At 45.1% G+C, this 72,089-nt stretch overlaps 1 protein-coding gene across 1 annotated transcript; it reads left to right on the top strand.

Moving 5' to 3' along the window:
* Positions 1 to 15,848: 15,848 nt before the first annotated feature.
* Positions 15,849 to 62,782, top strand: LOC141148434 (serine/threonine-protein kinase NLK2). Its single transcript, XM_073635935.1, has 11 exons — positions 15,849 to 16,131; positions 20,119 to 20,248; positions 24,877 to 24,932; positions 28,245 to 28,351; positions 29,664 to 29,749; positions 38,197 to 38,406; positions 42,915 to 43,016; positions 44,748 to 44,834; positions 54,211 to 54,409; positions 54,524 to 54,617; positions 55,446 to 62,782. The coding sequence occupies exons 1-11, from the start codon at positions 15,938 to 15,940 to the stop codon at positions 55,492 to 55,494; spliced, it is 1,314 nt and encodes a 437-aa protein (XP_073492036.1). The 5' UTR covers positions 15,849 to 15,937; the 3' UTR covers positions 55,495 to 62,782.
* The last annotated feature ends 9,307 nt before the right edge of the window (positions 62,783 to 72,089 follow it).

The raw sequence follows: 72,089 nt of genomic DNA, 5'->3' as shown, positions 1-72,089 counted from the left end.
GGCCGGGCCCGGAACTCCACTCCTCTACATGGAAAAAACACACAGCCGGGTGGAGTTCCGTTATTTGAATAAAGGCTGGACCTGGAACTCCTCTCATCTACATGGATCAGACACACAGCCGGGTGGAGTTCCGGTACTGGAATACAGGCCAGGCCTGGAACTCCTCTCATCTACATGGACAAGACACACAGTCAGGTGGAGTTCCGGTATTGGAATACAGGCCGGGCCTGGAACTCCTCTCATCTATATGCAAAGGAAACACGGCCGAGTGGGGTTTCAGTATTGGAATACAGGCTGGACCTGGAACTCCTCTCCTCTACATGGACAAGACACACAGTCAGGTGGAGTTCAAGGATTGGAATATAGGCCGGGCCTGGAACTCCTCTCCTCTACATGGACAAGACACACAGTCAGGTGGAGTTCCGGTATTGGAATACAGGCCAGGCCTGGAACTCCTCCCATCTACATGGAGAGGACACACAGCTGAGTAGAGTTCCGGTATTGGAATACAGGCCGGGCCTGGAACTCCTCTCCTCTACATTGATCAGACACACAGTCGGGTGGAGTTCCGGTATTGGAATACAGGCCGGACCCGGAACTCCTCTCCTCTACATGGAAAAGACACACAGTCAGGTGGAGTACTAGTATTGGAATACAGGCCGGGCCCAGAACTCCACTCTACATGGACAAGACACACAGCCGGGTGGAGTTCCGGTATTTGAATAAAGGCTGGGCCTGGAACTCCTCTCATCTACATGGATCAGACACACAGCCAGGTGGAGTTCCGGTATGGGAATACAGGCCAGGCCTGGAATTCCTCTCATCTACATGGAGAGGACACACAGCTTAGTGGAGTTACGGTACTGGAATACAGTTCAGGCCCGGAACTCCTCTCGTGTACATAAATAGGACACCTAGCCAGGGTGGAGTTCCGGTGTGAAATCCTCTTATCTACATGGATCAGACACACAGCTGGATGGAGTTCAGGTATTGGAATACAGGCTGGACCTGGAACTCCTCTCATCTACATTGATTAGATACACAACTGGGTGAAGTTCCGGTACTGGAATAGAGGCAGAGCGTGGAACTCCTCTCATGTACATGAATAGGACACATAGCTGAGGTGGAGTTCTGGTATTAGAATTCAGGCCGGGCCTGGAACTCCTCTCATATACATGAATAGGACACACAGCCGGGTGGGGTTCCAGTATTGGAATAAAGACTTGGCCTGGAACTCCTTTCATCTACATGGATAGGACACATAGCCGGCATGGAGTTCTAGTATTGTAATACAGGCCAAGCATGGAACTCCTCATGTACATGATTAGGATAGACAGCTGGGTGGAGTTCCAGTATTGGAATTCATGCCGGGCCTGGAACTCCTCTTCTCTACATGGAGAGGACACATAACCGGGGTGGAGTTCTGGTATTGGAATTCAGGCCTGGAACTCCTCTCATCTACATGGAGAGGATACATAGCTAGGGTGGAGTTCCGGTATAGGGCTACAGGCTGAGCCTGGAACTCCTCTCATCTACATGGAGAAGACACATACCCGGGGTGGAGTTCCGGTATTAGAATTCAGCCTGGGCCTGGAACTCCTCTCATCTACATGGAGAGGACACATAGCCGGGGTGGAGTTCCCGTATTGTACTACAGGCTGAGCCTGAAACTCCTCTCATCTACATGGAGAGGACACACAGCCGGGGTGGAGTTCCCGTATTGGAATTCAGCCTGGGCCTGGAACTCCTGTCAACTACATGGAGAGGACACATAGCCGGGGTGGAGTTCTGGTATTAGAATTCAGGCCGGGCCTGGAACTCCTCTCATCTACATGAATAGGACACACAGCCGGGTGGGGTTCCAGTATTGGAATAAAGACTTGGCCCAGAACTCCTTTCATCTACATGGATAGGACACATAGCCGGCATGGAGTTCTAGTATTGTAATACAGGCCAAGCATGGAACTCCTCATGTACATGATTAGGATAGACAGCTGGGTGGAGTTCCAGTATTGGAATTCATGCCAGGCCTGGAACTCCTCTCCTCTACATAGAGAGGACACATAATCGGGGTGGAGTTCTGGTATTGGAATTCAGGCTGGGTCTGGAACTCCTCTCATCTACATGGAGAGGACACATAGCCAGGTGGAGTTCTGGTATTGGAATTCAGGCCGGGCCTGGAACTCCTCTCATCTACATGGAGAGGACACATAGCCGGGGTGGAGTTCTGGTATTGGAATTCAGGCCGGGCCTGGAACTCCTCTCATCTACATGGAGAGGATACATAGCCGGGATGGAGTTCCGGTATTGGACTACAGGCTGGGCCTGGAACTCCTCTCATCTACATAGAGAGGACACTTAGTTGGGGTGGAGTTCCGGTATTGGAATTCAGCCTGGGCCTGGAACTCCTCTCATCTACATGGAGAGGACACATAGCCTGGGTAGAGTTACGGTATTGGAATTCAGCCTGGGCCTGGAACTCCTCTCATCTACATGGAGAGGACACATAGCCAGGTGGAGTTCTGGTATTGGAATTCAGCCTGGGCCTGGAACTCCTCTCATCTACACGGAGAGGACACATAGCCAGGTGGAGTTCTGGTATTGGAATTCAGGCCGGGCCTGGAACTCCTCTCATCTACATGGAGAGGATACATAGCCAGGGTGGAGTTCTGGTATAGGGCTACAGGCTGAGCCTGGAACTCCTCTCATCTACATGGAGAGGACACATACCCGGGGTGGAGTTCCGGTATTAGAATTCAGCCTGGGCCTGGAACTCCTCTCATCTACATGGAGAGGACACATAGCCTGGGTAGAGTTCCGGTATTGGAATTCAGCCTGGGCCTGGAACTCCTCTCATCTACATGGAGAGGACACATAGCCAGGTGGAGTTCTGGTATTGGAATTCAGGCCGGGCCTGGAACTCCTCTCATCTACATGGAGAGGATACATAGCCAGGGTGGAGTTCTGGTATAGGGCTACAGGCTGAGCCTGGAACTCCTCTCATCTACATGGAGAGGACACATAGCCGGGGTGGAGTTCTGGTATTGGAATTCAGACCGGGCCTGGAACTCCTCTCATCTACATGGAGAGGATACATAGCCGGGATGGAGTTCCGGTATTGGACTACAGGCTGGGCCTGGAACTCCTCTCATCTACATAGAGAGGACACTTAGTCGGGGTGGAGTTCCGGTATTGGAATTCAGCCTGGGCCTGGAACTCCTCTCATCTACATGGAGAGGACACATAGCCTGGGTAGAGTTCCGGTATTGGAATTCAGCCTGGGCCTGGAACTCCTCTCATCTACATGGAGAGGACACTCCGGGGAGGCTGGAAGGCCCCATTCACAGTGACAGCTCTTTACTGCGACATATTACTGCACTGCAGTGATATTCATTTGAATGGAACTCAACAGACTCACATTGTAGAGTTCCACAACGTACGGTAGCCATGTGCCATTTCAGGCATGTTAGGGTGCGTTGGCTGCCCATTGGTTTTGAATGATTTGTCTTAGACCAATGCGTGTTAAAGTGGTTGTTAAACGGGATACACATTTTACAATTTTCTGCCAATTTTTTTCCTTTAGATTTACCAAAACCATATAATATGAGGTCAAACCTAAACACTTTCAATTTGTTTGCAATCAGGCAGGCCCCTTGCACTACATGGTTTTGGTAAATCTAAACAAAAAAATCTAAAAAAAAATGTATAGTGTTTATGGCCCTTAAAAACCTCAGACATGAAATATGAACAAAGCATATCCCTCTATAGTGTGTACTTGTCTCAATCCAGAGCACTAAGTGTCATTTCTGTCTGCTGCTTCCTTCCTCTGCTATCAGCATGAGTCACTTCTGACAAGTTTTCCAGACATCAAGAGAAAAAAGGTGACAGGGGCAGGACCACCAGCACACAGCTTGTGATTGACAGTCGCAGCTCTGTTCCTGTATGCTGTGTAGAGAGGGGGTGTGTCTTCAGTTACCGCTGGACATGTGCAATTCATTTCGTTCCGAATTCGTTTTTCGACTAAATTTGACAAATTTGTTAACGAAAACCCGTTTGACAAATTTTTCCGAAATTCGAAAATACAAAAATTAGAAAATTGAAAATTAGAAAGTTCGAAGATTCAGAAATTAGAAAATTAGAAAATCCAAAAATCGATCATTTGGAAATTTGAAAGTCCGAAAACAAGAACGAAAATCCGAAAATTCAAAGGAGCGAAAATCCAAAAATAAGAACAAAATCCGAAAATTAGAAAACCCAAAAGTTTGAAAATTTGAAATAATCACTAAATAATAATAACTATTACTAACTATTAAATTTTAGGTATTGTAATTTCCTTTCATAGTTGGCTGATACGAAAGTAATGAATACAAATTTATCCGAAGTTACGAATTATCCGAAATGACGAATGCTACATCTAAACATATGGAACGTAACAAATTAATAATAATAACAATAATAATAAAAACTTTTTATTATTGTTATTATTTTGTTACGTTCCATTCGTTTAGATGCGGCATTCGTTATTTCGGATAATTTGCAACTTCGGATAAATTTGTATTCATTATGTTCACTAACAGCCAAATTTGAAAGGAAATGACAATACCTTTATTTACTTATAAAAATAGTTATTAGTAGATATTCTTAGTTAGTTATTATTTTGGATTTTCAAATTTTCGTTCTTATTTTCGGATTTTTGTTCTTTCGATTTTTCGGATTTCCAAATTTTCGAATTTTCAAATTTATTCGAAATAACGAATTTCGATCATAACGAATGACCCGAAAAATGCATGAAATGCATGAAAAAAATAAAACAGAATAAGACTGAAGCAAACTAATTTTTTGGCAGTGCACATGTCTGATTCTCGCCCCCTGATTTCTGAAATCTCAGACAAACGATATAAATTCTGGACTTTAAACGGATGTAGAGAAGAGAAGACTGCAGATGAGCAGGTACAATTTATGTAGGAGGATTTGTTTCATCTCTTTGTATCACCAGCATAGGTGTGCGCAGTCTATTGCATTAGGGTGTGCACCCTAAAGCTCAAATCTACATGTGTGCTTATGTGACTACATATATATGACCCAGGCACATTGATCTCCCAGCCGCCACAGTGAAAGAGAAGTGCGTAAACACTTCTCCTTATGGCAGAGCCAGTAAGAGGGAGATCTTTCCCATGATCTTCCTGCTGGCACACAGAGTGATAATGCTAATGTGCATGGGGTGATTAGGGTGTGCCCAGGCACATCCGGCACACCCTGTGAGCACGCTTATGATCACCAGTAACTTCTCTGGGTATATGGAAGGGTTTACAACCACTTTAACACACAACATAACGTACATTGATCCCCACAAAGGAGTAAATGGTTCCTTAGTGGAGATTTCCATCCACAACTGGAAGGATTTCTGATGGCGTTCTCCGATAACCCCGGACACATGACAACCGCATGGTTATCACTGCAACTGAGGCAGACATAGACTGTGAGTCTGTCAATGTAGATCTCCATGGAGAGTACATGAGAAGGACGGATCTCATCATCAATATTTCATGTTTCCGGCAGTTAAAGCTGATGTGGTGACCGGCCAGAAGAAGACACGGCTGGGGAGAGAACAGATGGACGGAAGATGGATCCTGGGTGTGTTTTCACCCCGAGCATCACTCCCCGACATCCTACAATTCAGTTCATAAGACAAATGGTAACTCACAGCGAGGTAACCCATAGCAACCAGCAAGGATGCCAGGGTAGAGCAAGGTAACCCATAGCAACCAGCAAGGATGACAAGGCAGAGTGAGATAACCCATAGCAACCAGCAAGGATGGCAAGACAGAATGTAACCCATAGCAACCAGCAAGGATGGAGAGACAGGGTGAGATAACTCATAGCAACCAGCATAGATGCCAAGACAGAAGGTAACCCATAGCAACTATCAAGGATGACAATGCACAGCGAGGTAACCTATAGCAACCAGCAAGGATGGCAAGACAGAATGTAACCCATAGAAACCAGCAAAGATGGCAAGACAGGGTGAGATAACCCATAGCAACCAGCATAGATGCCAAGACAGAAGATACCCCATAGCAACCAGTGAGGATGACAATGCACAGCGAGGTAACCCATAGCAATCAGCAAAGATACCAAGACACAAGGAGGTAACCTATGTCAACAAGCATATATAGTCAAGTGCAGGAAAAATGCAGCATTTTCTACTTTTTTTTTTTCTGGAACTGCAAGCACTGGTGTGAAGTATGCCATTGAAACCATATAACCTACTTTCAATGCGTTTTGGATGCAGATAAAAATGCACGGAATGCACTGGAATGCATCAAAACGCATCGGAGCCCAGTACAGTGAAAAAAAAAACAGGGAAAAGGCAGAAAAAAAAGCAGCTGGAATGTATCCGGAAACGCATCAAAAACACGTTAAAAAACCAGTGCGGTCAGTTCCAGGGCGTTCCAGTTGCAGATAAAAAAGTAGAACGTGCTGCATTTTTCCTGCACTAGACTGTACTGGAATGCAGTAAAATGCATTAGAAACGCATCATGCCGCAGTACAGGAGAAAAAAAAGCAGGAAAAGAAAAAAAAAACATTTGGAATGCATCCGGAAACGCATCAAAAGGGCACCGGAACCTGTCAAAAACGTGTTAAAATGCGGACACAGAAACACTTCCGGAACAGATCTGGAGTGCGTTTTTGTGGTGGAAACCAGACCTGAATGGGCCCTTAGTAGAGCCCTCCTCAGGGCCGGTTCACACCCTACAAACACAGTCCGGGTGTATTCTGGATGTGTGTTTTTGTTGTGTTTTTAGTGTGTTCTTGATGCTTTCCGGGGCAATTTTTCCCCTCTTTTTTTCTTTACTCCACCATCACAGGAATGAGCTGCTACTACATCCAGACATCCCAACCTGCAAAAACTCATTTCATCATTTCAGGGAGGTGACGCTTTGCGCCAGCGCCGACCCCCCCCCATGAAATGCAGCCTATCAGTGTCCATCAGTGCCACCTTATTAGTGCCTACCAGTGCAGCCTATCAGTGTCCATCAGTGTCACCTCATCAGTGCCCACCAGTGCAGCCCATCAGTGTCCATCAATGCCACCTCATCAGTGTCCATCAGTGTCACCTCATCAGTGCCCACCAGTGCAGCCTATCAATGTCCATCAGTGCCGACCAGTGTAGCCTATCAGTGTCCATCAGTGCCACCTTATTAGTGCCTACCAGTGCAGCCTATCAGTGCCCACCAGTGTAGCCTATCAGTGTCCATCAGTGTCACCTCATCAGCGCCCACCAGTGCAGCCTATCAGTGTCCATCAGTGCCGCCTCATCAGTGCCCACCAGTGCAGCCTATCAATGTCCATCAGTGCCGACCAGTGCAGCCTATGAGTGTCTATCAATGCCACCTTATTAGTGACCATCAGTGCCCACCAGTGCAGTCTATCAGTGTCCATCAGTGCCACCTCATCAGTGCCCATCATTGCAGCCTATCAGTGCCCACCAGTGTAGCCTATCAGTGTCCATCAGTGTCACCTCATCAGTGCCCACCAGTGCAGCCTATCAGTGTCCATCAGTGCCGCCTCATCAGTGCCCACCAGTGCAGCCTATCAATGTCCATCAGTGCCGACCAGTGCAGCCTATGAGTGTCTATCAATGCCACCTTATTAGTGACCATCAGTGCCCACCAGTGCAGTCTATCAGTGTCCATCAGTGCCACCTCATCAGTGCCCATCATTGCAGCCTATCAATGTCCATCAGTGCCGACCAGTGCAGCCTATCAGTGTCTATCAGTGCCACCTTATTAGTGACCATCAGTGCCACTTAATCAGTGCCCACCAGTGCAGCCTATCAGTGTCCATCAGTGTCACCCCATCAGTGCCCATCAGTGCAGCCTATCAATGTCCATCAGTGCTCACCAGTGCAGCCTATCAGTGTCCATCAGTGCCGCCTCATCAGTGTCCATCAGTGTCACCTCATCAGTGCCCACCAGTGCAGCCTATCAATGTCCATCAGTGCCGACCAGTGCAGCCTATCAGTGTCTATCAATGCCACCTTATTAGTGACCATCAGTGCCCACCAGTGCAGTCTATCAGTGTCCATCAGTGCCACCTCATCAGTGCCCATCAGTGCAGCCTATCAATGTCCATCAGTGCCGACCAGTGCAGCCTATCAGTGTCTATCAGTGCCATCTTATTAGTGACCATCAGTGCCACTTAATCAGTGCCCACCAGTGCAGCCTATCAGTGTCCATCAGTGTCACCTCATCAGTGCCCACCAGTGCAGCCTATCAGTGTCCATCAGTGTCACCTCATCAGTGCCCATCAGTGCAGCCTATCAATGTCCATCAGTGCCGACCAGTGCAGCCTATCAGTGTCTATGGGTGCCACCTCATCAGTGCAGCCCATCAGTGCCACCTCATCAGTGCCCACCAGTGCAGCCTGTCAGTGTCCATCAGTGCCACCTCATCAGTGCCCACCAGTGCAGTCTATAGTGTTCACTTATCAGTGCCCACCAGTGTAGCCTATCAGTGACCATCAGTGTCCATTCGTGCCACCTCATCAATGCCACCAGTGCAGCCTATCAGTGTCCATCAGTGTCACCTCGTCAGTGCCCACCAGTGCAGTCTATAGTGTCTATCAGTGCCACCTTATCAGTGCCCACCAGTGCAGCCTATCAGTGTCCATCGGTGCCGCCTCATCAGTGCCCACCAGTGCAGCCTATCAATGTCCATCAGTGCCGACCAGTGCAGCCTATGAGTGTCTATCAATGCCACCTTATTAGTGACCATCAGTGCCCACCAGTGCAGTCTATCAGTGTCCATCAGTGCCACCTCATCAGTGCCCATCATTGCAGCCTATCAATGTCCATCAGTGCCGACCAGTGCAGCCTATCAGTGTCTATCAGTGCCACCTTATTAGTGACCATCAGTGCCACTTAATCAGTGCCCACCAGTGCAGCCTATCAGTGTCCATCAGTGTCACCCCATCAGTGCCCATCAGTGCAGCCTATCAATGTCCATCAGTGCTCACCAGTGCAGCCTATCAGTGTCCATCAGTGCCGCCTCATCAGTGTCCATCAGTGTCACCTCATCAGTGCCCACCAGTGCAGCCTATCAATGTCCATCAGTGCCGACCAGTGCAGCCTATCAGTGTCTATCAATGCCACCTTATTAGTGACCATCAGTGCCCACCAGTGCAGTCTATCAGTGTCCATCAGTGCCACCTCATCAGTGCCCATCAGTGCAGCCTATCAATGTCCATCAGTGCCGACCAGTGCAGCCTATCAGTGTCTATCAGTGCCATCTTATTAGTGACCATCAGTGCCACTTAATCAGTGCCCACCAGTGCAGCCTATCAGTGTCCATCAGTGTCACCTCATCAGTGCCCACCAGTGCAGCCTATCAGTGTCCATCAGTGTCACCTCATCAGTGCCCATCAGTGCAGCCTATCAATGTCCATCAGTGCCGACCAGTGCAGCCTATCAGTGTCTATGGGTGCCACCTCATCAGTGCAGCCCATCAGTGCCACCTCATCAGTGCCCACCAGTGCAGCCTGTCAGTGTCCATCAGTGCCACCTCATCAGTGCCCACCAGTGCAGTCTATAGTGTTCACTTATCAGTGCCCACCAGTGTAGCCTATCAGTGACCATCAGTGTCCATTCGTGCCACCTCATCAATGCCACCAGTGCAGCCTATCAGTGTCCATCAGTGTCACCTCGTCAGTGCCCACCAGTGCAGTCTATAGTGTCTATCAGTGCCACCTTATCAGTGCCCACCCGTGCAGCCTATCAGTGTCAATCAGTGTCCTTCAGTGGCACCTCATCAGTGCCCATAAATGCAGCCTATCAGTGTCCATCAGTGCTACCTCATCAGTGCCGACCAGTGCAGCCTCAGTGTCCACCAGTGGAGCACTCCCGGCTCTTTCCCGCCCCCTCCCTTGGCCACAGACAGAAGACAGAGCAGCCCGATCATACGTTGCAGCCATACTCCATTCGGCCGCTCGGGCTGCTCTGTCTTCTGTCTGTGGCTGAGTGACAGGCCCAGCCTGGGAGATGGCCCGGCGCTCATGGGTGTCCGGGAGCCTGCAACCAAATGTGGGAGATTCCCGTGACTCGCAGGAGACTTGGAATGTCTATACATCAGGGGAGAGAAATGTATGTAATGGGTTTGAATCAGAGAAAGAGCTTACTCCTGTGATGGTGGAGGTGAGCGGTAATCACTAGGCCTCACTTAGCAATGTCCCGGGAGTATTCCAGTCAGGCTTCATGAGGTATGTAAATGGCCTACACCTATAGTAATAGAGACAGGAGGGGACTCCGGTTGTCAGACTCCATCTTTAAACTGAAATACTATGAGGGGAATTTAATAAAACTGGACCAGCTGTAGCAACCAATCAGATTCAGTCTTCAGCTTGTTCAGTTCAGCTTTGAAAATGAAAGACAGAAGCTGATTGGTTGCCGTGTACAGTAGCTCCAGTTGTGATCAATCCTCCCTGATGATTTGAGGGTGGAATCAGACTGGGTGGGTAAGTACAGAAATAGAAGTACAGACTCGCAGTTCTGTTGTGGATCCTGCGGTCATGGAGTCACCGTGCTGCTTGGAAACATTATTAGTGTCTGTTTTGTGAACATCCTTTGAGGTTTCCATGGCAACCAGAAATCCCGCCAGGCTTGGAGAGTCAGAGAGAGACCAAATGATAATAACAGAGGATAAAGGACGGAGCGACCAATCAGAGGACAGAGTTCTAAATGGCAAAATAATAGCTAGGCCTTGAATGGTTGCTAAGGGCAACACAGATACCTTCCATAGCAACACAATATACAAGTATATTAAACGAGGGGGAAGGGGATGTATATTATACAGGGGGGTGTATATTATACAGGGGGGTGTATATTTCACAGGGAGGGGGGTAGAGCTGCACAATTCTGGCTAAAATAAGAATCACGATTTTTTTTGCTTAGAAGATAGATCACGATTCTCGCAGCGTAACATCATCTTTCACATTAAAACAAAAAAAATTGGGCTAACTTTACTGTTTCGTTTTTTTTTGTTTTTTTTTATTCATTGAAGTGTATTTTTCCCAAAAAATTGCATTTGAAAGACCTCTGGGCAAATACAATGTGATATAAAATATTGCAGCAATTACCATTTTATTCCCTAGGGTCTCTGCTAAAATATATATATAACGTTTGGGGGTTCCAAGTAATTTTCTAGCAAAAAATATTGCTTTTAACTTAAGAAAGAAGTGTCAGAAAAAGATTTAGACTTTAAGTGGTTAAACTCCCTGCATTTACTAGTTGTTGAAAACTTGGCAGACTGCCTGGATTTTTTCTTTACACAGAAGTTCTATGCCTTTGATCTAAGAAGGAAGTTTACTTAAAATGTTTCAAGTTGAAGACTTGGCAGACTGCCCCAATGTTTTCTTTTGACAGCTGAGTGCAGGGCTGTGTTTTGGCCTAGGCCGACAAGGCCTAGGCCTAGGGCGGCACTTTGCGGGGGGCGGCAAAAAAAGCCGCCCCCCCCCCACATGAGAGAAAGTCCCCACACCCGATTCCTGGCTCCCGCGGCCGCCCCCCGCACACAGGCAGCCCACGGCGGCCGCCTTGCTGTAGCCGCGCTGTTGTGTATGGGCGTGCTTGGCAGAGGGTGGAGGGGCGTGTGTATGGGCGTGCTTAGCAGAGCTCACGCCCCTCCACCCTCTGACAAGCACGCCCATACACAGCAGCGCCGCCCGCTACAGCAAGGCTGCTGCCGTGGGCTGCATATGTGCGGGGGCGGGGGCGGGGGCGGGAGCCAGGAATCAGGAAGACGGGCGGGGGGACTTTCTTTCATGCGGGGGGCGGCGTGTGACTCACGCCCCATAAGCGGCCGATGATTGGCGGAGGTGGAGCCTTATGCTCCGCCTACCCTCCTCCACACTGCTTGACCCTTCTCCTCGGCACTGGGGCAGGGTCTGGCAGTGACGTCAGGAAAAGATAAACAGAGAGAGAGGCACAAGGGAACCCCGCAGAACAGCAGGTAAAGTTATTAAATAAATTATAAGATTTTTTTGGGAACAGTGTTGGCATTTGATGGCACAGTGGCTACAATTGATGGGGCACAGTGACAGCGTTTGATGGGGCACAATGGCTGCGTTTAAAGGCACAGTGACTGCAATTGATGGGCACAGTGACAGCATTTAAGGGCACAGTGGCTGCGTTTGGTGGCACAGTGGCTGCAATTGATGGGCACAGTGGCTGCGTTTGGTGGCACAGTGGCTGCGTTTGATGGGGCACAATGGCCGCATTTGATGGCACAGTGGCTGCAAATGATGGGCACAGTGGCTGCGTTTGGTGGGCACAGTGGCTGCGTTTGGTGGCACAGTGGCTGCAATTGATGGGCACAGTGGCTGCGTTTGATGGCACAGTGGCTGCGTTTGATGACACAGTGGGTGCAATTGATGGGCACAGTGGCTGCAATTGATGGGCACAGTGGCTGCGTTTGGCACAGTGGCTGCGTTTGATGGCACAGTGGCTGCAATTGATGGCACAGTGGCTGCGTTTGATGGGGCACAGTGTCTGCGTTTGGTGGGCCCCAGTGGCTGCAATTGATGGGCACAGTGGCTGCGTTTGATGGCACAGTGGCTGCAATTGATGGCACAGTGGCTGCAATTGATGGCACAGTGTCTGCGTTTGGTGGGCACAGTGGCCGCGTTTGATGGGGCACAATGGCCGCATTTGATGGCACAGTGGCTGCAAATGATGGGCACAGTGGCTGCGTTTGGTGGGCACAGTGGCTGCGTTTGATGGGGCACAGTGTCTGCGTTTGGTGGGCACAGTGGCTGCAGTTGATGGGCACAGTGGTTGCGTTTGGTGGGCACAGTGGTTGCGTTTGGTGGGAATAGTGGCTGCGTTTGATGGAACAGTGGCTGCATTTGATGGGGCACAGTGTCTGCGTTTGGTGGGCACAGTGGCTGCAGTTGATGGGCACAGTGGTTGTGTTTGGTGGGCACAGTGGTTGCGTTTGGTGGGCACAGTGGTTGCGTTTGGTGGGAATAGTGGCTGCATTTGATGGAACAGTGGCTGCATTTGATGGGGCACAGTGTCTGCGTTTGGTGGGGCACAGTGTCTGCATTTGGTGGGCACAGTGGCTGCGTTTGGTGGGAATAGTGGCTGCGTTTGATGGAACAGTGGCTGCATTTGATGGGGCACAGTGTCTGCGTTTGGTGGGCACAGTGGCTGCAGTTGGTGGGCACAGTGGTTGCGTTTGGTGGGCACAGTGGCTGCGTTTGGTGGGAATAGTGGCTGCGTTTGGTGGGAATAGTGGCTGCGTTTGGTGGGAATAGTGGCTGCGTTTGATGGAACAGTGGCTGCATTTGATGGGGCACAGTGAGGCTGCAATTGATGTCTTTTTTTCTGAATTTCTTAGTTTGTTTGCACCCCCCCAAAAATTTTGAGCACCAGCCGCCACTGGCATGTGCAAAGTGCTCCATGCATGCTAAAATCAATGCAAACCCTTTAAACAGTCCACATTTAGTTGCAGTCTCCAGGGAGTGGGGAAGGGTACCTGTCAAAAACAGGTACCTGTTCCCCCCTCCCCCCTGAAAGGTGCCAAATGAGCCTAAAGAGGAAGGGGTGTGGTTTACAGATGATAGGGTGGGTCTTAAACAGGAAGGTGTGTGGCCTCAGCAGCAAGGGGTGGGTCGAATTTAAATTAGGGGGTGCATGAGTTTAGTCAGGCCTAGGGCAGCACAAAACCTAAATACACCACTGGCTGAGTGAGCAGATAAAGTCTCTTCACTTGTTTATATGAAAGAATTGGCAAACTTTGCAGGAGAGATCGTCAGGGGGGGTGAATCGAGATCACGATTTTTTTTAAGATTAATTGTGCAGCTTTAGAGGGGGGTGTATATTATACAGGGAGGGGGGGTGTATATTATACAGGGAGGGGGGTGTATATTATATGAGGGGAGGGGTGTATATTATACAGGGAGGGGGATGTATATTATACAGGGAGGGGGATGTATAATATACTGGGAGGGGATGTATATTATACAGGGGGGGTGTATATTATACTGGGAGGGGATGTATATTATACAGAGGGGGTGTATATTATACAGGGAGGGGGATGTATATTATACAGGGGGGGTGTATATTATACTGGGAGGGGATGTATATTATACAGAGGGGGTGTATATTATACAGGGAGGGGGATGTATATTATACAGAGGGGGTGTATATTATACTGGGAGGGGATGTATAATAAACAGGGAGGGGGTTGTATATTATACAGGTAGGGGATGTATATTATACAGGGATACAGGAGGGGGGGTGTATATTATACAGATAGGGGATGTATATTATTCTGGGAGGGGATGTATAATAAATAGGGAAGGGGGTGTATATATTTTACAGGGAGGGGGATGTATAATAAACAGGGAGGGGGTGTATATATTATACAGGGAGGGGATGTGAAGTACAGTGATACATACATTATACATACATATTATACAGGGAGGGGGGTGTATATTATAGGGGGAGGGGGATGTATATTATAGGAGGAGGGGATGTATATTACACAGGGAGGGGGATGTATATTATAGGGGGAGGGAATGTATATTATACAGGGAGGGGGATGTATATTATAGGGGGAGGGGGATGTATATTATAGGGGGAGGGGGATGTATATTATACAGGGAGGGGGATGTATATTATAGGGGGAGGGGGATGTATATTATAGGGGGAGGGGGATGTATATTATACAGGGAGGGGGATGTATATTATAGGGGGAGGGGGATGTATATTATAGGGGGAGGGGGATGTATATTATAGGGGGAGGGGTATGTATATTATACAGGGAGGGAGGTGCATATATTATACAGGGAGGGGGGAAGTATATTATAGGGGGAGAGGATGTATATTATACAGTGAGGGGGATGTAAATTATAGGGGGAGGGGGTGTATATTATAGGGGGAGGGGGATGTATATTATAGGGGGAGGGGATGTATGTTATATAGGGGGGTGTATATTATAGGGGGAGGGGGATGTATATTATAGGGGGAGGGGATGTATATTATACAGAGAGGGGGATGTAAATTATAGGGGGAGGGGATGTATGTTATACAGGGAGGGGGATGTATATTATAGGGGGAGGGGATGTATATTATACAGGGAGGGGGGATGTATATTATACAGGGAGGGGGGATGTATATTATACAGGGAGGGGGGTATATATTTATTATACAGGGAGGGGATGTGAAGTACAGTGATACATACATTATACATATATATTATACAGGGAGAGGGGTTTATATATATTATAAGGGGAGGGGGGTCGTATATATTATACAGGGAGGGGGGGTGAAGTACAGTGATTCATCCATTATACGTACATATATTATATAGTGATATATACATTAGACAGTGACATAGATCAGAGTGACACAGTCATCTATTTATATAGAGAGAGATATAATACAGGGATATATACATAATATACAGTGATATACATTATACTATGATATATATACATATTACACAGAGTCACACCGCAGTGATGTACTGTGTATTCATGGAAGGATTCTGATAGGTTGGGTCTGTACTGTGTTTAGAGAAGAAGGCTCTGATTGGTGGAGAGTCTCCATAGCATACTCTCCTATTGGTGGAGGTTGTGCAGTATACTCTCTGATTGGTGGAGGAGGATTATTTTTTTTCTCCCATCCCCCGGCTGTATACATCGGGGATGGGGGAGGGGCTCTGAGTAAAAGGCGGGGCTGGACTGTACACCGTAGCAGGGAGAGGGGCGTGTAAAGGCGGGACTGTGATGGAACGTGGGCGGGACTTTGGCGGTACACTGAGAAGGGGAAGAAGGAGGCGGGGCCATGGCAGACGCGCTGCATGCCGGGAGGCTGCATTGTTCCAGCTGATGCGGCACGGGGTCTCCCGGTCAGCAGGAGCAGGGAGCGGGGCCCATGGCGTTCCCGGGGCCCGGGCGCCCGGTGTGTAGCGGGGTGTTCGGGGGGCTCATCCAGCCGCCGCTGGCACAGAAGTTCTATTGCCACCCCGGGGGCACCAGCGGGGCATCTGTGCCAGCCTCCCCCCTTCCCCCACACCCTGAGCCCGAGCCTGACAGACCCATCGGATACGGGGCCTTCGGGGTGGTCTGGTGAGTGCCGGGGTGGGGGAGGGGGCTGTAATGACACCCCTCAGATGGTATGGATGGGGGGGGGGGGCCCTGTGTGTGATCATGTGACCTGTGTTGGGGGTGGAGGGGGCATCAGGTGTCTGGTGTGGGGGGGGGGGGGATACAGGAGGGACATTAGGTGAATGGTGGGGACGGGGGGTATAGTGGGGACATCAGGTGACCTGTGGGGGGGTATAGTGGGGACATCAGGTGACCTGTGGGGGGGGTATAGTGGGGACATCAGGTGACCTGTGGGGGGGGTATAGTGGGGACATCAGGTGACCTGTGGGGGGGGTATAGTGGGGACATCAGGTGACCTGTGGGGGGGTATAGTGGGGACATCAGGTGACCTGTGGGGGGGGTATAGTGGGGACATCAGGTGACCTGTGGGGGGGGTATAGTGGGGACATCAGGTGACCTGTGGGGGGGGGTATAGTGGGGACATCAGGTGACCTATGGGGGGGGGTATAGTGGGGACATCAGGTGATCTATGGGGGGGGGGTATAGTGGGGACATCAGGTGATCTATGGGGGGGGGTATAGTGGGGACATCAGGTGACCTGTGGGGGGGGTATAGTGGGGACATCAGGTGATCTATGGGGGGGTATAGTGGGGACATCAGGTGATCTATGGGGGGGGGTATAGTGGGGACATCAGGTGATCTATGGGGGGGGGGTATAGTGGGGTCATCAGGTGATCTATGGGGGGGGGGTATAGTGGGGACATCAGGTGATCTATGGGGGGGGGGGTATAGTGGGGACATCAGGTGATCTATGGGGGGGGTATAGTGGGGACATCAGGTGATCTATGGGGGGGGTATAGTGGGGACATCAGGTGACCTATGGGGGGGTATAGTGGGGACATCAGGTGACCTGTGGGGGGGGTATAGTGGGGACATCAGGTGACCTGTGGGGGGGGTATAGTGGGGACATCAGGTGACCTGTGGGGGGGGGGTACAGTGGGGACATCAGGTGACCTGTGGGGGGGGGTACAGTGGGGACATCAGGTGACCTGTGGGGGGGGTACAGTGGGGACATCAGGTGACCTGTGGGGGGGTACAGTGGGGACATCAGGTGACCTGTGGGGGGGTACAGTGGGGACATCAGGTGACCTGTGGGGGGTAAAGTGGGGACATCAGGTGACCTGTGGGGGGGGGGGGTATAGTGGGGACATTAGGTGACCTATGGGGGGGTATAGTGGGGACATTAGGTGACCTATGGGGGGGTATAGTGGGGACATCAGGTGACCTGTGGGGGGGGTATAGTGGGGACATCAGGTGACCTGTGGGGGGGGTATAGTGGGGACATCAGGTGACCTGTGGGGGGGGTATAGTGGGGACATCAGGTGACCTGTGGGGGGGTACAGTGGGGACATCAGGTGACCTGTGGGGGGGGTACAGTGGGGACATCAGGTGACCTGTGGGGGGGTACAGTGGGGACATCAGGTGACCTGTGGGGGGGTACAGTGGGGACATCAGGTGACCTGTGGGGGGGTACAGTGGGGACATCAGGTGACCTGTGGGGGGGTATAGTGGGGACATCAGGTGACCTGTGGGGGGGGTATAGTGGGGACATCAGGTGACCTGTGGGGGGGTACAGTGGGGACATCAGGTGACCTGTGGGGGATACAGGAGGGACATAAGAAGACTGGTGTGGGGAGTGCAGGGTGTTATTAGGTGATTGGTGTAGGGAGTACTGGGGGGGGGTCTTCAGATGACCTGTAGCGTGGGGAACCATCAGGTGACCCCGGTGGGAGGGGACACTTTGAGTAAACGTTTTATTTCTGTGGATTGCTGTAATCATCTTGGTGAGGTATTTGGAGGTACCCCGGGGGAATGCATGGTGAAGAATTTGTGGGGGGCCTGGGGAATGGATGGTGAGGTATTTGGGGGTACCCCAGGGTAGAGCTAACTTTACTGTTTTTTTTTATATATATATATATAAATTATTTTGTAGATTCATTGAAGTGTATTTTTTTTCACAAAAAAATTGTGTTTAAAAGACCTCTGCACAAATACAGTGTGACATAGAATATTGCAACAATCGCCATTTTATTCCCTAGGATCTCTGCTAAAAAAAATGTGTGTGTGTTTGGGGGTTCCAAGTAATTTTCTAGCAAAAAATACTGGTTTTAACTTTTTAAAAAACAAATGTCAGAAAAAGGTTGAGACTTTATAGCGGAGCTCCGCCCACCACTGCATAAATTAATAACCAGCAGCTACAAATACTGCAGCTGATGGCTTTTAATAATCGGACTCTTACCTGTCCTGCAGTCCAGCGATGTTGGCACCGCTGCTGATGGCTGTCGTGTGCTGCCGCCGCCATTGCGTTTAGGGGTACCCGGCAGTGTAGCCTTTCGGCTTCACGGCCCCGCTCCTCTCTCCTACTGGCCCGGTGATGGGGGGGGGGGAGGGAGGGAGCCGAGCCGTGATGTCAATATCCGCGGCTGTGGCTCTCGGAAGTGGGAAGGGGATACCTGTCAAAGACGCATAGAGATAGTGAGGGGGGTTGAATTGAGATCACGATTTTTAACGATTAATGGCGCAGCTCTACCCCACGGTATGGAGGTTACTCAGCTGTAGATGTTTGCAGAGCCCTGTGGGTCTCTCTCATAGGACAGTGTCCGCTCTGTATGAACTTTGTATGTTTGGTGGGGTGTTCCGGCTCCTTGCGGTGGTCTGCACTCTGGGCTGGTGTGGTAGGTTAGAGGGTGCAGCACCCCATATTTGACAGGACTGAGGTGGTACAGCTGGCAGTAGAAGTGGCTGAGAGCTCTGTGACAGTAGTGGAAAGGACATGTGCGGAGTGCCCGGGGTTGGTAGGAGGGAGGCGTGCGGAGTGCCCGGGGTTAGTAGGAGAGAGGCGTGCGGAGTGCCCGGGGTTGGTAGGAGGGAGGCGTGCGGAGTGCCCGGGGTTGGTAGGAGGGAGGCGTGCGGAGTGCCCGGGGTTGGTAGGAGGGAGGCGTGCGGAGTGCCCGGGGTTGGTAGGAGGGAGGCGTGCGGAGTGCCCGGGGTTGGTAGGAGGGAGGCGTGCGGAGTGCCCGGGGTTGGTAGGAGGGAGGCGTGCGGAGTGCCCGGGGTTGGTAGGAGGGAGGCGTGCGGAGTGCCCGGGGTTGGTAGGAGAGAGGCGTGCGGAGTGCCCGGGGTTGGTAGGAGGGAGGCGTGCGGAGTGCCCGGGGTTGGTAGGAGGGAGGCGTGCGGAGTGCCCGGGGTTGGCATATGAAAACAACTGGCAGAAATCGGTTTCAGATCGGCATTTGTATTTTTTTTAAGACTAATTATCAGAAGCGGTTGCTGTGTGATACCCGGGGTCACCGTGGCGTGGCTGATAGGATAGTCTGTGGTGGGCACATAGAGTTGATGGCTGACGTTTCCCACCCGTCATTGCCTAATCTCATGACGTCTGTGGGGATTGAAGGTTGGTGTGTGGCCGGTGCTGTCCCTGGCAGTGTCCTTGTGAGGTCCCTTTTCCCAGTCAGTGTTATCAGTTCCCATGGCAGGCAGATATCCTTCATTCTGGAGTTTGTGAGATTTGGGATTTCTGTGGTCTGATTGCTGGAGCGCCCCTCAGCCGTATTTCCAAATATCAGACGTTTAACCCCCCCACATTGTCTGAAACCAAACCACCCACAAAGTGATAGGTGGAGCTAGTCAGCCTCTGACTTCTATTGTTCACATACTTCAACAGTGAGCTCTCCCTGCTGTAATTCCAGCACAGGGATGGTGGGAATCTTGCATAATGGGCACAGCAAATGTACAGACCCAGGAACTCAGCACAGGGATGGTGGAAACCCCTCATTGGGCACAGCAGATGTACAGACCTGGGAACTCAGCACAGGGATGGTGGGAACCCCTCATAAGGGGGGGGGGGGGGGTAGGGGTAGAAAGAAGATAAGTGCCCCTTGTATGCAGTGGTAAGCCTGGTGATAATAGCTCTTGCAGTTCTGTAATTGTTTTCTTTGTACTCGGCAGGTCAGTGACGGACCCTCGCGATGGCAAACGTGTCGCCCTCAAGAAGATGCCAAATGTCTTCCAGAACCTGGTGTCTTGCAAACGGGTCTTCAGGGAGCTGAAAATGCTCTGCTTCTTCAAACACGACAATGTAAGGAGTGAGCGATGCCCACTGTGCCTCCATGGGGTGTTGGTGCCAGCTTGGGTGTGTAGATGACCAATAGCATTGGCAGTCTGTGATGGGTTCAGGTTGGCACTCCTGAGCATCTTATACACAGGGGAGAAAATGGCATATAAAGAAATAAGAGCTTGTGGGAGCCGGCCCTTTAATTGGGTCATGATGTGCTGGGCCGGTAGGACGGGCTCCGGATCATGTGGCGCTGTGATTCGTTGCACAGTTGTGACATCATTGGGAGCCTTGTCCAATCTGCCCCATGCCTGGACCGGCACCCGGCTCAGCAGCTCCCGCCCCCTCCACAGCCCATACTTTTTATTATTTTCGCATATACATTTATTATTAAATCAAATTTAGTGACATTATTTAAATTTTACACATTTTTAGTGCCACATCGACTAAAAATAAGATTATGGATAGTTGGCTGCTTGGTCCATATTTTTTAGCTCACAGGCTTTACAGTCTGTTATTATTTGTTGGTTGGCTCCTGCTCTCTCTGTGTTGATTCCCTGAACTTTTGGTCTTCACAGGTGAGGGTGGATAGTGCGTTCTCCAGCCATTCTCTTAGCTTGGAGAAGGGAGGGGGAGGAGGGGAGTGCCTTACGATCGTAGGCTATGGGGCTGTGTGTTTCTCTTGATGTACAGTGCATTCGCAAAGTATATTATAACAAAATGTGAGAAAATTGTGTTCTGTTACAGCCTTATTCCAAAATGGATTAAATTCATTATTGCCCTCAAAATTCAACAAACAATACCCCATAATGACAACGTGAAAGAAGTTTGTTTGAAATCTTTGCAAATTTATTAAAAAAAAAAAAAAAAAAAATCCGATGTACAGAAGTATTCACAGGCTTTGCTCAATACTTTGAAGCTCCTTTGGCACCAATTACAGCCTCAAGTCTTTTTGAGTATGATACTACAAGCTTGGCACTCCTATTTTTGGGCAGTTTCTCCCATTCTTCTTTGGAGGACCTCTCAAGCTCCATCAGGTTGGATGGGGAGCGTCGGGGCACAGCCATTTTTTTTTTTATTGGTTGAACTAGATGGACTTTGTCTTTTTTCAACCTGACTAACTATGTAGCACAACTCTAGTCCCTGCATGCACATAGGACACTGCAAGGAAGCCACCCTGAACCAGGAAACCCGGGGCAGCAATTACAGCACCGGCTTAAACTGGAACCTCGGCAAGGCTTAAAAGATAAAGAATCCGCATACTCAAAGTGATTAAATCGGCTGCTTAAAAAACTGAGGGTGGAATATCACTTGAAGTGACACAACACAGGTTAATAGTCCAGATACAATTTTATTCCAGTATTTAGTTAGAATATCAAAAGAGACCAAACCAGCTGCTGATGGGACCTGTGCCTAGTATTATACTGGTAAATATGCCACCAACGTTGTGCCCCCAACACAGAGCATTTGCATGATCATTTTTGAGCCCTGATGAAGGCATTTTTGGACTCATTGAAACGCGTTGAACAACTCTTTTGATCTTCTGCCTGACCCTATACTGGATGAAAATTGTATCTGGTCTATTCGTCTGTGGTGCTTCAGTTGTAGATCTGCTGTTCTAGTTTGATTGGTCAAGGAAGAGGAAATTAACCTTCCTCTAACTAGGGAATTGGGTAGTTCTCTATCCCATGAAGTTGTTCTAAATCTAAAATATAGATAGATCAATAGATGGATAGATATATCTACCAGAAGAGGAAGTTCAGAGCAGGTGAGAAGAATGTTTAAATCGGGGGTCTCAAACTGGTGTCCCTCCAGCTGTTGCGGAACTACAAGTCCCGTCATGCTTGTAACTGTCAGCCTTGCAATGCCTCATGGGACTTGTAGTCCCATGAGGCCGCTGGAGGGCCGCTAGTTTGAGACCCCTGGAGGGTTTGTTAACTCACTGGGTTAAAATTGCATAATCCTCTCTATGTAATATGCCCTGTGTCTATGCCTTATAAAAAATAATGCTGCCATATACCTGTTTGAAAGCTCTGATTGGTGGTTACGTGATCCGCTGTCTCTCTCCTCTCTCGGCCTGACAGCTGCAGTGGGCGGGGCCGAGGATCCCACACTGACTTCAGCCAGGAGGGGAGAAGGAGAGAGGCGGCACCGCCCACTGCAGCTGTAATGCGAGAGAGGAAAGACGGCGGATCACGTGACCGCCGACCAGCGCTCAGAAACAGATATATTGCAGCATTATTTTTATAAGGCATAGACACAGGACACATTACATTAATACATAGAGAGGATTATGTCATTTTTTAACCATAATTTGAGCAGCAGGAGGGGAGTGGGGAGCAGAGCGGCACGGACACGGAGCTGGTAGGAGGGAGAGAGCACAGAGGTGACAGCAGGGCTGCGCATGACTGAGGCACCTCAACTAACTATGGTGTCAGGGCTCAGCAGCCATGATACACCATGGTCAGTTTACAGGGGGGGGAGGGTATAGCCAGGTAGGATCAGCCAGGTATTGCAGGTGATAGAAGGGGCCAAATGACACAGCACAAGCACTGTGCTATATAACATGCTATAAGAGAACAGGATTTTTTTTATTTTTTTTTTTTTGGCAGGGGGGTTAACAAACCCTTTTAATAAAATGAAAAAAAAAAATTGCTTTTACAAGCTTGTCTTGTATTAGGAGGGCTGGTGCACACAGAAGGCTTTTTATCTTGCTGGATAGAAAGCATTTACCCTGTTTCCCCGAAAATAAGACCTAGCGTGATTGTCGGGGATGGCTGCAATATAAGCCCTACCCCCCAAATAAGCCCTAGTTAAAGTCCTTGTAGGTCTTATTTTCAGGGTAGGGCTTATTTTCGGGGAAACAGGGTAAGATTAAAAAAAAAAAAACCCTTTTGACTTTAGAACTACTTTTAAGAACAGTGTAGGTGTGGAGCCTTATATTGTGGAGATGTACACTCCTCTTATTCCTCTGCATCCAATATTTTTGTGATATTTTATACTACCTTGACTTTTTATCTGGGAAGTCCCAAGTTTAATTTCTAGGATCACGTCTCTCTATAGATAAAACAGGATGGGCTCTAGAGTAACAATGCCCAGTTCTCTCTGAAAGTCAATAGCAGTCCGATTGATGTGGTGTCCATCGTTAAGCGTGAATCCTGAAGAAGCTATTAACAGCGAAACGCGTTGATTCCATACGCTTATAATATCTAAGACTGTCTAACACTGACTGTATTGGTTTTATACGATACGAATTTACTTTTGATGACACTTCATCTTTTTAATGTGATGCAACAACGTTGTGTTCTTATACTATTGAAGGTTCTATGCTCCCTCATTTGTTGGCACGATTAACCACTTCCCGCCCAAGGTACGTCATGACATCCTGGACTTTGATCGGGGATATCTGAATGACAGGTGCAGCTACAGGCATCATCCAGATATCCTCTCTTTCGGCTGGCATTTCAGACACTTGATCATTCTTGCAGGAGGGGACGTCGCTGCCCTCCGGTGCTTCTACCGGCTTGCCCATGCAATCGGCGAGCCGGAGAAGGAATCCGCTGTAAGTTGTTCATAGAGATTTCCGAGGGACAGATGGTCCCTGGCCATCTCTGACCTTTGGAGGCCTGGGCGCGACGTTATGACGACACGTCCCGACGGAAGTAAACCTTGCCAGGGACTCGGCTGGAAAGGCTGTGATTGTTTGTTTATTTTTTTTCTTTTGATCTTGGTCTTTCCTGCCTGGAGGAGAGATGTGAGGTCTTATAGAGGTCTTAGAGACCCCAAGTATAAAAAAAAAAAAAAAAAATTTCTAATAAAATAAAAAAAAAATCTAATAAAATAAAAAAATTTTAATAATAAAAAAAAAAATTTTTTAAGCGTGCTCGCACACAGAAGTGAATGCATACGTACGTCACGCCCTCGTATGTAAACGGCATTCAAACCACAAATGTGAGCTATCGCCGCAAATGTTAGAGTGAGAGTAATAATTCTAGCCCAAGACCTCCTCTGTAACTCTAAACATGTAACCTGTAAATTTTTAAAGCATCGCCTATGGAGATTTTTAAGTACCAAAGTTTGATGCCATTCCACGAGTGTGCGCAATTTTAAAGCGTGACATCTTTCACGTTCTACAAAAAAATTGGGCTAACTTTCCTGTTTTATGTTGTGTGTGTGTGTGTTTTTTGTTTTTTTTGTTTTTTTTTTTTCTTCATGAAACAGTTTTTCTGTTTTTTTTTTTTTTTTCCCCCCCAAAATGCATTTGAAAAATCACTGCACAAGTACCGTGTGACCTAAAAAGCTGCAAATATAAATTATATATATATATATATATATATCTATCTATATCTATCTCTGAGGGGGTAACTTTCTAGAAAAAATATGATTTTTACATATAGGAGAGAAGTGCCAGAATTGGCCCGGATGGGAAGTGGTTGTTGAGGGCCCCTCCTCTTTTTTGGGATCTGGCCTGGCTATGTTGTGGTTTTGTTATATTGCTTTTACAAACACTTTAAACTGACTGGTTACCTGTAATCTATACCCCATTTGTGTTTTCATACTGTCACATTGAATAAGCCAGACTGTGCTCATAGTGTTATTGAATGTATAATTGGAGACCACTATGACTTACTATGACCCGTCTTGTTTTTAAGGTTCTGTCCGCCCTGGATATCCTGCAGCCCCCTCAGATCGACTGCTTCGAAGAGATGTATCCTTTATGAGGACAAGGCATTGTGGGGAGGTTTATGTAAATGACGTGTGTTGCTTGGCCTCAAGTGTTTGGATTCAGAAGGCCGGGTCACCTACACAGGGTGGGACTGACCATTGTAATGAGGATCAGTCCATCCAAATTTGGTGAAAACAAATGCTTTAAAGTGGAAGTAAACCGCATCCAAAAAAAAAAAATTGGGCCGTTTAAGTCCTAATATGCTAGTATGCCCCAGATACTAGCACATTATGACCGATTTGCCTGAAAAGAGAGCCCCACAGCAGCGCGCTGTTGCCGCTAAAGGCGCTTCCATCTTCACCCGGTTTTCTTTCTGGGTTCACAGGCTTCAGCTATCTGATTGGCCGGGCCAGCAATGATGTCATTCCCACTCATGTGCGTGGGTTGTCGCTGTTTACAGCAGGGCTCTCAGGGAATGGCAGGGATATGCCGTTCCTTCAGGTGATGACACCGGCTGCGTCTAAAGTAAATATCTCCTAAATGGCCCACGTTTAGGAGATAATTACAGTACCTATAGGTAAGTCTTATTATAAGCTTTACCTATAGGTGAAATTCATACAAGGGAGTTTACTCCCACTGTAATTATTACAGCATGAGTGGATGACTATTAGACCTTCCCAGCAATGCAGATGATGATTTGGATTTGCAACATGGGGTTTATATTGAGTTTTACAAAAGGCCTTTTTTTTTTTTTTTTTTTTGTGTTAAGATAAAAGTATTTATTGCAGAAATGTCCTCAACCACTTCAATACTGGGCACTTTTAACCCCTTCCTACCCAGGCCAATTTTCAGCTTTCGGCGCTGTCACACCTTGAATGACAATTGCGCGGTCATACAACACTGTACCTAAACTAATTTTTATCTTTTTTTTTTTTTTTCACACCAATAGAGCTTTCTTATGGTGGTATTTAATCACCACTGGGTTTTTTTTTTTTTTTTTGCTAAAGGGGGGAAAAAAGATTAAAAAAAATTATTTTGTTATAAAATTTTGCAAATAATTTCTCCCCATAAATTTAGGTCAAAGTGTATTCTGCTGCATTTCTTTGAAAAAAAAAACAAAACCCCAAATCGGCGTATATATTTAGTCTGTAGGAGAGAGTCCACAAACTATAGTATATATCTGAAAATTGATCAATCCTGATGTACTGACGGACTATCTCATTTCTTGAGGCTAGGATAGTACAGATACACCCCCCCCCCCCCCCTCCAAATGACTTCCTTTTGGAAAGTAGACTGTCCAATGTATTTATTAGGAGGCATGATGAGTTTTTTTGAAGTTGATGTTTTAGAAAATTAAGAAGAAAAAAAAACGCAACAAATCACTTTTTTTAGTTTGTTTATGCAGTGACCAGAGCAATACAGTGTTACCATGGCAACACTATACTACTCTAGGGTGGTGGTCCGATTTTTTTTTTTTTTTTTTTTTTTTTTTTTTTTTTTTACATATTGATTATAACAGTGAATTTCACTGTTCTAAGCAACAATTTTTTTGTTTCTGAATGAAGTCTAATCATTCAGCATTTACTATTGTGATTAGCTGTTATTGGCCACAGCTAATCACAGATGGGCCGTGACTGGCACTGTCTGTACCATGTGATCATTGTGATCAATCACAGATCAACTACTTAAGCGTGTAAGCTCCTTGACTAATGTGAATGTGATATATATATATATATATATATATATATATATATATATATATATATATATATATATATATATATATATATATATATATATATATATATATATATGATATAGATATATATATATATGATATATATAAAATATGTATGTGTGTGTGTATATATAGCGCTGCGGTACATTGACAGCGCTATAGAAGTACCTGCAATAAAAATAAATATGCAGTAGTACACAATAAATGGCATGTATGGAAGCCATCCATTGATTGTGTACAATTGTCATGTTATTTGCTGTGATTGATCACATCAATGGTATGGCACCAGCATACTGGTACACTGATCTGGCATCAGGCTATGTTCGGTGGCCACAGCGGGTGACAGATCATGCCGCAGCGTGGCCCGTTCTGGAGAGGATGTAATATGATGCCCACCCAGAATGGTGAATGCCCACCCTATAGTAAAATGACAAGGTGTTAAAGTGGAATTCCAGCTATACCTAATATGCTTAAATTCTGTGTCCTCCCCCCTCCTTACACGTATGCTAAATAATCTGTGTAAGAATGTGTGTCCCTACCTATTTTTTGGATGCTCCAGTCCGGTCACATGAACCGGTGTCTTGTCGAATACTGTCCCCCCATCGGATAGTGTCCGCCCTGTACTGCGCAGGCACAGTACGGAGGATAAACGAGACGCCGAAAGTCTCCGAAGTTCAACAGCTGATCATCAGCTGTACACGGCGCCTGCGCTTTTATTCTCACCCTGTGTCCAGGTTCATTCCCTACTATCCAAGTGGACATAGAGTTAGAATAAATAGATGACGAGCGCAGTGAGGCCGTGCCCGAAGCTTGGCGAGCGCAGTGAGGCCGTGCCCGAAGCTTGGCGAGCGCAGTGAGGCCGTGCCCGAAGCTTGGCGAGCGCAGTGAGGCCGTGCCCGAAGCTTGGCGAGCGCAGTGAGGCCGTGCCCGAAGCTTGGCGAGCGCAGCGAGGCCGTGCCCGAAGCTTGGCGAGCGCAGCGAGGCTGTGCCCGAAGCGTGGCAAGCCCGCGAGGGGCCCTCTTACAAAGCCATCACTAATAAGTGCCCAAGCGCCGTGTACAGCTGATGTTCAGCTGATCAACTTCGGACACTTTCGGCATCTCCTTCTCCTCCATACTGCGCAAGCGCTGCGCCTGTGCAGTACGGGGCGGACACTATCCGATAGGAGGACAGTTCTCGTCAGAACACCGGCTCCCCTGTGTTAGCCAGCAGGGCTGCAGGGGGAGAGGAGGGAGCACCGACAATAGATGGGCCATTGAAGTCTATGGGTGATGTCACCCCTCCAGGCACTACAAGTCGTCCTTTAGTGCTGTCTCCTCTCCCAAGCAGCTGATATGGGCTGAATAGGCAAGTATATACATCTTTCTTACACAGGTTAGTCAGCAGAGGTGTTCGGAGGGGGGAGGGGGACAGTTTTAAGGATAGTTGAGTGTAAGCTGGGATTCCAATGATTGTTTCACAAGACAAAATACCTGTGTGAGAAGCCTTGGATGGAAGCAGTGTTCTGTTATAGGTGTAGTGCTGTTGAGTTTCAGTGTCGCTGTCCAAAATGGCGTTGTTTTTTGCTCTCTCCCTCCATCCAGTCGTTATGATCTTTGACTTTCTGGCCTCATCAGATATGTGATCACAGAGCTGATGCAGACTGACCTGCACAAGGTGATCGTGTCCCCACAGCCGCTGAGCGCCGACCATATCAAGGTCTTCCTGTACCAGATTCTGCGAGGTGAGTAGTGCTGGAGGCCACTAGTGTGTTTATTCCTGATTATAATGGGATTGTTCTGATATACTGACACACAGCTGTGTGTCCTGCTTACCTTTATTTCCTGTCCATAGATTGGGTGCCACGGGGACAGGAAGTGAGGGTGAATCTTTTCAGTAGAGCCCCAGACTGCAATAAAAGTCTCATTTTTGGTTTTAAAAAAAAATGAATTGAATTGGGCTTTATAGGCATTCATGTATGTGAACTGCACCCCTTGCAAAGGATAATACCGTTTAGCTGGTCCTGTGACTCTGGCACTACTTCCAGACTGCAGAGCCAGCTCTGTGACCTCCCTTTACCCCACTGCACTACACATAGGTCACAACCCCCTCCCCCACCCTGCCCCCAGCCTGCTAATTGGGCAGTGAAGAATTGGCACACTTCCAGAGAAATGGCAGCTGGTGGTATATTTCTGGGGGGGGCGGCAAACAGTGCACCCACAGCCGCTTCCTGATTGGCCACTGAGGGGAATCAGTATTCATTCGCTATTGTCACACAACTGGGTGGGCTCGGGGCGCAGCACTCTGTGTCCCAAGCCAATCCTTTTTTTAAGCCTGTTAGAGCCTCTGGCTTTAAAAGAAAAAACAAAAAAAAAACCCAGATTGGAATCCATGCATCCGGCGCCCCGCATGTAGATTAGGGGGCTGGGCGCATGGATAGGGGGGCAGCGCCTGTATGGACGGGCCGCCACTGATCCAGAGGTGCCAGTAGAAAAGGTAAAGTGCATATGATGGCCTCCACTAGCGCTACTCCACTGACCATGGCTCTGACACCTTTCACTCTGCCCACAGGAAGCCCTCCTTGGGCGGGGCAAAACGCGCCGGAGACATGGTAAGTGAAGCAGCGCTATCTGAGGCCGTCGCATACACTTTACATAGACCAGGCTGGGTGAGCAGCGTCTTAAACTTTTTTTTTTTTTTTTTTACTAGCAGGCATCTAGTGTTGGCAGCATTGTGCAATGCCAGTGGACCCTACACTGCCAGCCCTATCCAGTCTGAGACCTGTTGTACAATAATAGGAAGCGAAAATGTACACGGGTTAAGGTGCCTACACCAGCTTTATTTTACAGTACGTTTTACTGATCACTGAGGATTTTAGCTGTAATTATGTATCTGAATGATGGTGGGCGGGAGAAAAATTGGAGGCGGGACCATTTTAGGACCGAGCATTACTATTTTTATGAATAACCAGAAGAGAAGTAATTGCTATGAAGCACCTGAACTGACATTTAACCCCCTTGTTGTGTTTTTTTTTTTTTTTTTTTTTGTCCCCACAGGACTGAAGTACTTACACTCCGCTGGGATCCTGCACAGAGACATCAAGCCAGGAAACTTACTGGTCAACAGCAACTGTGTGCTCAAGGTGTGATTTCTTCCCTCCCCCACGCCATGGTTCTTTTTTTTTTTCCACCTCAGAAAATTCCTAGAGAGACTAATTCAGCTTTCTCGCTCATATATGTCTCTTCTCGTCTCTTCATCACTGTGGCATATAAATTTTATTTTTAATGGAAGGACACAACAGTGGTTTACAAAAAAATAGTTATATAAAACCTACCCTCACCTGATGAGGCTCAACCCCTAGTTCCCCTTCTCTAAAGTTTTATCTTTATTTATAAATCTCTCTGTTTCAGATATCCAAAAAGAGACAAAAACAAAAAAAAAAAAAAAAAAAAAAAAACCAAGAAACCGCATACATATATATATAGCCTCCCATCTCCCTCCCATCTCCCTCCCATCTCCCTCCCATCTCCCTCCCATCTCCCTCCCATCTCCCTCCCATCTCCCTCCCCTCTCCCCCCCTAACCCCTGTGCAATGCCTATGTTCTATTTGGTAGGTAGTTAAATTTTTTCTGCATAACTCCATGTTTTTTTTAAACTCCTTCCAACATTTCCATTTATCTACTTCTCTCTTTTCCTCTTTATACAAAGAAAACTGTTCCATGGTATAGGTCTCCTCCACGGCATTTATCCAGTCCCACATCTCCGGACTTTCTTCCCCCCCCCAATTTTTGGGGATTAATCTTTTTGCTGCGTTCAATAAATGTGGGACCAGAGATGCTTTATATTGTTTCACATTCCCTTCTATGCCGTGGAGGAGAACCACCCACGGATCCTCCTTCACCTCGATTTTTGTAATCTCCTTTATCGATCTCAAGATTTTTTTCCAATATTTTTTAATTACCGGGCAACTCCACCATAAGTGAGCCATAGTACCCATCCCTCCACAGCCCCGCCAACACTCTGCCGATTTCCCATGTTGGAACTTACTTATCCTATCTGGCGTTGCATACCACCTTGCCATACATTTATAATTCATCTCGGCCGTTTTTATATCCGCCGCTGAGCTATGGGCCAAAAATAACATTTTATTAATCGTGCTCGTGTCTTTTTGTGTTCCCAATTCCTTTTCCCATTTTTTGATAAATGTGGGTACCTCTGCTTCTTCTTCCTTCAATATTAATTTATATAGCTTAGATACTGTGTTTTTTGTTTTTCCCGAACAACATAATTTTTCTAACGCTGTCAAGTTTTCTCCGGATCTTATCGGTTGAGGTAGATTTTTCACGAAGCGGTCTAATTGCATATACCTCCATTCATCTATCACCCATGTGTCAGTGTTTTGTTTCAATTCAGTGATTGTGACCATTTTCCCTTTTTTAAGTATTTCTCTAAGCTGTACTTTGTCTTTTTTTTATCCAGTTCCCACCTATGTCTCTTTTCCCTGGTGCAAAAAACTCATTCTCCTTTAATTCTATCAGGGGAGAATTATAAATCTTATCTAACTGTTTATATACTACCTCCCATGTCTTTAAAACTATTTTTGTCAAACCGTGCGTTCCCTCATCTACCGTTCTGTGATTCGGAGGGTTCCAAATAATAGATCCTAAACGTGTTTTACTATAGTAATTCTCTATATTCACCCATCTTTTTTCTTGGTTATCCCTAGCCCATTCTATTGCTCTTGATAAAATTATTGCTTTATAATATTTTAGGATATCCGGGACCGCAAGGCCCCCTTTGTCTTTATCTTGTTTTAGGGTCTTGAGAGATATTCTTGATCTTTTGTTTTTCCATATTATATTAGAGATTATTGACTTCAGTTTTCTAATATATTCTTGTGGGAGTTTAATAGGTAACATTTGAAATTTATACGTGATCTTGGGTAAGAGGACCATTTTTATGGCGTTAATACGCCCCATCCATGAAAGAGGTTTTGTCTGGAGTTTTTTCCCTTCCCTCTTTATTTCATCCAAGAGATGGATATAGTTTTTTCTATATATCTTTTCCGGGGAGTTTGAGAGCATTATTCCCAGATATTTGATCTCTTTTTTCCAGCAGAATTGGAAATCTCTCTTCAGTTTTTCCTCCTCTATTTTACTCACGTTTATCTTTAGAATTTCCGATTTCCCCATATTGATCTTAAAATTTGTTATTTCGCCATATTGTTTTAATATTTTAACCAATCTTGGTAATGTATTTCCGGGATTACTTATATAGAAGAGCACATCGTCCGCATAAGCGGCCAATTTGTGCTCCTCTTCTCCCACCTTAAATCCTTCAATGTCCGGGTTATTTCTAATTGTTGCCAGGAGGGGTTCTAGGGCCAGCACGAAGAGAAGGGGGGACAGGGGGCATCCCTGTCTTGTCCCTCTCCTCATCTCGAAAGGTGGCGACAGGGTTCCATTGATCTTAATGGCCGCCTTGGGTTTTCTATAAAGTGCTTTGATCCTTCCTATCATCTTTGGGCCTATTCCTATTATTTCTAGGGTTCTAAACAGGAACTCCCAGCCCACCCTGTCAAATGCCTTTTCGGCATCACTTGACAAGCGCAGGCCTGGGAGTCCCTCCTCCCTTCTCTTCTGAAGCAACAATAGGGTTCTCACCCCATTGTCTCTTCCCTCCCTTCCTGCTATAAAGCCTACTTGGTCCGGATGAATCACCCCATTCATCAATTCTTTTATCCTCGTGGCCAGTATCTTTGAATATATTTTTGTGTCTACGTTAATCAATGATATCGGTCTATAACTAGCGCATAAAGTCGCGTCTTTGGCCTCTTTGGGGATTACGGTGATTGTAGCAAAAAGCGCCTCACTACTTAGTTCAAACTCACTTCCCACCCCGTTCATGTACTTACACATTTTCGGGACTAGTATGTCTTTAAATTTCTTGTAGTAATATGTGGTGAACCCATCCGGACCTGGGCTTTTCCCCTGTGTACTATCTGCTATTGCTCTGTATATCTCCTCCTCTGTTATTGGTTTCTCCAAGGCCTCTCTAGAATTTTTTGTAATCTTGGTTAATTTGGCACATTTTAAGAATTCCTCTATCTTCCTGTTTTTATTTTCCTCACTTATCTGGTCACCATTAATCTCCTCCGTATATAGTTCACTGTAGTAGTTTTTAAATACTTCACCAATCTCTTTGGTTTCATAAACCATCTTCCCATGTTTATCCTGTATCTTTCCTATAAAGTTTAGGGCTTTTTTTTTCCTGAGCATTCTGGCTAAATGTTTTCCCGCCTTATTTCCCCACACATATCTTTCTTTAGCTATTTGGTTGAATTTTTCCTTTGTTTCTTGTTCCATCAACTTTTTTAATTCATCCCGTTTATTGATCAGTGCAAGGTATGTTGTTTGGTGGTGTCCTCTGTGTTTTTTATGTTCTTGTTCTAAGTAAAAAATTTCTTTTATAACATTTCCCATCCTATTTTTCCTTTCCTTCTTTCTCCTTGCTCCCTCTTTTATTATTATTCCCCTTATGTAGGCTTTATGTGCATCCCATGTCACCGATCCCGATGTATCTCCTGTTTCATTTGTTGCAAAATAAAATTTTAGCTCTCTCTCTATTTTTTTGGAGATATCTTCATTTTGCAGTAGATCTTCATTTATTCTCCACAGTGATTGTCTCCCTTGAGCCCTGTATATCTGCATCTCCATCTCAATAGGGGCATGGTCTGATGTTGTGATTATTCCTATTTTTGAGCCTACTATCCTGTCTAAAAGTCTATGGTCTACTAAGATGTAATCAATCCTAGAGTACGTCCGGTGCACAGGGGAGTAAAACGTATAGTCTCGTGTTTTACCATTCATGATCCTCCAAATATCTACCAGTTGATTTTTATGTAGTTCCTGTTTTATCTTCTTCATCTGTCCGTTATTCGTCCCCTGTGCCCCGGACGTACTATCGATCTCTGGTTCCAAGCACATATTGAGGTCACCCATTACTATAAGTTCCCCCTTCCTAAAATCCATTAATTTCTCCAATGTGTCCTTCAGAAACCTCACTGGGTTTTTATTAGGGGCGTATATGTTGGCGAGGGTGCATTCTATTTCTCCAAGTATTCCTCTGATGAATAAAAATCTCCCTCCTGGGTCCTGCATCATACCTCCTAATTTAAATTGTACTCCTTTAGCCAATCCTATCGCTACTCCCCTTGCTCTTTTCGATATTGCATCTCCATAGAACCAATTCGGGAATTCTTTTGATCTTAATCTAATATTTGATTCGTGTGTTAAATGGGTCTCCTGCAGGGACACCACCCCTGCTCCATAGGTTTTAAGTTCCCTCAAAATTTTATGCCTTTTTAAGTTTGAGTTTAACCCTTTTACATTATAGGATAGGAATTTAAATGCTGTCATTTTTCTGAGTTTGCTATCTTTTGTACCTCTGGCCTACCTTGAATTACCCCTTTTTCTATCAATGCATATGCACAAATTACCCCCCCACTCCCCATTCCCCCTCCTCCCCCCACCTCCCTCCATCCATCCTCCCCCCTCCCCCCCCCTCCCCTCCTGGCCCCAAGTGGGTCCCTAGTTTTCTCCATGCCCCGAACGTCAGGGCAACCAACAGACCTGTTTGTACCACAATATGGGGCTCAGTATCCCCTCTCCCCCCCCCCCCCCCCCTCTCCTTCCTCCCTCCATCCCCACCCATCCACCTTCCCCCTCCTCTCCCCACCTGGCCCTATATGAGCCCCTAGTTTGTCCGGCGCCCTGAAAGTCAAGGTGTCTGACAAACCCACTTGTCCCAAGGTGTGGGACCCAGTGTAGCCTCTCACCCCTTCGTTAGATTGAAAATTTGAAGGGGTGTTAATCAGCCATCCTCTATTTTTAATGATCTGTGCACTCTATTTTTAATAATCCTCCTCCCCTCTCCCCTAAACATGTAAAGCTTCTCCCCTCATTTCTTTTTTTTTTTTTTTTTTTTTTTTTCCCCCCTTTCTCCCCCCCTCCCCCCCCCTCCCCCCTAGTCCCCCCCCCATCCAACCCGGTATATCTGGTATCTGTAAGTCCAGTTTTCTACAAAACTCTTCTAAATCTTCGGGGAAGCACAATTTTACTGATCTCCCCTCTTTGTATCCTATCAGGCAGGCTGGGAACCCCCAGCTGTATCTGATGTTTTGTTGTCTCATTTTTTCTAAGAGGGGTTTGAGGCATCTTCTTCTTGTCAGGGTTTCTTGGGATAGATCGGCATACACCTGTAACTCCGCTCCTTCATATGTCAAGGGTGGTTTTCCTCTTAATTTTCTCCAGATCTCCATTTTATCCTCATAAAATCTAAATCTAATAATAATGTCCCGTGGTCTCTCTTCTGGGTTTCGCCGGTATCCAACCCGATGTATTCTTTCTATTCTTAGGGGTTCTTCATCCTTTTTATCTATAAGGGAGCCTAGCAATATTATGCACATTTTCCTCAGATCTTCTCCCTCTTTTTCTGGGACTGATCGTAACCTTATATTCTGTCTTCTATTTCTATTTTCCTGGTCTTCCAGCTTATAGAGAATTTCCTTCTGGGTTTGTTGTGCTATTTTCATTTGCTGTTTAAGGGTTTCTAGTTCTTTCTTTTGATTTTCTACTATTTTTTCTGTTTCTTCTACCCTATCCAGGAGGCTTCCCAGATCTCCTCTCATCATATTGATGTCTGCTTTAATCGACTTTTCCAGTCTCAGTAACATCTCATTCATCTCTCCTTTTGTGGGGGGGAGAGACTCGGATGGTCTCCCCTCTATCCTACTGCTTTCAGACTCTCCTTCTGATATAAAATCTTCCCTGGAATGTTCTGGGGTCTCACCCGCCTTCTTATCTGTCCCTTTTTTATTTTCCACCTTTGCTTTTCCCTGCTTCTCCGCTTCCATATTTCTTGGGCTGGCTCCTTGTGTCATGTAATGCTTCAATGTACTGACCCCTGGTTTGTCTTTTGGAGATTTAGGGGCGCCTCCTCTTGTTGTTTTATTTGTGCTTTTACTCATCTTTGCCCTTCTTATCTCTCTTATCCGTTTACCCAGCCTTAATTCCCTGCTCTCCCTTAATTAGGGGGGAGCAGAATGTCTTACTGGAGCAGGGGGTACCGAAAGAGGTTTATGGGGATGGGTAGTAGAGGTAAAAGGTAAGAGAGCTGTTCCAGGGTTTACCTCTATCTAGGGGTATCCCATATGTCAATCCTGTTGTGTTTTATAATGATTTAGATGTTTTCCCAGCTGATTATGTTTATTTATTTATTATACTTCAGGTGGTTTGTTGGTTCTTCCTGAACTTAGTTCTCCCTCTCTCCTCTACCCCTCCCCCACCACAGCTCTGATACAGATTTTAAACCATTTATCTCTTAGGCCGGTATGTATTCCTTCATCCTCCACAACTCAGCTACTTTATGCTGACAACATTAATGAGCTGATGATCACATATATTCTTTTATACTTCCCTGGCGTTTTTAAATGCAGTCCCTTGATGTTTTATCACAATTACCAACTTTCTCAATGATGTTCAGTTAAGTTATTTTCACTCAGAGTTTAAACTTCAGTATCTCCAGAATACACTTGACTTCTGTCCTTTAAGACTTTCACTTCTCCTGCTGGTAATCAGTTCTCTCTCATCCATCCACCTCTCACCCTCTCCACTCTCCACTCTTACAGGTTCTGTGTCTCAGAGAAAAACTTCCTTTGATTCCTCCAGTGCTAATGGCTGAGGGCTACTGCAACAATAAATCTTCTAGCCAGCTGTTTGGGAGACAGGGACGACGCGGGGGAGGAGGGGGGGAACGGGATGCCAAGTCTCCCAGCTATTTCACAGACATCCAGCCGTTCGTAAGACAGGGGAGACGAGGGGGAGGAGGAGGGGGGGGGACGCCGGGGCTTACAAGCTGTTTCACAGATCACTTTCGGTTTACACTTATCTTATTGCTCCGGCCGTTCCTAAATGTCCTGGGGTGTTTCTCCAGCGGTATCTTTTCTTTTCATGTAGCTGTCATCTTCCCTGCTGACAAGATACACCACGGCTTCACAGAGCTTTCCTCGAGGCGGCTTCCTGCTGCCACACTGGGACCCCTCCCTCCGTGACGGACGCTACGTTCTCACGTCCTCACCTCCCATTGCCCGCCACGCCATGGTTCTTAACATCAGTCCTCAAGTACCCCCAACAGGCCATGTTTTTTGAATTTATATTGGATAAAATAGCTGTTCAAAATAGCAAGCCATCGACTCTGATTTTAAAGTACCTGTGCAAGATAAAGGAAAACCTGCAAACATGGCCTGTTGGGGATACTTGAGGACTGAGTTTGAGAACCACTGGTGTAGACTGAACTGTTATAGGAGAGGTGCACCGTGCATTGTACTCTGTCCACTCAACCTCCAGAAGATTTACCACTTTACCCTTCATGACCAGACCATTTTCTTGTTTTTGTGGCACTGCGCTTTAACTGACAATTGTGCGGTCATGCAACGCTGTACACAAACTAAATTTATATAATTTGTTTCCCACAAATAGAGCTTTCTTTTAATGGTATTTGATCACTTCTGCATGGGTTTTTCTTTTTTTGACCAATTTTTGAAAAACCCACAATATTTTTTACCTTCTGCTATAAAACATATCCAATTAAAAAAAAAATTAAAATCTAATTGCTTCATAAATCTAGGCAAATATATATTCTGCTACATATTTTTGGTATATAAATTTTAAACCTTTTTTTTTTTTTTTTTTTTAACACTAGTAATGGCGGCGATCAGCAACATATAGCGGGACTGAAATAGCATGGTGGGGAGTCTAACACTTTGTGGGGACCAGTGCTACAAATATGCACTGCCGCTGTACTAATGACACTGGCAGGGAAGGGGTTAACATTGGGGGCGATCAAAGGGTTAAATATGTGCCTAACCAGTGTTTGTGTGTACTGTGAGCTGTTTTTACTAAGGGAAGTGCTGCATTTTATTCACTGCTTTGCAGGGAAACAAACCGCCACATCCCCACTGACAGGACAGAGCTCTGTGTTTACACTTAAAGAGCTCTGTCCTGTCTGCCTCCTCCTCGCCGCGAGAAATTAGATTTTGTTGCATATGTTTTTATAGCACCTTAAATATTGTGGGTACATATATAATACATACATACCCACAATATTTTTTATGGTGCTATAAAAACATATGCAATAAAATCAAATTTCTTGCGGCAAGGAGGAAGACAGGACAGAGCCCCGTAAGTGTATATATATGTGTGTGTGTGTATGTATGTATGTATGTATGTGTATATATATATATATATATATATATATATATATATATATTAAAAAGAAAGCTCTATTTGTGTGACAAAGATATATAAATTTCATTTGGGTACAGTGTTGTATGACCGAACAATTGCCAGTTAAATGGCAAAAAATGGCCTGGTCTTGAAGGGGGGGCAAAACCTTCTCAAAGTCAGGTGCCTAAACTTGATGAATCTGTATTTTCTTTGAACTTTGCCCCAGATCTCAGTAACTGATTTGACTCCATCCACACATCCCCCCTGTCTAATCTGCCTGCTTTTCCTCCGTGTCTCTGCGCAGATCTGTGACTTCGGTTTGGCTCGGGTAGAGGAACTGGATGAGTCTCAGCACATGACCCAGGAAGTGGTGACCCAGTACTACCGGGCCCCGGAGATCCTTATGGGAAGCCGGCATTACCAAAACGCCATTGACATCTGGTCCGTGGGCTGTATCTTCGCTGAGCTGCTGGGGAGGAGGATCCTGTTCCAGGCCCAAAGCCCCATCCAACAGGTATGAGTGGTGCCACGGTCAGAGTCCGGCCTTCATTTATTCCACACGGGATCTTACAAGACTCTCTAACTTTTTTTTTTTTTTTTTTTCTTTTCTCCCCCCTGCATTGAAGCCCTTGCTAAATGCACCATACTTGCAGTACATGTATAAAGGAGCCCGACTGGCCAATCACCAGGCCCAGTCACTGCTGTGTTAGGTGGAGGATGATGTCATCAACCTTTTCTGAGCTCTGACACTATCAGATGAGCTCTCATAGGGTTCAGGCATCTGTCGGAGTTTAGGATTGCACAATGAAGAGTAGAATTAGGTCTGGGCTGTCAGAACAAGTCACTTTAACCTGAATGAGCAACACGATCGAAACTCTTTTAAAGTGCAATGCAGATAACACATTGTATTGTACTAACCAAATTGCAGTTTAAAAAAGGAGAACCATAGGCAAAACCTTTTTTTAGTTTTGGATAGAGTGGAGAGGGATTAGAATGCTTGTCAGTTTTTATTGCCGTCTGTGCCCCTGCTAAGGAGATTCACCCTCTCTATATGTCCTCTTTACCATTATCAATGAAAGTGAAAGAAAATCCCCAAATTTTGAGTTGTCCCCAGAAAAGTAATAAATCTTCCAATGGGGACACTAGTTCTGGTGACCAAGGAATTTCCTTAATTTGTAGGGATTTCATCTCACTTCCTGTTTGGCTATGGGACCGGAAGTGATGGGAAGTCTCCGCAATGGGACACAAATGGCGAAAAAAAAAAAAAAAAAAAAAAAATCTGATGGTTAGAACCCTCCCTTGCCCTATCCAAAATAAAAAAAGGGGGAAAAAAAGTTTTGCCTATGGTTCTCCTTTTTTAAACTGCAATTTGGTTAGTACAATACAATGTGTTATCTGCATTGCAAGCATGATCTTTTTTTAGGAATTGGTTATTGTGATATTTTTCTACAGATGGGGACGCTGACTCACAATAAAACATAACACGCATTGCAAAGGAAGTGGACCAAATGATTCCCCCTGGACCTTGAACATTGACAGGATGAGGAAGTGTACATTGATGCTCACAGATCAAACAGGAGGAAAACATTCAGAATATTAGGCTTTTAAACGGATTATGCTGAAGGGACTCTGACTTTGGTCCTGGTTAAAGCTCAGGAAGTCTCACTAGTTTGCTCTCTTCTCCCAGCCTGTCGCTAAGTTACAGGTTGAGAGAGCGAGAGATCAAATAGTTTTGTGTTTATCACAACCTGCTCCAATTTCTGCATTCCTTAGGGATGGCGTCCCTTTCCCTGCCACCTCCCTTCCTGCAGCTTCCTGGGACATGTCACAGATCCCAAGAGGCTGCAGGAGCAGTCACAATGCGCCACACAATCTCGCGCATGTGCAGCAGGGAGTTCTCATATCCAAGATGGCAGCCTCGGGGTCCTGAAGTAATAAGGAGAGCTGGCTGCAGGAAAATGGCGCCGGACCCCAGGCACTAGTAAGTACCTGATTTTTGAAAGTCGGCCGCTACAGTATTTGTAGCTGACTTTAAGGGGGGGGGGGCTGAAGTTTCTCCTTTTAAGAGGGACTATAGCGTATCTGTGGGCCCATATTGTGGGAGATTAAGTTTATCTAATGTTTGGTTTTGATGGGTCGTTTGCGTTTTCAAAATTGTGTTATATCTACTAATTTTGTCTCCCTTTAGTGGCTGTGATCAACAACTGCTGAGATAAAATCCCAGTTACATAGAGAATGTACAGTATTCTTATTTTTTTGTATAGTGCTGACAATTTGCATTCTGTACTTCCACATCAATCCCTGCCCCCAAGGAGCTTACAATCTAAATCTCACATACATGCACATACTAGGCCCAATTTAGACAGGAGTCAGTTAACCTACCACCATGTGGGCAGGGCCGTCTTTAACATTGATTGGACCCTGGGCAAACATTTTATTGGGGGCCCCCCTCCAGCTAGACTCAAGATGAGTTTACTGCAGCAGATCAGGTAGCAATTGTGATAGGATGCTAGAGGTTACAGCACATTATTTCTGCTTGCTGATTGGTTGCTAGAGGTTACAAAACATCATTATTGCTCACTGATTGGTTGCTAGAGGTTACTGCACATCATAACCTCTGCATCAAATTGCGGGTGTGGCCAAACTGCTCTAGCATTGAGGGGTGCACTATGTACAGAGTGCAGGGTTGAGGGGTGCACTACATAAAGAGCGAATAGTTGAAAGGTGTGCTATGTACAGGGTTGAAGGGTGCACTATGTACAGAATGCAGCATTCAGGGGTACGCTAGGTACAGAGTGCAGGGATGCGCTATTTACAGATTGCAGGGTTGGGGGGGGTGCTAGGTGCAGAGTGCAAGGTTGAGGGGTGCGCTATGTGCAGAATGCTGGGTTGAGAGTAACAATATGTGCAGAGTGCAGGGTTCATGGGTGCGCTACATACAGAGTGCAGGGTTCAGGGGTAAGCTATGTACAGAGTGCAGGCAGGGTTAAGGGGTGCACTAGGTGCAGGGGGTGAGGTGGGTGGAGGGGGTGAGGTGGGTGCAGGGATGCATGGCTCCTCTCCCCTCCAGATTCCAGTACAGAGCTCCACACTCCACTCTCCCCCAAGTACAATGCAAAACTCTCCTCCCTCAAATCCCCCCCCCGCCATTCCAGTACAGAGTTTTCCTCTGTCCCAAATGCTACTCACAGGCTCAGCATGTTGTCCTCTGATGTCCGTGCAGCATACCGGTTCGAGGCAGATTCCCCGCCCCCTCCCTCCTCTGCTCTCATAGAGCGTATGTGTAGAGTGATCAGAGCGGCCGCCAGGAGAGGAGCGCTGTCACTTGGAAATACAGAAGCAGCACTTCTGTATTTTCAGGTGACATTAGCGAGCAGCCAGCATGCGACCAGCATCGGAGGTGGCCTGACTCCGGCGGGCAGCGCAGGGCCCCCCAACAATGACAGGGCCCTGGGCGGTTGCCCCTTTTGCCCCGCGTTAAAGTGGAGTTCCAACCCGAAAAAAAAAAAAAAAAATTAGTAATGCGATTAAAAAAACGTTTGGAGAATTTTTTTTTTTTTTACTCACCTCGAAATGCCTGTTGCTAGGGGGTCCCTCGTAGTCTGCCTCTTTCGGTGCCTGGGCTCCTGACGTCACTTCCCTCGACGCAGGAAGGGAGATCGCCTCTTCACCCTCCCTCTTGTCAATCATCTGGGACACGTGACCAGTCCCAGATGATTGCGGGGCCAGTGACAGCACGCGGCGCGGCTTGCATATGCGCAGTGGATGCCCGGCTGTGAAGCCGCAGCCGGGCGCCCACAGTTAGAATGCTGGCGCCGCTGAGCGGAGGGGGAGACGAGTGGGGCTTTGATCCCCCACATTGCTGGACCCTGGGACAGGTAAGTGTCCAATTAAAAGTCAGCAGCTGCAGTATTTGTAGCTGCTGACTTTTAATTTTTTTTTTTTTTTTTTTATGGGAACCCCACTTTAAAGAGGGCCCTGCATGTGGGAGGCAATTGGAGAACTTGGAGGAAACCCACGTCGGCACAGGGAGAACATGTAAACGCCATTTAGATGGTGTCTTCAGTCTGAGCTTGCCTGGAAGAGAGGAACCGTAAAGAAAAGTCACTGTGCAGCATGTCTGTCTAGGAAAGGGGGGGAAAAACAAAAAACATGACTATAAAAATGTAGGGGCTGCTTGTTGTCTTGTGATTTAAGCGTGGCTGACCAATTCCTCCCTTGTCCATCATTCGCACTGAAAGTCTTTCTGTAGACACTGTTGGGGTTAATTTACTAAAACTGGAGTGTGCAAAATCTGGTGCAGCTGTGCATAGAAACCAATCAGGTTTTATTGTCAAAGGCTAAGTGCCGGTTAACACTACAGCGACTTGGGATCCGACTTGTAAGACCTCAATTCGCTGGAAATAAGAAATTCCATTCTTGTGAATGAGAGCCGTCTTAATGTACACTACTGAAGTCGCTCTGACTTCAGAAAAGGTTCCTGTACTACTTCAAGGCAACTTGTACCCATAGATTTCAATGGAAGTCACCTCCAAGTCGGATCCCCATCTAAATTGAAGCGACTTTACAGGAAAAAGAAAAGAATTTACCCAGGAAGAGAACAGGTACAACAATTATGTCACAAGAGCTGATTGGCCACAGGCAAAGTCGCCTGTCCTGGAGGCGACTTGAAGTCTCCTCCACATCGCTTTTCAAAGTCGCACTGTAAGTTGGGTTGCCCCTGTGTGAACTGGCACTTAATTGAACAAGCTGAAGCTGATTGGCTACCATGCACAGCTGCACCAGATTCTGAATGCTTCAGTCATAGTAAATCTCCCCCTTTTGTGTTTATAGCAAATTAAAAGGAGTTTGGTTCCATGTATCCTGGATGGTGAAGGCAGGAAGTGTAATGTGTTTCCTCTACATAGTGATGTCAGTCGTTTGGGTGGCCATGGCCCATGTCCTTTTTTTTTTTTTTTTTTTTTTTTTTTTTTTTTTAAATTTTTTTGTGTCACCTGACCACCTTCTCCTATCTCTAACCAGCTGGACCTGATCACAGACCTCCTGGGAACGCCGCCTCTTACTGCCATGCGGTCCGCCTGCGAGGGAGCCAGAGCCCACATCCTACGCGGCCCCCACAAGCCGGTAATTTATCACAAAGGGAAACATAGTGAATGGATAAGTGCTGGGTTTGATGGAAGAGTGGGCCATAGCAGCCAATCCAGTACTTTCCAGTATCCAGCAGTGCCTTCAAAAAGTATTCATACCCCTTGAAATTTTCCACATTTTGTCATGTTACAACCAAAAACAGAAATGTATTTTATTGGGATTTTATGTGATAGACCAACACAAAGTGGCACATAATTGTGAAGTGGAAGGAAAATAACAGGTTTTAAAATGTAATCTTTTTTACAAATATCTGAAAAGTGTGGCGTACATTTTGCATTCAGCCCCCTTTACTCTGATACCCCTAACTAAAATCTAGTGGAACCAATTGCCTTCAGAAGTCACCTAATTAGTAAATAGAGTCCACCTGTGTGTAACTTATTCTCAGTATAAATAAAACTGTTCTGTGAAGCCCTTGGAGGTTTGTTGGAGAACCTTAGTGAACAAACGGCATCATGAAGGCCAGGGAACACACCAGACAGGTCAGGGATAAAGTTGTGGAGAAGTTTAAAGCAGGTTTAGGTTATAAAAAAATATCCCAAGCTTTGAACATCTCACGGAGCTCTGTTCAATCCATCATCTAAAAATAGAGAGAGTATGGCACAACTGCAAACCTACCAAGACATGGCCGTCCACCTAAACTGACCGGCTGGAAAAGGAGAGCATTAATCAGAGAAGAGCCAAGAGGCCCATGGTAACTCTGGAGGAGCTGCAGAGATCCACAGCTCAGGTGGGAGAATCTGTCCACAGGACAACTATTAGTTGTGCTCTCCACAAATCTGGTCTTTATAGAAGAGTGGTAAGAAGAAAGACATTGTGGAAAGAAAGCCATAAGAAGCCCCCTTTGCAGTTTGTGAGAAGCCATGTGGGGGACACAGCAAACGTGGAAGAAGGTGCTCTGGTCAGATGAGACAAAAATTGAACTTTTTGGCCTAGAATTAAAACGCTATGTGTGTGCTGGAATACTTCCAGCAGGACAATGACCCTAAACATACAGCCAGAGCTACAATGGAAGATCAAAGCATATTCATGTGTTAGAATGGCCCAGTCAAAGTCCAAACCTAAATCCAATTGAGAATCTGTGGCCAGACTTGAAAATTGCTGTTCACAGACGTTCTCCATCCAATCTGACAGAGCTTGAGCTATTCTACAAAGAAGAATGGGCAAAAATGTCCCTCTCTAGATGTGCAAAGCTGGTAGAGACATCCCCAAAAAGACTTGTAGCTGTAATTGCAGAGAAAGGGGGTTCTACAAAGTATTCACTCCGGGGGGCGCCATACAAATGTACCCCACACTTTTCACATATTTGTAAAAAATAATTTTAAAAAGCTAATTTTTCCTTCCACTTCACAGTTATGTGCCACTTTGTGTTGGTCTATCACATAAAATCCCAATAAAATATATATTTACATTTTTGGTTGTAACATGACAAAATGTGGAAAATTGCAAGGGGTATGAATACTTTTTCAATGCACTGTGCATATATATAATATAATATATATAATAGCAGCTGGAACCTGGTTGATTTGAGAACACTTTCTTTCTGTTTTACAGCAAAGGTGGGGGGGGGGGGTCTTATTGCAGTAAAGTGACAGAATTAATGAACTGTTTAGAAATGTTCCTTTTAGTCAGTGAAGTACTGCATGTTGGTTGTGCTTTTGTTGGTGACAGGTCCTCCTTTAGCTCACTGTTCTCTTGTCTCTTTGGCAGCCATCTCTCTCTGTCCTGTATATGCTGTCTGGTGAAGCCACTCATGAAGCCGTTCACCTCCTGTGCCGAATGCTGCTGTTTGATCCGGTAAGTCGTCCTCTGCAGGTCCACATCTTCCAAAGTATCAGCCCTTTTAGAGCTTAGCCACTGGCAAAAAGAAGTCTTAGATACTTCTAAAAGCATTTATTTATTTTTTATAGATTACGGGTAAAGTGAAGCTCCACTTGTTTGCTTCCTCTGCTGCCACATTTGGCACCTTTCGGGGACGGGGTGGATACCTGTCAAAAGGTATCCACTCCCTCTTCCAGGTAAAACCACTGCAATCGTTGTGCGGACGATTACAACATTTTCAGCCCCCTGCTGAGTTCTGGGAGAAGCACAGGTCCCAGAAGACAGCGGGGGACCATTCAGAAAGCGCAATTTGCACATGCACAGTAGGAAACAGGCTGTGTAGCCGTAAGGCTTCACTTTCTGTTTCCCTTAGTGAAGATACTTACGCTTGCACCTGGAGCCAATGGACGGATCCACTTGGGGTGCTGACATTTTCGGGCTCCCTGTAAAAATATAAACAGAAAAAGTGTTTCTCCTGCGCTTGTGCAGGTGGTATTAATGTAAAATAGTAGTAATTTCGAATGGTAAGTAGTATAGGACGACCATGCATGTCCTGCTGCCTAAACTGACCAGGGGTGGTCCGAAAGAGGCTGAGTGGAAATGAGGGGATGGAAGGCGCGTGATCTAATGCATGAATCAAAGTGATCTAGTTTATTCATAAACAAAATAGATGAGTACAAAGAAATCACTACGAATTCATACAAACTAGGTTACAAGATGTTCATTAAAAATGAGTTCTGCCCATACAAGGGCAAATGGTCAAGGTAGGCTAATGCATTTCCAGGTGTTCCCTCTTCATCAGAGCCTTGGAAAGTAGAAGAAAGTCTGTAGGATGTGGTAGATATACATGAAGAGGGGTGACTGATTAGATGTATTACATAGTGGGTAATGTATTCTCCTTTACTCCAGAGGTATCCACATCATATCGCTCTAGATGAGATAAATACCAAATGTATGTGGGTGTAATTATTAAAACCGTAAGCCATTAGCTCTACTTGCTATAGTCGGTTCACTAAAAAGCAGTTGTGGTCCAAAATGTAAAATTCAAAGTTTAAATACAAGTGTGTGTGTGTATATAAATAAATACATTTAAATATATATATATATATACAGTTGTGCTTATTAAGGAAAGTTTTCCTGCGCAGTTTTTATAATTAAGTAATTTTTAACGATGATATTTTTAAGATTCATTATGACCACAGTCTGAAAAATATGAAATTTATTCACCAGACATGTAATCATACAAAAATAGTTCTATATATTGGTTGACATAAACAAAGGTTACATAAAATTTAAAAATACTGAATGCGTTACATAAAATCTTGAATATCAATTGAAACACTCGCTAAATTGGAGTGTAGTACCTTTTGATGTGATACAACAGTGATAAACTTCTCTGTAGAATCAATAACCTTGTAAAATGACAATTGGACTGAACGTCTATTTCACAAATTCAACCGTTACTATACTGCAGGTAAGTAAGTGGTTAACAATATGAAATAAAATTAGACGTTTTATGTCATAAAATGGAAACTATTCAAAATGAAAAAAATATATAGAAAATTGAATCTTTAAAGAAAAATCTAAAAGGCGGTTATTGGTTCGGGAGAAAAATTATCAATTGTAAAATATTCAATGAATCAATCTTTAAGAGAACACTAATTTAATATAAGATAAAATCAACACGACATAATTACCTGTTCCAAAACAGCTACTGGTCTGAATTGCGGTGGTGTATGATTGATGGTAATCAGGTGTTTCTAAATGTTCGTGTGTATCTGAGTGTCCTTTCATGGCATCTTTCTTGCTTCTAAATACCATCTCAGACAATTAAGATCATAAAAATTATAAAATGCTCAGCCCAAAAGGTATGGCTTCTTTTCTATTGGTCAGGAAAAACACACAATGATTCACTTTGGTGAACTTCGGGTTATATCACCTTCAACCACTAGGCATGTCTGAGAGCAGAAAATGTGTTCTGAACTATCTTCCAAACAAAATGTTAAATTTTAATAATATGTATTTGTGTCTTGGTGAGAAGAATATATACCTTTTTTAAGTATTCTGGTAACCGGTCTAATCTAAAATACTTTCAGTATAATTTTGATTAATCACTATTACATAAAATGTCTCTGTCGTCTCTGTCTCTGTCGTCTCTGTCTCTGTCGTCTCTGTCTCTGTCGTCTCTGTCTCTGTCGTCTCTGTCTCTGTCGTCTCTGTCTCTGTCGTCTCTGTCTCTGTCGTCTCTGTCTCTGTCGTCTCTGTCTCTGTCGTCTCTGTCGTCTCTGTCTCCTCTGTCTCTGTCTCCTCTGTCTCTGTCTCCTCTGTCTCTGTCGTCTCTGGTCTCTGTGGTCTCTGTCGTCTCTGTGGTCTCTGTCGTCTCTGTCGTCTCTGTCGTCTCTGTCGTCTCTGTCGTCTCTGTCGTCTCTGTGGTCTCTGTGGTCTCTGTGGTCTCTGTGGTCTCTGTGGTCTCTGTGGTCTCTGTCGTCTCTGTCGTCTCTGTCGTCTCTATCGTCTCTGTCTCTATCGTCTCTGTCGTCTCTATCGTCTCTGTCTCTATCGTCTCTGTCTCTATCGTCTCTGTCGTCTCTATCGTCTCTGTCTCTATCGTCTCTGTCTCTATCTCTAATCTAACTATTTCAATATCACATAAAATGATTATCTATATGTATAATTCTGGTATACCCACTGAATATTTGTTTATCTAAAGATACATGCTATGTGTAAATTTTTATACAGTTCTAATCACAGTTCATATGTCTTTCATAATATTGATTGGCATCTTAAGCAATTCTACTTATAGTTTGTATTAAGAGCCCTTTCACACTGGGGAGGTTTGCAGGAACTATTGCGCTAATAATAGCGCCTGCAAACCGACCTGAAAGTGCCGCTGCTTTCATTCCAGTGTGAAAGCCCTGAGGGCTTTCACACTGGAGCGATGCGCTGGTAGGACGGTAAAAAAAAGTCCTGCTAGCAGCATCTTCGGAGCGGTGAAGGAGCGGAGTGTATACCGCTCCCTCACCGCTCCTGCCCATTGAAATCAATGGGACAGCGCGGCTATGCGCCTCTGTAGAGGCGCTTTGCGGTGGTATTTAACCCTTTCTCGCCTGCTAGCGGGGGGTAAAAACCCCCCGCTAGCGGCCGAATACCGACGGTAAAGCGCCGCTAATAATAGCGGCGTTTTACCGCCGACCCCGCCCCAGTGTGAAGGGGCTCTAAATCACAGCCTTATATTTTTACCTTATAACAGATGTATTTTAAAACATAATACTGACTGCACATATTTCAAATCTTTTCCTTCCAGTTAGACAATTTAGTCACATATTATTATTCAGAGATTTCAATTTTTAGTGCGTGTCAGTTAGTGTAATATTAACACTGTCTCTCAGCCATTGTTCTGGGAAACAATCCTGAGTCAACATTGTGGTTTGACTAGGAAAGCAATATCATCCTCTGATACAATAGGACATATTTACACAAGTTCTCCTTGAACTGAAAGTTTTGTAGCTTTTATTTACCCACCACAGATAGGTCCCATTTCACAAAACAAAGAAGACGGGTACCTTATTGTTCCCACAAGTCTGTTTCAACATGAGTTCTTGTTTCTTGTATCTCAGCTTTTTCAATGGGTCGTGTAAATTGGTTACCTAATTCTGATGGGAGGGGGAAGTGTTCTTTTGGGAGCAAAATGTATTATTTCTTCATCATAATTATAACAACACATACAAAAAGAGAATGCATATATTCCACATGATGGGAGTCACTAGTGTATATTCAATGGTGACAAAATTGGAAAAACGCACCTGTGTGTATCAAAATGCATAGACGCCTGCGTGCAAAAATGTGCATAAGGGTTTAGACCTGTGAGAGTGCCTACAGGATCCGAGTGCCTAAGGCCTGATTCACACCTATGCATTTTTTGTGCATTTTGCTTATTTGCACTACAGAAGTTTTTCCATAGGAAACAATGTTAAATGGACTGTAATGCAAAAAGCACTAAAAATGCATAGGTGCGAATCAAGCCTAAGGGATCACTGCATAGGTAATTGTCCTTATATTAAAAGTCAGCAGCTACAGTATTTGTAGCTACTGACTTTTATATATATATATATATTTTTTTTTTTTTTTTGTGGATTTTGAGGGGAGGAGAGCAGGGGTGACCTGCTTGGGAGCTCTGCTTTAACACCTTCCCACCCAGCCTATAGCAGATTGTTGTCCAGGCGTGCCTTTTCGTCCTCCTGGCTGAATGTCCTATGATGTCCTCTCAAAAGTTGCTGCCATGTAGCAGCGCGATATGTCACCAGCTGTGTCCACTGGACGCAGCCGATGCCTGATCAGTGTACCGACTCGCTGCTGGTACCACCACTGTGACTAATTACAGCAGATCACATGACAGTTGTAAACAATGGATGGCTTCCTTTCATGCCATCCATTGTGTGCAATCATGCTGCTAGCTGTGATTGGTCAATGTGATCACACGGTACAGACAGGGCCAATCACAGCCCATCTGTTCCATGTGATTTAGCTCTGGCCAAATATAGCTAATCAAAACAAAATAGACTGAATCAGTTTAATTCAGTAACATGCTTGCCTATTGCAATGACACTGCTATAAGCAATCCTGTGTTTAAACAAACAAAAAAAAAAAATCCTGATCAGAGTAATGCAAGGGGGTCAATGCACTAACCCATACCGCATGCAATAACATAGTCATGTGACTCCTTTGCATAAATTATCGCATGTGGTAATAAAATATTCGCTGCACTAAAAAAAAAAATAAAAAATGATTGTGCCGTATTTAACGCTCTGACGGAACCGTCCAGCACCCAGCTTGAGTGCTACCGTCACTATACAGCTTTCTCCAGTCTGGATATAGGAACCAGATATTATAGCTGACCATACAAGACTAGCCGACAATAGCTTGTATGAGAACTGCAACCCTTTTATTGAAAACCCGCACAGAATTTATAGTACACCAGGTCAGGTGAGCCTGATCACATTATTGTATACAGAAATATAATTAACATAACTAAGGAAAAAACAACATATACTAAGATAATCCAACTCTAGCAACTAAAAGCTGACAGTGATATAATTAACTAGTCACTTAAAAGGCCCTCTTCCTTACAGCCCTGGGCAGTGGTTGTGTGGGACTGCGGGCGGGGGACTTATTAGAATCTGCCCAAATGTGTGAATGAGTACTCGTTCACCAACAAAAGTGTTAAGAAGTTCATAAAAACACAACACCGTTTTTGACGAAAATTCTTCTTGTGTGGTTTTTTTTTTTTTTTTTTTTTTTTAATGTCCTACATGTAGATCCAATGTCAATTACGACACCCGACAGACCCCAGAAAATTAAAAATCTCCGGCCCCGACGAAGGCGCACGCCGTCTGCCTGCTCGGCTGTCTTACCGTTCTTAAATATCTGAGGCGGGGTCACCTGGTGGCCCTGCCCTGCCCCAGCATGCTCCTAGCTGATGTCACAAGGGGGCGGAACCACCAAGTGACTCCATCCCTTAGCTCTTTACAAACTGGCAGACGCCAGGAGCCCTAGTCGGGGCCGGAAGTTTTGTTTTTTCTCCTTTTTTTTTTTTTTTTTTTTTTTTTTTTTTTTTTTTTTGGGGTCAGTCGGTGCTGCGGGCATCATGATTGACAATAGATCTACTTCAGGGAATTTATTTTTTTTATTTAGTAAAGGATTTGTCAAAAACTGTTTTTATTTGCTTTTTACACTGTTGGTGAATGTACCCCATACGCTTTCACATGGAGGGCGGGATCTGGGGGCCCCCTTGTTAAAGGGGGGCTTCCAGATTCCGATAAGCCCCCAGATCGCTGATTCCCACAATCACTGGCCAGTGTTGTCAGGAAGATGCCCTTGTCCCCATCAGCATGGGAACAAGGTGCTTTGGAGTTGGGGGGACAGAGTTGTAAACGCTGAAAAAAAATTATTGGCTGAAATCAACTGGCAAACTCGTGCTGTTTCCAATCACAGCAGGGGGTGCGCACATGTGCCCAGCCCCTAGATGGAAGGCGCAATATATGTAATACTGTACATAGAAAATATATACAGCATCTCACAAGTGAGTACACCCCTCACATTTTTGTAAATATTTTATTATATCTTTTCATGTGACAACACTGAAGAAACGACACTTTGCTACAATGTAAAGTAGTGAGTGTACAGCTTGTATAACAGTGTAAATTTGCTGTCCTCTCAAAATAACTTGATACACAGCCATTAATGTCTAAGCCATGGCAACAAAAGTGAGTACACCCCTTAGTGAAAATGTCCAAATTGGGCCCAATTAGCCATTTTCCCTCCCCGGTGTTATGTGACTCCTTAGTGTTACAAGGTCTCAGGTGCGAATGGGGAGCAGGTGTGTTAAATTTGGTGTTATCGCTCTCACGCTCTCATACTGGTCACTGGAAGTTCAATATGGCATCTCATGGCAAAGAACTCTGAGGATCTGAAAAAAAGAATTGTTGCTCTACATAAAGATTGCCTAGGCCAGTGATGGCGAATCTTGGCACCCCAGATGTTTTGGAACTACATTTCCCATGATGCTCCTGCACTTTGCAGTGTAGTGAAGCATCATGGGAAATGTAGTTCCAAAAACATCTGGGGTGCCAAGGTTCGCCATCACTGGCCTAGGCTATGAGAAGATTGCCAAGACCCTGAAACTGAGCTGCAGCATGGTGGCCAAGACCATACAGAGGTTTAACAGGACAGGTTCCACTCAAAACAGGCCTCGCCATGGTCAACCAAAGAAGTTGAGTGCACACGCTCAGCGTCATATCCAGAGGTTGTCTTCGCGAAAAAAACATATGAGTGCTGCCAGCTTTGCTGCAGAGGTTGAAGGGGTGGGGGGTCAGCCTGTCAGTGCTCAGACCATACACCACACACTGCATCAAATAGGTCTGCATGGCTGTTGTCCTAGAAGGAAGCCTCTTCTAAAGATGATGCACCAAAAAGCCTGCAAACAGTTTGCTGAAGACAAGCAGACTAAGGACACGGATTACTGGAACCATGTCCTGTGATCTGATAAGACCAAGATAAACTTATTTGGTTCAGATGGTGTGAAGCGTGTGTGGCGGCAACCAGGTGAGGACTACAAAGACAAGTGTGTCTTGCCTACAGTCAAGCATGGTGGTGGGAGTGTCATGGTCTGGGGCTGTATGAGTGCTGCCGGCACTGGGGAGCTACAGTTCATTGAGGGAACCATGAATGCCAACATGTACTGTGACATACTGAAGCAGAGCACGATCCCCTCCCTTCAGAGACTGGGCCACAGGGCAGTATTCCAACATAACGACCCCAAACACACCTCCAAGACGACCACTGCCTTGCTAAAGAAGCTGAGGGTAAAGGTAATGGACTGGCCAAGCATCTTTCCAGACCTAAACCCTATTGAGCTTCTTTGGGGCATCCTCAAACGGAAGGTGGAGGAGTGCAAGGTCTCTTACATCCACCAGCTCCGTAGAGTCATCATAGAGGAGTGGAAGAGGACTCCAGTGACAACCTGTAAAGCTCTGGTGAACTCCATGCCCAAGAGGGTTAAGGCAGTGCTGGAAAATAATGGTGGCCACACAAAATATTTACTTTTATCTTTAGCAATGACCTTTGTCTTTGAATTGGTAGACCCATATCAGAAATGTTGGCATGCTCCCTGGTCCGTAAGGGGTGTACAGCTTTGGAAAGCTGAAGTGATTAAAGACCTGTAATGCCGCGTACACATGGTCGGATTTTCCGAAGGGAAATGTTGGATGTGAGTTTGTTGGCTGAAAGTCCGACCGTGTGTATGCTCCATTGAACATTTGCTGTCGGACTTTCTCAAATTTTCCGCGAACAGAACTTTGTTGTCGGACTTTCCGATCGTGTGTACACAAGTCCATCGCACAAAAGTTCACGCATGCTCAGAATCAAGTACGAGACGGAAGCGCTCGGTCTTGTAAAACTAGCGTTCGTAAAGGAGATAACACATGACTGTTGAACTTCCTTATCGGCTCGCCGTATGTCTTGTACGTCACCGCTTTCCCACGTTTGGAATTGTTCAACATTTGTGTGACCGTGTGTATGCAAGACAAGTTTGAGCCAACAACCTTCGAACAAAAATCCACGGTTGTTGGTGGAAAGTCCGATCGTGTGTACGCAGGATAAGACTTTTATTCAGTACACTATGAATACCCAGATAAGGTTCTTTTTAGGGCTGAAACAACTAATCGATTAATCGACAACTAATCGATTATGAAATTAATCGATTACTATTTTCATAATCGATTAATCGGCCAGTAACTTAATAGGGTTAAAAAAAACCTAAAACGAGCCCTTTATAGTACAAAAAGAGCAAATAATCGCTACTGTAGATGTTACTTTCACAGATCTACAGTAAAAAAAATAAACCCCTTACAGTAGTGATTATCTGCTTTTTTTTTTTTTTTTGTACTATAAAGGGCTAATTTTAGTTTTTTTTAACCCAATTGGCCAAAAAAATGCAAAAACGTAAATCGCTGCAAAATCACGTGCGCAAAACGCACAGCAAAAAGCACTGCAGAAACAGATTGAAAGCAAACTGCCTAGGTGTGTAGCGAGCCTTATTCTGGCCACAAGGATCAATTTTCAGACGAGAATATTCAGACGAAAAGTCTTTGTACATTCGCTGAATGAAAGAATGTTGTTTGAAATTTTTACTTGTTTTTAACATTCTGTTTTTAAAATGAATGTAATTTCTGAACGAAAACCACATACACTGTCTGAAAATTCCTTTGACCAAGAAGTTTTCAATTTCCAAATTTTCCCGTCATTGTGGTTGAAAATGAACGTCGACTTGACCCCACTAACGATTAGAAAATAGAACGAACATTCTTAAAATTAAATTTTTTTTGGAGGAAGACATTTGATCTGAGTTTGATAATATTTGTCAGATTCACCCTTTAATAGTATGTACAGTATATCTCTTCTCTAACAGTTTATACAGTGTATCTCCTCTAATAGTATATACAGTATATCTCTTCTGTCTGTTATTCTCAGAGTGGATTAGATATTTTGCTCCCTAACCATATAGTTGGTTATTTATATTTACCACTGCATAGAGATATTTAAGAATAAATTGCCTTTTTTTTAAAACTTTACATATTAACTAAATTATGCGCCACTTTTTTTTTTTAAGGTTATTAACCGATTAATCGATTAATCGAAACAATAATCGGCCAACTAATCGATTATGAAAATAATCGTTAGTTGCAGCCCTAGTTCTTTTACTATAGATGGTCACATATCCTGACCCCACAGCATCAGGAAGCCATATAGTTAGAGCTTTGCGGTCTTATCCAATGATGTTGTCTTCTTCTTGTAGGCAAAGAGGATCTCGGCTAAGGATGCCTTGGCCCACCCTTACCTGGAAGAAGGTCGTCTCCGTTACCACACATGTATGTGTCACTGCTGCTACTCCGTGTCGTCTGGCCGTGTCTACACAGCTGATTTTGAGCCCACGGCCACCGACCGATTCGATGACTCATATGAGAAGAGCCTGACTTCTGTCTGGCAGGTCAAAGGTGAGGGACATTGCTGGCTTCTGCTGTGCGGTTTGGGGGGGGGGGGGGGGGGGGGTTTGAGGTCAGAGGTTGTCAGTCATAGACTCATGGTAGCTTTGTGTTCTGTCCATACAGAGCTGGTTCATCGCTTCATCACAGACCAACAACAGGGAAAACGGCCCCCGCTGTGTATAAACCCCCACTCTGCCGCGTTTAAAACCTTTATCAGGTAAGCAATGCTTCTCTATGCCAAATCTGTTCTCCTATCTTTTTTTTTAAATACTAAAGCTAGAATCAGACTTTTTTTTTTTTTGTTACCCTTTTTACAACAATTCAACACTGGGAAGGGGGGGGCATCTAGGCAATACAGAAAACATCACCCATTACACTTAAAGCGTGAATCAATCGCTACCTGTAATAGAATTGAACCCTCCTCTCTGCACACCTAATGGCTCTCTGCTTGGCCCCTCCAGTGCTCACTGGAGCACTGGGCTGGGGAGGGGTCTGAGCGGTGCGCTGAGAGGCTGAGCCAGTCGGGCATCTAGGTGGATTCCAACATTGTTGGAATCTCTGCAGATTCTGGACCAGTCTTTTGATGTGACCGGTACATCAGCCAACAGTGGACTGCAGCTGAATCTCGGTCTTAGGACTGCAGAACTAAGTGCTCTCATTTGACCCACAGGAGAAGTATAGCCAAAAGAGCTTTGGCCAGATTTCTTTTGTAATAAAATATAAGCATTTAATATCACTTTCAGCTTTAATTTGAGGTTTGCATTAGGTGACGTTCTTACTCCTGTACTGTGTACATGTATTAAGGTCTTCCTGATGTTTCATGATTTTCTTTTTTCTGATAATGTGGTCACAATCCCTCTGCTAGAGCAACTTGCGTTCAATTATACTTTTGTGATGTCACTTGGGTTCAATCAGACCCCATTACTGTGATGTTGCTTGGGTACATTCGGACCCCATTACTGTGACATCACTGGGGCTCAGTCAGACCCCATTATTGTACCCTTTGTCCAGCACTTCACTTTTTTCTGTGTCTTTTTTTTGTCAGGTCCACGGCATGGCATTCCTCAAAAGTTTCCAAGAAAGAGGAAAGATGAACAGAATCCTCCTAGAGCTCTGGATATTGGGGACGAAGTCTGAGAAACCAGCTCCAGCTGTTATCCGTTCACGGCATGAAGTTACCCGACTGTCCTTCCACTGCTGTACATGAGATAGTCCCTACCCCCCATACTCTTGCTCATTCCTTGCCTCTCCCCTTTTACGTTCCTCTTATTTCTCTCTCTGTACCGCTTTGTAATGCTCTGGTTAAGGACTGTACATTTTTATTCCCAGAATCCTGTGCCCCTCCCCCAATGGGGGGGAGGTGGCAGTGATTGGCCGAGGGACGTCATTATGGATAAAGGACGCTGTAAATATTTTCTATACAGAGATTCCTCTGCCTTGTCCAGCTAACCCCTCCCCTTATCACTGCCTCACAGGAGCCTCGCCTACCTTAGCTCCACTCCTGACCGATAGCGGGTGTGCTACTTTTGTAGCGTTTTATCGTAGTGTTTGATATACACAGCCAAAATTTCACTACTTTCCAGAGGGGAGGTGTGCTCCGACCCACAGATCCGTCGAATGCATCACTTCCTATATGTTGTGTTTTTTAACCCCCTTTTTTTTTTTTTTTTTTTTCGCTGTATAAAATATATGTTCGTGCTTGTTCAGCCAGTAACTAGGATTCGGGCAAATTATTAGGTTTGATTACTGACGCTACAGGTCCACTCTGGAGCAGTGCACTTTGGGAAGAGATTAGCGTTGGAGAATAAGTGATAGCCTGCCCCCCTGTGTGACCTAGCAGGGCAAGCCTGTGATTGGACCCCCATCCTATACCTCCCCTCCATTCACTATTTCCTAATTTCCTTTTAAATGGACAGTGTCCCAATGGACTCTGTTGTAATGGCAGTTACAGAGGAGTGACCTTTTTTTTTTTTTTTTTTTTTTTTTTTTTTTTTTAATTGGCTGGGACCTCAGGCTAGCATGACTTGGCTGGCAGTTGGCTCCAATGATCGTTTCAGATTAAAGCTACCAAATTATGCAGATTTAATGATCCTACCACCTCTCCATATAGACCATATTCGGCTGCTTGACTGCTGTCCAGGCTGCGGAGTGGGCGTGGTTTTGTCCCTCTGTGGCGGACTGCCATCTCGTGGTCATTGGGTGATTATATATTTTTGGGTTCACAATTGCTTGTATCGCTGCTATTTCTGTGGTCAGTGGGGTGATGGGGCAATGGAGGATTTTAAATCCTGTACAATGCAATTGATTGCACATCAGAAAGGTTCAAAATGATTGCCATCTAGTTAACACCGAACAATATTGCAGTGAGGGCATCCCCCTCCCTAAAATGCTGTTGTTTGTTGCCTCCAGTAGATGCTGAATGGTGTTGAAGCAGAGGGCATCACCTTCCAATAATGCTGCTGTTTTTCATCTAGTAGACACCGAATGGATTTGCATCAGAAGATAATGGTCTCACTTTATGGTGGTTGATTACCATTTTAGTGGTCATGGAATGGTATTGCAGTAGAGGGCATCCCCCTCCCTATAATGCTGTTGATTGCCAGCTAGTGGACACTGAACAGCCTTACAGTAGAGGCATCACTTTTCTAATATGCCATCTAAAGGATACTGAATGGCATTGCAGTAGGGGGCATCACCTTTCTAATATGCCATCTAAAGGATACTGAAGTGTATAGGGCATCACTTTTCTAATATGCCATCTATAGGTCCTGAATGGCATTGCAGTAGAGGGCATCACCTTTCTAATATGCCATCTAAAGGATACTGAAGTGTATAGGGCATCACCTTCCTTATATGCCATCTATAGGTCCTGAATGGCATTGCAGTAGAGGGCATCACCTTCCTAATATGCCATCTATAGGTCCTGAATGGCATTGCAGTAGAGGGCATCACCTTGCTAATATGCCATCTAAAGAATACTGAAAGGCGTTGCAGGGGTATTGCTTCCCTATAATGCTGTTTGCCATCTAGTGCAATGATTTTGCATTAGAGGATATTGCTTCCCTTTTTAATAATATTGGTTGCCATCTAGTGGACACTGAATGGCCTTGCGGTCGAGGGCCTTGCCTTCCTAATATGGCATCTAAAGGCTACTGAATGGCATTGCAGTAGGGGGCATCACCTTGTTAATATGCCATCTAAAGGATACTGAAGTGTATAGGGCATCACCTTCCTAATATGCCATCTATAGGTCCTGAATGGCATTGCAGTAGAGGGCATCACCTTCCTAATATGCCATCTAAAGGATACTGAAAGGCATTGCAGTAGAGGGCATTATGCCCCTATATTGCTGCTGTTTGTCATCTAGTGCAGTGGTCATCAACCCAGTCCTCAGGGCCCACTAACAGGCCAGGTTTGCAAGATAACTGAAATACATCACAGGTGATATCATTTGCTGCTCAGTGATTGCAGTATTCTAGTCTGTATCTCCCCAAGGTAATACATAAAACCTGGCCTGTTAGTGGGCCCTGAGGACAGGGTTGATGACCACTGTGGACACTGGATGGTACTGCAGTAGAATGCATTGTCTCCTTATCATGCTGTTGATTGCCATCTTGTGGACACGAAGTGACATTGCAGTAGTGGGCATTGCCTTCCTATAGTGCTGTGATTGCCATCTTGTGGACACTAAGTGACATTGCAATAGTGGGCATTGCCTTCCTATAGTGCCATGATTGCCATCTAGTGGACACCCAATGGCATTTCCTCCCTCAAATGCTGTTTAAAAACAAAATTGTTTATAAGCTCCAGATGAAGCTGCCATCCAGGGCTCGAACCTCCTCTTCAGCTTGGATGAAGATAAACCTGCCCTGGAACTAGTATTTACCCTAGTAGTCCAAGTTCCATCTCCTACAGGCTTTTGCCTGTGTGCTGCTGCCATATTGTGGTTGGCATTGCAATGAAGCAATTTCTCCTCATTACAATTGTATGTGCAGCTGCCATTTTGCGGTGGCTGAGTGCCGTTGCAATGCAGGTTTTTTTTTTTCCTTTTTCCCTGCAATATAATGCAGACGTGTGTAGCTGTCTTGTGGACACTGAGTGAAACTGCAACAGAGGTTTTTTTTTTTTTTTTTCTTTTTTTTTTTTTTTTTTTTTTACTTCGGTGTAATGCTATAAATGACCCACAAGCTGGGTTAGTAATTGTAGGTGTAGCTGTGTTGCTGCCGTCTTGTGGTCACTGGGTAATACTGCAATTGGGTGGGAGGACTTCTCCCACTGTAATACAATGTTGAACCCCCTGCACTGCTGGAGGAACCTGTTACAGCCTCCGGTCGAGAGCTGGTAGCTAGAAAGGATGCTCCGTCTTGACTGTTTTTCTCTCTCTCTCTCCCTATTCTCACCAACTCTTAACTTATAAACTTGTGTACAGATGTGTATCACGTGTGCTAGGGCGAATGACATATATCACTGTACCTATGGTTTGAAACCCATTCAATAATCTACCTCTTCCATTAAGTGTTTATTTTATTATGATTGTTTGAAGACTTGTTAAAATATTGTGTTTTGGTTTTTTTTTATTTTTTTTTGTTATTTGTTTTTTTTTCTTTTTTGTTTTTTTTTTTTTTTTTTTTTTTCCTAAATGTGAAAAACCCGAGTTCCCTGAAAACTTGAATTTAGCATCTACAGGATTTATTTCAAGCATGTTGGTTGGATCCAGCAGCTTAAATAAACTCTGTCCTGCCTTTTAAACTGGATGTGTCGTGTTGTCTTTTCAGGGGGGTTGGGCTTCAGTCACATTACTTCCTACGCAGTGCATTCAAGGGGCCTTTTAAAGCAGAAATCAGGATTTTTTTTTTTTTTAAAAAAAAAAGCGTTTTTACATAGTAGGTGAGGTTGAAAAAAAGACACAAGTCCATCAAGTCCAAACTATGTGTGATTATGTGTCAGTATTACATTGTATATCCCTGTATGTTGCGGTCATTCAGGTGATTATCTAATATTTTCTTGAAACTATCGATGCTCCCCGCCGAGAACACCGCCTCTGGAAGGGAATTCCACATCCTTGCCGCTCTTACAGTAAAGAACCCTCTACGTAGTTTAAGGTTAAACCTCTTTTTTTTTAATTGTAATGAGTGGCCACGAGTCTTGTTAGACTCCCTTCTGTGAAAAAGTTTTATCCCTATTGTGGGGTCACCAGTCCGGTATTTGTATATTGAAATCATATCCCCTCTCAAGCGTCTTTTCTCCAGAGAGAATAAGTTCAGTGCTCGCAACCTTTCCTCATAACTAAGATCCTCCAGACCCTTTATTAGCTTTGTTGCCCTTCTTTGTACTCGCTCCATTTCCAGTACATCCTTCCTGAGGACTGGTGCCCAGAACTGGACAGCCATACTCTAGGTGCGGCCGGACCAGAGTCTTGTAGAGCGTGACAATTATTGTTTTATCTCTGGAGTTTTTAGTTGTGTAAACCCCCAATAATAAGTGTTAACATGTTAACTGTAAAAGTTATTTTTGATTTTTGTCATAGTGTACGTCAAGGCAAAAAAACACATATACAGTACATCTCTGCAATACATGCTCACTTCCCTATGTTGTGTCCTTTTTAAAGCTGAGCTGTATGGTATTGAGTAGTGGGCATTCTTATAATGCTTTTGTTGATTACACATAAAGGGTTCACAGAGGTTGCCATCTAGTGAACACTGATGGTATTACAGTAGAGGGCATTGCCTCCCTGTAATGCAGTGGTTCTCAACCTTCCTAGTGCCGTGACCCCTTGATAAAATTTCCCTAGTTGTGGGGACCCCTAACAGTAAAATTATTTTCGTAGCATGGGTTGTCAGCACCCAGGGCAAGACAAGTAATTTGTGCCCCTAACCCACAGACATTTAGCACTCCTGGAGTCCTTTTAATGGCAACTATAATCGCAGGTAGTGTAACTCGCTGTGTCTCCAGCTTCACGGTGTCCCTGAATTTGTGGTGTCTCGTAGCAGTGACACCTATGCCGAAATCAGGAGATGGGGTCTCCTCCAGCCCCTCCCACTTCATATTCCTCACCAGTCAGCTGACCTCTAGTCTCTGCCCCCCCCAGCCATGCTGTGAACTGAATGGGCGCTTGCGAAGAGGCTGAGTGGGCAGCTACGGGCTCCAGGAACAGCCCTGCTGGGCGGCCACAGGCTCCAGGCTGCTGGGCAGCTGCAAAAAGGCTGGAGAGCGGTGCGGGCTTCAGGAACAGCTCAGAATTCGGTGACCCCTGGCAAATCATCATTCGACCCCCAGGTTGAGAACCACTGCTGTAAAGATTTTTTTTTTTTTTTTAATTGATTTACACTTCTGTAATACCATCCCTTCCCCCATAGCAGTACAATGTTACTATAGTAACATTATATTGCTCTGGTGGTAAGTGTGTTTTTAAAAAGAAAATATAATAACTTTAAATATTTAAGTCCTTCATTTTCCAAAAAATTGTGACCAAAAAAAAAAAAAACATCCAAAAAAAAAATCACCATGCCTCTTACTAAATACCTTGGTCTGTCTACTTTCCAAAAAGGGGTCATTTGGGGCTATCTGTACTGTCCTGGCATTTTTTGGGCCTCAAGAAATGATATAGACCATCAGTACATCAGGACTGATCATTTTTGAGATGTATCCCATAGTTTGTGGTCTCTAAATTTCCAACAGACTAAATAATGTACACTGATTTGGGTTATTTTCACCAAAGAATCGTAGCAGTATACATTATATTTTATGAAGAAAGATTATTTATTTGCAAAATTTTATAACGCAAAGGGTCCTGTCACATGTGCTTGCCATCTGGCGGACTCCGCTTTGCTCAGTGGGGGATCAATCCGTTGATCTCTGCTGAGCAGCAGATGACTGGTCCGTCTCCTCTCACTGTGCTGTGATGGACCTGTTAGAGCCCCACCTGTCCTCTATGGGGAGATCGGATGAGAACGCACCGCCTGTACATTTTCATCCGATCCGCCAGACGCATTGGAAAATGGGGTCACCATCATTCTGGATTTGGCAGATCGGATAGCAGCGGGTGTCAGCAGACATGTCACTGCTGACATCCACCAGTTCAGATGCGTGAATGGAAGGTCCGCTCGGGTCCGTCTGAAAAGCTGACAGGAGGACCTGATCGGAAAGCCCGTGTGAAAGGGGCCAAACAAAGCAAAAAAAAAAAAACACACACTTTTTTTTTTTTTTTTACTGCTCGCCGACCAGCCGCCGTCATTTATATTGTGGCAGGTTGGCTCCCCTGTGCAAATCGCCGTAGGTGTACGGTGGCTACAGCAAGCCAGAATGGGGATCTGTCAATGTAAACAAACAGATCCCTGTGCTGAAAGGGGAGTAGAGAGAGATCTGCTGTTCCTAGTAAACGGGAATCTCTCTCTTGCTCCTCCCTAGAAACACCCCCCTCAGGACACAGTTAACTCCTTCCCTGCCAGTGACAGTTATCTGGCTATTTTTAGCTCTGATCGCTGTATAAATGTCAATGGTCCCAAAAAAGTGTCCGATTTTGTCTGCCGCAGTCCCACTAAAAATCGCAGATTGCCGCCATTACTAGTAAAAAAGAAATAAATAATAAAAATGCCATAAATTTATCCCCTATTTTGTAGCCTCTATAACTTTTGCACAAACCAATCAAGAGATGCATATTGTGTTGTGTTTGTTTTTTTTTTTAAATATGTTGAATACATAATGGCCTAAACTGATGAAATTTTTGTTTATTAATTTTTTGGGATATTTATTAGAGTGTGGTATGTATGTATAAACACACACTATAAAAAAATATAAATAAATATACACACACACATATTATTTATTTTTTTTTTTTGCGCAAAAAAAAAAAGCAGAGGTGATCAAATACCATCAAAAGAAAGCTCCATTTGTGGGGAAAAAAAAGACATCAGTTTTGTTTAGGTAGAGCGTTGCATGACCGTGTAATTGTCCGTTAAAGCAACGCAGTGCCGTATCGCAAGAAATGGCCTGGTCATTAAGGGGGCAAATCCTTCCAGTTCTTAAGTAGTTAAAGGCACTCTTTTAACATGTATTTACCAAAAAAAAAAAGGCCAGTGGGGATTAAATGCCACTAAAAGAGTGTGAAAAAAAAAAAGTTCATATGGGTACATTGTTGCATGACTGGGCAATTGTCATTCAAAGTGTGACAGCACTGAAAATTGGCCTGGGCAGGAAGGGGGTGAAAGTGTCTGGTATTCTGGTATTGAAGTGGTTAAGGAGAATGGCTCCAGGACACGCTTCCTCCTTTGGATAGTTCACATAAGGAAGCACTGTTGTGGTTACACTTTCCTTAGTTGGTATCTGTGATCGAGTTCTGCTCATGACTCTCCCACAGGCAATGATTGGCAAATAGCTGCTTTAGGGCTCTTTCACACGGACGATCCGTATGTCCGTTTTTCATCCTTCCGATTTCGGATGAAAAACGGACATACAGTCATCCCTATGGAGCGTCGGATGTCAGCGGTGACATGTCCGCTGACATCCGACCCCGCTCCGATCCGAAAAGTGTAACGGAGGAAAAACCTACTTTTCCATCCGTTATCGGATCGGATGACGACGGACACTACGGACCGTCATCATCCGATCCCCCCATAGGGGAGAGCGGCGCTCTGACAGGTCCGTCGCTGCACAGTGTGCAGCGATGGACCTGTCATCTTCCTGCTCAGCAGGGATCGGCGGAGTGTGAAAGAGGCCTTAGGTCAAACCGCACTCTCCGCTCACAAGGTCCCAATCTTACCAATGAATGATGGTAAGTGTAGTTCTCCAGTAAATGCGCTGGATCCTCCTCCAGGTACCTGACCACTCTATGGATCCTCCTCCAGGTACCTGACCACTCTATGGATCCTCCTCCAGGTACTTGACCACTCTATGGACCCTCCTCCAGGTACCTGACCACTCTATGGACCCTCCTCCAGGTACCTGACCACTCTGGATCCTCCTCCAGGTACCTGACCACTCTGGATCCTCCAGGTACCTGACCACTCTATGGATCCTCCAGGTACCTGACCACTCTTTGGACCCTCCTCCAGGTGCCTGACCACTCTATGGATCCTCCTCCAGGTACCTGACCACTCTATGGATCCTCCTCCAGGTACCTGACCACTCTATGGATCCTCCTCCAGGTGCCTGACCACTCTATGGACCCTCCTCCAGGTGCCTGACCACTCTATGGATCCTCCAGGTGCCTGACCACTCTATGGATCCTCCTCCAGGTGCCTGACCACTCTATGGATCCTCCTCCAGGTGCCTGACCACTCTATGGATCCTCCTCCAGGTGCCTGACCACTCTGGATCCTCCTCCAGGTACCTGACCACACTATGCAATTCTCAGGTGAACTGACATCACAAAAATAAAATGAAGGTTTCAAAGAAAGTAACAGATACACAGCAATATATTTATGGTGCATTGGGAGGGGAGAGGGTACTCCTAAGGAAGGAGTAGGTTTGGTTCTGGAGTTCAGCTTTACAGACCCTGCAATACAGAAAAATACCTGCTAATACCTCCTAATTTCATGTTGGGGGCTGGCAACAGCATTTTTTTTCTTTTGGACTGTAATTAAAGAAATAGTGTCAGCCCTGCCCAGTTGTCTTTTGTTGAACTACTAAATCACTTGCCCTCTCCACAGCATGGGGCCTGATTGTGCTGTAATCCAAGATAAGAACAGGGAGGGCTAAGGAGACTCCTTAAGGCCCCATTCACACCTGAGCCTAGGGGGGGAACTCGCGTTTCCCCTCAAGTTTTTCATGCGTGATGTAGAGCTGGGCGATTTTCTAAAAAAAAAATCTGCGATTTAAAAAAAAAAAAAACTCGATTCACGATTCGAATCAAGTTTTTTTTTTTTTTTTTTTTTGGACACTGTGCCGGTCCTGAGGAGCTGCGGGCAGGAGTTTTTAGGCGAGGCCACGGCTTCGGTCTAGTCTGCGGTGTCTGGCCTCGCGGACTAGGCCGAAGCTGCGGCCTCACCTAAAAACTCCTACCCGCAGCTCCTCAGGACCGGCGCGGTGTCAGCGCCGGTCCTGGTGAAAAACAAAAAATCGATTTGCTTAAACAAGATCCACCCCCCCTTTATGGTCGAACTCACCAGATCCAATGGACCCTCAAGCAGTACTGCTCTGTGGGTCAGACAAGCTTAGTATGGAGAGTGGGGTGATGAAAACGCCAATTCCTGGGTGCGATTCTTCCTGGGGTGTTTTCAGGCACGGATATAAGGAGAAAGAGCCTGCATAGTAAAGTACGTCTTGTTCCATTCAAAAATCAATCTTGCAAAGTTCCATAGAGGGCAAACGGACATTCATTCGTTACAGAAAGCAACAGGTTCTCTCACAACCTAAACTGCAATCCAACATGCATCCGACGTGATGTCACCGCGGTGTCGTAATCTGCCACTGACGCGTTTCGCCCCTCCCACAGGGCGTTATCAAAGACATCTATCCTAAAAAAATAGTTTTTGCCTTTTAGTTATACTTTTAGTCCTAGCTAGACCCTCCTTGTTTCTTCCATGTTCCCTCAATCAGTCTTAAGCCTCGTAAACATGGTACGATTGTTGGCCAACCGAGCATCTGATTTTTGTCCAAAGGGCGTGTGCCAGGATCTTGTCTTGCAACGGTACACAGTTGTCGTGCCACAAACACGAATGTGGTGACGTACTCCGAGGAATTTCAGCTCTTGAGCGCCACCCTTTGGGCCCCTTCTGCTAATTTCTTGTTTGGTGAGCATTGATTCCTAGCATGCGTGTTTGTACTTTCGACTTTTGTGTGACGGATTTGTGTACTGACCATCCGAAAATCTGACGTCAAACTGTTTGCCGAAAATTTACTAGCCTGCCATCCAACATTTGTTGGCGGAAAATTGGACAACAATTGTCAAAAGGAGCGTACTAGCGGTAAGATTTTAGGACAACAGTCTGTCAACAGACAATCCCCTGCCAACAATTGTACCATGTGTACGAGGCTTTAGGCTGGGTTCACACTGGAGATCGCCGCAGCGGCTCACAGCAAGAGTCCGGTGCGTCTCCATTCTGAAATTTGGGCTGCATTCGGACCTGAAATGGACCAAAAGACGCACAGGGCTCCTGTGCAAGTCGCACTGGAGCCACTGTGGAAATGTGTGAACCGGCTCCATAGAGAGCCGGTCACAATCTCCTGCTATACAAATTGGATGCGGACAATCCCACATCCAATTCGCATGAGTGTGAACTGAGCCTTAGTACTTCACAGAGAGGGGGCTTAGGCAAGTCATTGCCTTAATCTGGCTACACATTGTACAATGAAAACAACAGGGGGAGGCGCCTCTAAGTGCAGTACTAAAAGACAATTTTTAACTAATAAAAACACATAGAAGCAATGTCACATCTGGGCTTGCGTTCCACGCTGGCTCCGGTCACCTTCTGCTGCATTCCACACGACTGACTGTGCTTCCATCGGTGACTCCCATGTGCTGACCGGATCTGGATCTCCCCCATCACACCACTTTGGCATCCACTCGGACAACCTCTCACTGGATTTGTATCATGATGATTATATAAGGGTATATGGCGCTCACTCAATGAGCAATAACATCAAATGATTCTTCAATTAATCATAAAGTGCGCCAGTGGTTTGCTCCATCCTCTCACCTCAGATAAAGACCCCCTACAGGTCTAGTTGAGCTTGTATGTAGTTTGTGACTCCACAATACCCTTGATGAAGTCACGTGATCGGTGATGCAACGTGTTGGGTGGAGCCAGGTGACGTCATTTTCGGTCGCGGCCAAGACTGGAAGTACTGTTATATGTGAAGTAATTTGTCGTGATTTAAACTGTAAGTTTACTGCTTTTTTAATAAATATATATATTGGATTACTACACCATAGAGATTCCTTTATGTTGCATGTAAACAGTAAATTGAGGGAAGTGAAGACCTGTCTAAGATATCACTGGTATCCGTGGAAATGTTTTACCTGTCTGATTGGAGCTCCCAGGAGTAGGAATTAATTGCTTGGATCGTGGAGTCACATATTACATACAAGCTCAGCTAGACCTGTAGGGGGTTCTTTATCTGAGGTGAGAGGCTGGTGCAAACCACTGGTGCACTACGGATGGTGGAAGTTGTATATGATCTGGATAAATTGGACTCTCTATAGGAATCTTTATGGTGTAGTAATCCAATATATATATATTTACTAAAAAGCAGTAAACTTAAGTTTAAATCATGACAAATGGCTTCACATATAACAGCACTTCCAGTCTCGGCCGTGACCGGAAATGACGTCACCTGTCTCCTCCTGACACGTTGCGTCACTGATCACGTGACTTCATCAAGGGTATCGTGGAGTCACAAATTACATACAAGCTCAACTAGACCTGTAGGGGTCTTTATCTGAGGTGAGAGGATGGGGCACACCATTGGCGCACTACGGATGGTGGAAGTTGTATATGGTCTGGATATCTAGGACTCTACCTTTGTTAACACAAGAACCTTTATTTATGAACTTTCTCTGATTGAGCACTTTATTTATATATTGTATTGTCACTTTAATTACTGTGGCACCTTTATGGTACGTGAAGATTGCATAATTGGATGTTTATTTTACTGCACTATATTTTGCACTTTATGATTAATTGAAGAATCATTTGATGTTATTGCTCATTAAGTGAGCGCCAAATACAGTCAGGTCCATAAATATTGGGACATCAACACAATTCTAATCTTTTTGGCTCTATACACCACCACAATGGATTTGAAATGAAATGAACAAGATGTGCTTTAACTGCAGACCTTCAGCTTTAATTTGAGGGTATTTACATCCAAATCAGGTGAACGGTGTAGGAATTACAACAATTTGTATATGTGCCTCCCACTTTTTAAGGTCCCAAAAGTAATGGGACAGATTAACAATCATCCATCAAAATTTCACTTTTTAACACTTGGTTGCAAGTCCTTTGTAGTCAATTACAGCCTGAAGTCTGGAACACATAGACATCACCAGACACTGGGTTTCATCCCTGGTGATGCTCTGCCAGGCCTCTACTGCAACTGTCTTCAGTTCCTGCTTGTTCTTGGGGCATTTTCCCTTCAGTTTTGTCTTCAGCAAGTGAAATGCATGCTCAATCGGATTCAGGTCAGGTGATTGACTTGGCCATTGCATAACATTCCACTTCTTTCCCTTAAAAACCTCTTTGGTTGCTTTCGCAGTATGCTTCGGGTCATTGTCTATCTGCACTGTGAAGCGCCGTCCAATGAGTTCTGAAGCATTTTGCTGAGTATGAGCAGATGATATTGCCCGAAACACTTCAGAATTTATTCTGCTGCTTTTGTCAACAGTCACATCATCAATAAATACAAGAGAACCAGTTCCATTGGCAGCCATACATGCCCACGCCATGATACTACCACCACCGTTCCTTCTCCACACTCTTCTCTTCCCATCACTCTGGTACAAGTTGATCTTGGTCTCATCTGTCCATAGGATGTTGTTCCAGAACTGTGAAGGCTTTTTTAGATGTTGTTTGGCAAACTCTAATCAGGCCTTCCTGTTTTTGAGGCTCACCAATGGTTTACATCTTGTGGTGAACCCTCTGTATTCACTCTGGTGAAGTCTTCTCTTGATTGTTGACTTTGACACACATACACCGACCTCCTGGAGGGTGTTCTTGATCTGGCCGACTGTAGTGAAGGGTGTTTTCTTCACCAGGGAAAGAATTCTTTGGTCATCCACCACAGTTGTTTTCCTTGGTCTTCCGGGCCTTTTGGTGTTGCTGAGCTCACCGGTGCGTTCTTTATTTTTAAGGATGTTCCAAACAGTAGATTTGGCCACACCTAATATTTTTGCTATCTCTCTGATGGGTTTATTTTATTTTTTCAGCCTATTGATGGCTTGCTTCACTGATAGTGACAGCTCTTTGGATCTCATATTGAGAGTTGACAGCAACAGATTCCAAATGAAAATAGCACACTTGAAATGAACTCTGGACCTTTTATCTGCTCCTTGTAAATGGGATAATGAGGGAATAACACACACCTGGCCATGGAACAGCTGAGCAGCCAATTGTCCCATTACTTTTGGTCCCTTAAAAAGTGTGAGGCACATATACAAACTGTTGTAATTCCTACACCGTTCACCTGATTTGGATGTAAATACCCTCAAATTAAAGCTGAAAGTCTGCAGTTAAAGCACATCTTGTTCGTTTAATTTCAAATCCATTGTGGTGCTGTATAGAGCCAAAATGTTTAGAATTGTGTCTATGTCCCAATATTTATGGACCTGGCTGTATACCCTTATATAACTATCACGGTGTGGTGGGAACAACTTTTCGTGTTGGCAGCTATATTTACTAGTTATTTGGTTTGTGCATTAGTAACTTCACACTTAAATCATGATTAGCCTTCTCTCTTGCATATCTTGTAAGTGTGTTCGTCTTATAGTACTGCACTCAGAACTCAGAGGCACCCCCCGCCCTACATCAGCTTTTGTTTTTTGTTTTTCTTTTTTTCTTTTTTTTTTTATTTCAAAAGAAAAAGACACAGACATCTTTCAAACATCATCAAAGTAACAATACCCAAACAGCAGGGTAATAAATCCATTTCAAAACGTAGGTTTATTTTGTTCACAGACATGATAGATTCACACCTCACAACTTTTTGAGATGGGAATGAGGGACACCTATCAGTAAAAGTATGTAGACATAGGACACACCCCTTGCCACGCCCTCTTAAAGGAAAATTGTACAAAAAAAAAGATTGGTTAAACCCACGAGTGCTTTTTTACCACTACTATTCCTTTATATTGGCTTTTGGTATTTACAAATGCAGCAATTTAGGCCTCATGTACACTGCTGCTGGTAAACGAACTTTTAGGAGCAGTTGGGCATTTTTTTCAGCTGCTCCTCTATGTTATCTTATCAGTACATGTACACAGGGTCGTTTATAATCGTTTCTAGGCAGTTGTGTTCAGAGGCTTTTTTTGGAACCCAAAAAAATTGCGTTCAGAAGCTGTGTTTAGAGGCATTTCAAACGCCAAATGGGGCTAAATACGGTAACTCGCGTTTAGCTGCGTTTCGTTTACAGGCATTTTTCATTTTTGGCTATTTTGAAAAAAAATAATAATTGTTTTTCAAACGCTTCTAGATGCTAAACGCGGCATGTGAACGCAGGCAAACGGCCATTTTTAGATGCCGGTTTCTAGCTGTCAAGTTGAATCGTTCAGGAGAGGTTGAACAACGTCCCGTGTACATGAAGCCTTAGAAATCAGATGAAAGGTTTAGCTCCGGATAACACTTTTTGATGATAAAAAGTGCATTTTATATACATCTATATAGATCAGACCAAAATGAGGGACAAATGAGGAGGAATGAGGGACAGAGGGACACTGCTCCAAATCAGGGACAGTCCCTCGAAATCAGTGAGGGTTGGGAGGTATGTAGATACATATCAACCCTTTTCTCAAAATACTCATCTCCCATTGGTCATGAACTTAAAAACTCAACCTTAGATTCAATAAGTCTCAAATATCCCATCTCCTGGGGAAACCACCTTACAGTGTAAGATATCTGGCCAATTTCTTCCTTCCATTTCAACAAACCAACCAACAAACACAAAACGAGACTAGACACCACGACGGAAAAAATAAATAAAAAAGCCCCAATATATTCCCCCCCTCTCTCACCCCTCCGATCCCCTGGTGTCAGCAGATTGGGATGTAATGCACCCATATGCCAATCAGATTTAAAGAATACTCTATCTCCATTCCTTCAACTAATGGAACCCCCATCTATAAGAGTCCCTCCTTCTTCTGAATTAATAAAGAGATTCCATAATGACCATGTTTTCAAATATGTCTCTCGTTTCTGTCTGGCTGTCCATATCAGATCTTCCATTCGGTTCAGTTCCTCCATCAGCCTCCTCCATACATCAGCTTTTAGCCCGGGTTCACACTTGTGCAAACACAGACATTGCATGTGATTTGCACCCGCACTGCGGTGCCGATCGCATGCGATGTCTGTGCAATGTGAGCTCAGTCATACAGTTGTATGGCTGAACTCGCATTGGATTCGGCGGAAAAATGGTGCAGGGACTTTTTTTTTTTTTTTTCCCGCACTGGAATCGGATCGCATGGATGTTCTCATCTATGTGATCTGATTCCTGTGCGAGTTCACAGTTCGCAGTGTGATCTGTGAACCGATCTGGGGGGGGGGTCATTAACCACTTCAGCCCCGGAAGGGTTTACCCCCTTCCTGACCAGAGCACTTTTTGCGATACGGCACCGCGTCATTTTAACTGACAATTGCGCGGTCGTGCGCCGCTGTACACAAACAAAATTGACGTCCTTTTTTTCCCCACAAATAGAGCTTTCTTTTGGTGGTATTTGATCACCTCTGCGGTTTTTATTTTTTGCGCTATAAACAAAAAAATTGCGACAAGTTTGGAAAAAAAAAGCAATATTTTTTACTTTTAGCTATAATAAATATCCCCCCAAAAATGTATATAAAAAAATAATTTTTCTTTCTCAGTTTAGGTCGATATGTATTCTTCTACATATTTTTGGTTAAAAAAAATCACAATAAGCGTTTATTGATTGGTTTCCACAAAAGTTATAGCGTCTACAAAATAGGGGATAGATTTATGGCATTTTTATTATATTTTTTTTTTTTCTAGTAGTAATGACGGCGATCTTGCGATTTTTATCGTGACTGCGACATTATGGCGGACACATCAGACACTATTTTGGGACCATTGTCATTTATACAGCGATCAGTGCTATAAAAATGCACTGATTGCTGTATAAATGACACTGGCAGAGAAGGGGTTAAACACTAGGGGGCGATGAAGAGGTTACGTGTGTCTCATGGAGTGATTCTAACTTTGGGGGGGGGCTACCACTGACATGACAGCGATCACTGCTCCCGATCACAGGGAGCAGTAGATCTCTGTCATATCAATAGGCAGAACGGGGAAATGCCTTGTTTACATAGGCGTCTCCCCATTCTTCCGCTCCGTGACAAGATCGGGGGCCCCCGGCGGACATTGAGTCCGCGGGACCCGCGGGCACGGTCACGGAGAATGCTTTGGGCACACGCCCACAATGCTGTGATTTAAAGGGGATATACCTGTACTCCCATTTGCCCAGCGGTGCCAATGTGCCGACGTACATCGTCATGCGCTGGTCCACTAGTTGTTAACATTGTACTGACACCCACAGCGGTTTTCTTTGCATTAAAATTCAAAAAGGTGTATCCCCCCCCCCCCCCCCCAAAAAAAAAAAAAATTGCATTTGAAAACCGCTGCGCAAATACTGTGTGATGTAAAAAAAAATAGCAGAACCCACCAATTTATTCTCTAGGGCAGGAGTCTTGAACTGGGGGCCCTCCAGCTGTTGCGAAACTACAAGTCCCATCATGCCTCTGCCTGTGGGAGTTATGCTTGTAACTGTCAGCCTTGCAATGCCTCATGGGACTTGTAGTTTCACAACAGCTGGAGGGCCGCCTTGCTCTAGGGCCTCTGCTTTAAAAAAAATATATAATGTTTGGGGGCTCCAAGTAATTTTCTAGCAAAAAATAAAACAAACTGATTGCTACATGTGAACAAAAAAGTCATAGAAAAAGCCTGGTCTGGAAGTGGATAGTCTGTTTCTTTGGACTTTCTATGGGTTGGTGCGCACCTATTATATGTGTATGTATTTTTCTTTACTCCT

This window comes from Aquarana catesbeiana, linkage group LG06 (genome assembly GCF_042186555.1).
Source record: "Aquarana catesbeiana isolate 2022-GZ linkage group LG06, ASM4218655v1, whole genome shotgun sequence".
NCBI lineage: Eukaryota > Metazoa > Chordata > Amphibia > Anura > Ranidae > Aquarana > Aquarana catesbeiana.
This window is presented reverse-complemented; position numbering and strand designations above follow the sequence as displayed.

Coding starts and splice junctions, on each gene's coding strand:
- LOC141148434 (XM_073635935.1), top strand. CDS start 15,938: ATGGCGTTCCCGGGGCCCGGGCGCCCGGTGTGTAGCGGGGTGTTCGGG. Junction 28,352..29,663: donor CCTGTACCAGATTCTGCGAG/GTGAGTAGTGCT, acceptor TTGTCCCCACAG/GACTGAAGTACTTACACTCC. Junction 43,017..44,747: donor TACGCGGCCCCCACAAGCCG/GTAATTTATCAC, acceptor TCTCTTTGGCAG/CCATCTCTCTCTGTCCTGTA.